Source organism: Sander lucioperca, chromosome 1, assembly GCF_008315115.2.
Source record: "Sander lucioperca isolate FBNREF2018 chromosome 1, SLUC_FBN_1.2, whole genome shotgun sequence".
NCBI classification, from domain to species: Eukaryota; Metazoa; Chordata; class Actinopteri; order Perciformes; family Percidae; genus Sander; species Sander lucioperca.
In genome coordinates, this window is record NC_050173.1 from 39364093 (window position 1) to 39434231 (window position 70139).

At 44.2% G+C, this 70139-nt stretch overlaps 5 protein-coding genes across 10 annotated transcripts in view; 4 read left to right on the plus strand and 1 right to left on the minus strand.

Moving 5' to 3' along the window:
- Positions 1–1733, minus strand: part of rell2 (RELT like 2) — a 16813-nt gene extending 15080 nt beyond the window's left edge. For both annotated transcript variants that reach the window (XM_036004195.1, XM_031319388.2), the window contains exon 1: positions 1501–1733. The gene's annotated coding sequence lies outside the window, so the exon portion shown is untranslated. The remainder of the gene's footprint in view (positions 1–1500) is intronic.
- Positions 1734–4247: 2514 nt separating this feature from the next.
- Positions 4248–18685, plus strand: trappc11 (trafficking protein particle complex 11). The gene is made up of 30 exons (XM_031319556.2): positions 4248–4615; positions 5338–5566; positions 5716–5885; positions 6819–6889; positions 7142–7256; positions 8059–8158; positions 8237–8310; positions 8614–8710; positions 8846–8979; positions 9271–9412; positions 9660–9753; positions 9959–10038; positions 11556–11634; positions 12014–12068; positions 12186–12331; positions 12948–13009; positions 13220–13352; positions 13836–13966; positions 14818–14943; positions 15031–15227; positions 15309–15457; positions 15831–15952; positions 16537–16656; positions 16736–16801; positions 16908–17064; positions 17158–17269; positions 17408–17499; positions 17667–17800; positions 18067–18234; positions 18322–18685. Exons 2-30 carry the CDS (start codon positions 5360–5362, stop codon positions 18364–18366), a joined length of 3378 nt encoding a protein of 1125 aa, XP_031175416.1. The 5' UTR covers positions 4248–4615; positions 5338–5359; the 3' UTR covers positions 18367–18685.
- Positions 18686–19863: 1178 nt separating this feature from the next.
- On the plus strand, positions 19864–33766 carry spdl1 (spindle apparatus coiled-coil protein 1). Of its 2 annotated transcripts, none has more exons than XM_031319702.2 (14): positions 19864–19987; positions 21113–21315; positions 22876–23052; positions 24812–25006; positions 25503–25652; positions 27415–27513; positions 29134–29244; positions 29335–29475; positions 29637–29743; positions 30696–30816; positions 31026–31092; positions 31175–31330; positions 31416–31485; positions 33376–33766. In XM_031319702.2, exons 2-14 carry the CDS (start codon positions 21154–21156, stop codon positions 33512–33514), a joined length of 1695 nt encoding a protein of 564 aa, XP_031175562.1. In that variant the 5' UTR covers positions 19864–19987; positions 21113–21153; the 3' UTR covers positions 33515–33766. The 2 variants fall into 2 exon arrangements, with proteins under 2 accessions (XP_031175562.1, XP_031175563.1); XM_031319703.2 differs by having other exon boundaries at positions 19869–19987; positions 21146–21315.
- A 1024-nt stretch (positions 33767–34790) lies between these two features.
- Positions 34791–43573, plus strand: sil1 (SIL1 nucleotide exchange factor). 2 transcript variants are annotated; one of them, XM_036004221.1, is made up of 12 exons: positions 34793–34911; positions 35254–35348; positions 35853–35982; positions 36648–36753; positions 36875–36977; positions 37517–37588; positions 38188–38283; positions 40774–40895; positions 41435–41531; positions 42616–42780; positions 42871–43035; positions 43140–43573. In XM_036004221.1, the coding sequence occupies exons 2-12, from the start codon at positions 35259–35261 to the stop codon at positions 43338–43340; spliced, it is 1347 nt and encodes a 448-aa protein (XP_035860114.1). In that variant the 5' UTR covers positions 34793–34911; positions 35254–35258; the 3' UTR covers positions 43341–43573. The 2 variants fall into 2 exon arrangements, with proteins under 2 accessions (XP_035860120.1, XP_035860114.1); XM_036004227.1 differs by having other exon boundaries at positions 34791–35348; positions 36875–36972; positions 37515–37588.
- A 19368-nt stretch (positions 43574–62941) lies between these two features.
- Positions 62942–70139, plus strand: part of uvssa (UV-stimulated scaffold protein A) — a 43003-nt gene continuing 35805 nt past the window's right edge. Inside the window, exons 1-8 of one of the 3 annotated variants that reach the window (XM_031319574.2) lie at positions 62942–63127; positions 63585–63712; positions 64124–64277; positions 64495–64671; positions 65089–65209; positions 65336–65743; positions 66029–66138; positions 66384–66512. In XM_031319574.2, coding sequence (XP_031175434.1) covers positions 63603–63712; positions 64124–64277; positions 64495–64671; positions 65089–65209; positions 65336–65743; positions 66029–66138; positions 66384–66512 — 1209 coding nt within the window. In that variant the 5' untranslated portion in view covers positions 62942–63127; positions 63585–63602. Of the gene's footprint in view, positions 63128–63546; positions 63713–64123; positions 64278–64494; positions 64672–65088; positions 65210–65335; positions 65744–66028; positions 66139–66383; positions 66513–70139 lie in introns of all 3 variants that reach the window. The other 2 variants (XM_031319576.2, XM_031319575.2) reach the window with 2 other exon arrangements.

Consider the following 70139-nt stretch of genomic DNA (forward strand, 5'->3'; position numbering starts at 1 on the left):
GCTCGCTAACCTTATCATTTGCGTTACTAAATGCTAGCGAACCAAGGCATCGTCATTGCTAGCAGGAGAACAAATGTAACTGACCATTAACGTAAACTTGATAAAGTTACTGAAACAAACAGCAAATAGCTTTTGATAACAACAAAAAGATGCATTTACCTCTATGTGTTTTTTCAAATTTGATGGTGAATTCTTGAAAGCCATGCAGTTCATGGTGTTTCGGTTGGCACAATTTGCAGCGTATATTCCCATATTAGATTGAATTCGGTATTGACGCGAAAAATAATAACGGTAACTCCACTGAAATTATTTGAAACTAACGAGCCAATTTTGTAAAATGTAAGGAGTAGTAGTCGGCACAAAAATAAATAGTAAAGTAAAAATATCTGAAAAATAGGCTATACTTGAGTAGCCTACAGTAACAAAGTATTTATACTTCGTTACTTCCCATCTCTGTTAAACAGCTGGTGACAGGAATAGTTGACAATGACAAGACACGGATGTGTATACGTGACTTCTTACAGCATACACGATCCTACGTCAGCACGAGAGCCATCTGATGAATATTTGACTAACTTCCCGTGGGAAGGAAGGCAGCAGGCTGGAACATTCTCTGTCCCGCCGACCTCCTCTACATCCACAACAGTGATGTGTGTCCATGAAGTCCCGGTCACTGCGGACTGATCCACTCCCTATCCAAAGGTGCGCTGAACCTACACGCTCCACCGCATCCTGACTCACTGCGCTTTATTTAGAGTCCCGTTTTATGGACCGGAGAATCTCTCTTACCAGCCGTCAGTTAAAATGGTTCAATCTGCCGCTGCTTTCCTTCTCTGCAGCTACCAAGGTCTTAGCCTACACTTAAAGGCCTAACTGAATGCTTATATTCAATCCCATGGCGCTGCTCTTCACTTCGGCTCACACAGAGTCCATTCATCACCGTTGTAATTTGCCGGACCTTTAGCACGATACTGAGCTCGTATGACACGCATTAGCAACTGCAAGCAAATGCGTTTTGGTGGAAGACATGCACATTTCTAAAGTTTACAACGTTGACACGAGAAGATATGCCTATTGGTAGATCAGATGGAGCCGAATTCACCAGCCGCCTCCATCAATCAGTGACACATCTTGGGTTTAATTTATTTAGGAAGTCTACATTCCGACAAGTCAGAAAACACTCAAGTGCGAGATATTTCAATGAGAGTTTGGCGGGTAATTTTTCATGCAGGATATGGGTCGAATAGGCTATAGGCTATTAGTCTACAGCAGTATACCATCCCGTATAGTAACGCTGATTCACTGCAGCATCCTCCCCATGCACCAGTCAACAACAGCCCGGCTTCTCCTGTGATCACCCACCAAAGGTCCAGCACTGAGACACATGACATCTGAATCCTGAAGGTTAAACAGGCTAGCTACTTCATCAGTCATTGCAATCTGAAGACCATTGGTCCCCAGACACCACTACACAGAGACATAGCCATGCAGGAAACTCACCCTCAGGCAGCCAGGCACTCAGGCAGGCAGGCAGGCAGGCGGGGCAGGGACACCGCTGGTCCCGCTGCGGAGATGCTGTCCCATGGCTACAGCCTGTCCGTGTCCTCTGCTCGGCTGTCTGAGGACACGAGGACAGGAAGCTGTCTGTCTGCTCCATAGGCTGCTCCTATAGCTGAGCTCCACCTGCTTCACATGCTGCTGTGCAGGCTATCTGTTTTATTTATGGTCCACCCTCCACCCATCCCACAGCACAACATACTGCACAGTGTAATAATTCAAATCAGTTATTATGCACGTGCTATAAGGTTAGTAGGCTACAAATAAAAAAAAAAAAGCATTTTCTGATGATCAGCTATATTGTTGAATTGACTAAATGTTTTAGAAAACCTCATCAAATCCTTGCCCACATGTAATTTAATTATTTAATAATATTTTTCATTATCTGCTGTTTTATAGATCAAATCCAATATTTTCTGTCTTTGCTTCATCTACTATGGAAGCTCTGTCCAACCAGGAAAACATACATTAAAATAAAAAACAAAGAATAACTAAGATATATCCTTACTGCAAAAATATCCCAATATGTGTGTATGGTATATGTTTATTAATACTGATTTTTAATGGGGTTAGTGATGAAATACACATTTATTTCAGGGGTAAACTGGGACACTGTTTGAGCCAACAGATCGTCACCTCCGATAAGATCTCTATCAGAGGAGGAACTGAACAGCTTCATTTTGAATCTGTCGCCTGTCTCTGCCAGCTCACTGTGTCTTTTGTATTCTATTGTCTGTCCTGTCCTGTCCTTAAAGTATCCTTATCTGGACATGCACTTAAACCCCCTGAAATCTCTAAATTTATCCATTTTCCCCGACAGATTTGATATGGGATTTAAGACTGATAATGTCAATCAGCTTTTCATGTGTTTGAGTCCTCGAGCCTTTTAGGACCTTTTTTTTTTAGGACAAACTTAACCTTTAATTTTTTTTTCCAGTTCAATAATTCCATCTGCCTATTTCTGAGACCAATCTTCAGTCTTCACTGTCTGCATCCATCATAACACACAAACACACTTCATGGTCCATTTCTATTCTTGGTGTTTGATCCTCCCATCTTCCATCCATTTAAAAAGCACACTCTGTCCCTGCACAGGAAACAAAAGAAACCTGCAGCAGGTCCTGAGTTGTTGCTATAGTAGATGCTGCGCCTCATTAAAAGCTCCCTGTGCTCCAGATCTCATCCCTGCAGAGCTCATCTCATCCTCTCCTGCTGAGGCACTGCTTCAAAGACCAGGGGGCTGATACACAGATATATCATGTTGGTAATATTCAGTAACAATGTGATGTGTTCTGCTTACAAAGCAGCACTTTACCTCCAAGGTGTCATCAGCAATAATACAGCCTGACACTCATGTCAGCTAGAATTCCATGTCTTCCTACAGTTTTTTTTTATGGTATATACCATTATTATAGTGTTATACAGATGTTATTGTCCATTAGATTAGCATAAAATGAAAATGTGTCGTTGGCACTGGCATAGGCTATATGACAAAATACACCGTAAACAACAATACACAGCAATTGTGCATCTATAAATCTTAAAGTGACCAAGTGGCAGTCCCTCGGAATATCACAGCCATGAATATGATAACATACTAGGTTATATTTATTTCCCCACCTTAACATAGCCTAATAGGCCTACCATTCCCTCACTCACAGCACCAAGGCTGTGCCATGACAGGTGTCAATTAAGGTCATGGACAGCAGTGAGTTTGACATGACATCCTCAGATAACAGATTGCTTTGTATTTTTTTAGAATGCTCTGTGGAGAGACAGGAGTATTATCATGGTTATAGTTGTGATATTTATCATCATTTGTATTAGGATTTTTTCTTCATCATCTGCCTTTCTTGTTAAAACGAATAAGGCCGGTTACACACTGGATGCGTCGCGCGAGCGTGGCGTTTCTGTTGCGTCTCTCAGAAGCGTGGCCGCTGCGTGGATTTTTCTGTGTCCTACACACCAGAAGCGTGTGTGACGCGGCGCTGCTCCTGCTGCTAGGTACAGGGAGGGCTAATCTCGGGACATAGCGCCGACACATTCAAAGTCTGAAAAATGGGTAAGTGGGCTGTCTGTTTATAACAACTTAGTGTAGCTGGACCGTCACTCAGAACACACACTACGTTGTTATTGTAGCCTATTCTACCCTTTATATATAGGCTTGTTCGACGTATGGGGAAAGAGTTGTTAAACTTAAAATAAATATATAGCCTACTGATTTGATTAAGGTAAGACAACGTCGGCAGTATTGACTGCAAAATATGTTACAGAATATTTCGTTCTGTATGACAGGTGCTATATTGGAAAATCTTTTCTCTGAATTTTTTTTATTACATTTATATCTACATTGATGTCAAAACCTAGAGACTTTCAAACATCAATATGTCATTTATTAATATGCATTCGTGTCTAAATGACATGTAAACATATTTTCCTATTCTATTTTGCATGGAAACGCTTTCAACACGCTCGCGTCTCGCGTGAAAAATAGGCGTCGGTTCTATTTCTAGCAGGCATGCGTCTCAGGCGCGTCTCACGCAGGCAGTGTGTAAGCTCTAACCTGTTAACATGGGAGCCGAAATAAAAACAGACACGCCACGCGGCTGACACGCTCGCGCGACGCATCCAGTGTAACCGGGCTAATGTAGTTTGTAAGGTAGCACTTAACTTTGAAAAGCCAAACCGGAAGTGCTATTCAAGGACCTTCCGCCACTGGAAGCTAACAGCTAGTTAGTTGTGTACCATAGACAGCTGCTAAATTAGCTCTTATTATTTTGTGTCCTGTCGGGTTTGACACTTCGGTGATTAACACGAGGCCAGGCAGCCTAAAACTGAAAGTTTTGTGGCGTTGATTTGTTAGTTAAATTCGCCACCTCACCCACTAACGTTACCTAGCTATATATAACGTTAACTTAGCTAACGTTGGCTGTTAGCCTTGATAGACAGACCACTGCTCTGCTAACAGCTTGCGAAGTAACATTAACGTTAGCTACAGCTAGCTAGCTAACTCAACCAAACTACCCGTCACCAGTTCACCTCAAGTAATGCAATTCAGGTATGTTGTTCTTTAACGTTTTGTTAATGCTAATAGCGTTAGCCGCGTTAGGTTATCTCACTTCCGCTTTCGTCTTGAAAATAATAACTATGAAATGTGGCAGCCTCTTTTCAACTGTAACTACAGTAACGTTAGATGTGTATATGAAGAGATGTGCTAACTGAGGTGTCATGTCATGAAACGTGTAAAGCTCAGCGGTCTGCAGGGTGTAAACAAGTGAACTGTTAGCTCTTAGCTCAACTGAGCTAACTGAGTGACAAGTCATGTGACCTGCAGGTCCATTAAGGCTGTCTGTCTAGCTGTGTCTGTAATCGATGACTTCCTGCACGCAATTGATTTTGAGTAAATTCACAGAAACCCAATATAAAATATTGATATAAGATGTCTGCGCATTACCACTTATTTAAGATGCCTTTTAACCTGCTGCACTCGGGTATCAAGTACAGAGAATCCTTTAAAGATGTCTGTGCTGCAATGATGCTGCTCTGTCCTGTGTATTTGTGTCAGTGATGCTGCTCTGTCCTGTGTAGTTGTGTCAGTGATGTTGCTCTGTCCTGTGTAGGTGTGTCAGTGTTGTTGCTCTGTCCTGTGTAGGTGTGTCAGTGTTGTTGCTCTGTCCTGTGTAGGTGTGTCAGTGATGGTTCTCTGTCCTGTGTAGGTGTGTCAGTGTTGTTGCTCTGTCCTGTGTAGGTGTGTCAGTGATGGTTCTCTGTCCTGTGTAGGTGTGTCCGTTGTTAGAGCACCATGATGGCAGGTTCCCAGTGGGAGCTTCCTCCAGAGCTGTGTTGTCGGCCCATGGCCTTCGTGGCTTTGACCGGTCTGGACGTGGTTTACAATGCCGTACACCGGGCCATTTGGGACGCCTTCTGCGCCAACCGGCGAGCTGACCGAGTCCCTATCTCTTTCAAAGTCCTCCCAGGAGACCATGAATACCCCAAGTGTCGCACTAAGGTGAGCAGCTGGTCATGGAGAGATCTGGAATTCCGTCAACCTATGACAGGAACACAGTTTCAGCTTGCATTACTCACTTGTCTTCGTGTGAGCTCAGTGCTGCCGTCTGTGCAGTAACGTTATATATAACAGTTTATCTCTCTGTCTAGCGAACGTCCTATGAGTGGTACATCCCCAAAGGCATCCTGAAAACAGGCTGGATGAACAAACATCTGAACCTGGTACCAGCTCTGGTTGTTCTGTTCTACGAGCTGGACTGGGACGACCCACAGTGGAAAGAGAAACAATCTGAATGTGCAACTAAGGTGGAGATTGTCAGGTAGGTGGACATTTTATTTGCCTCGAGAAAAGCTTTTATTGGGTGACCAGGGGTTCACTCAACATTTCTTTATGTATCAGTCCTGCTGGTTGGTTTGTCATCAGATACAACCCGTCACATGGATTTTCAGCATCTGTTTTTCACTTTGACTAAAACCTCCGTAACCATTACTACCATAATCCTTTTCCACCTATTACGTCGTTTATAAAATAATAGTTGCTATTTCCATTTTCTAAAACTTGTTCAAGTATTCTTCAGTGACTTTAGTAGTGAAAGCATTTCTAAACTTGATCCATCCTGCAGATCAGCTCCTTAACACACCAAGCAGAAACGTAACTGCAGTCAAATTCATCTGCGATGTGCATTTATTGTCATTGTACAACACGGGGTTAGTTGTAGTCCCTTTATGCTATACAAGTAAAAACAAAAACGGTACTGCATGTTTTGTATTTGCGTCAGGAGGAATGTAACAGAAGCACCGGTGAGTTCTCTTGGCAGATATTTGGGCTGGCATCTTAAAGCTGAAGTGTGAACCTTTAGTCTGTCTCCCCCCTCTGGCAGTGAGAGTAATTACACAAACACTGTCACAGTGGGATTCATATTAACACGGCGGCGCTGTGCTCTCTCCCCCCTCCCTGCCTGTCAAGGTATTGGGATATCAGGTAGACTGACATACCGTGTAACCAATCAGAGAGCCAGAATAAGAAGCCACACTGAGCTGTGAGTGAGTGAGCAGGTTGGCTGACGGCACTTTGTGTACTGCTCATGTAACCATGTATTTGTGCAGTTAATAAACTACTCGTTCAGCAGGCGAAAAGACAACGAATGAAGACTAAATGTAGCAAAGTTCATGGGAGCTATTACTCTGTATGTGCCGCCGCCTCCAGGCTCCAGACTTCCATCTGCACTCATGTTGTGTTTGTGTGTCTTTAGGACCAGTCTTCAGGGAAGGAACACCAAGGTGGCTGTGGTTCTGATCCAGAAGAAAACTCCTCTGCCTCCAGGTAAACATCTCTACTCTAATAGCTTATGCACATGTGTCTTAAGGAGTGTCTCCAGTATATCCCTGTCTCTCTTCGTGACTGGCAGCAGTACAAATGGTGTTGTACATTTTATAATCAAGTTTTCTATCTGTCAACCAAACTAGCTGTAGATGTTAGGCAGCTTCTTTCCATCTGCTGTTAGAGCCAACCTTAGCAATCTGCTGTCTGTTTCTTTGCCCTGCCAAAACGTCCCGTATCGTCTCGTCTGAACAGGAGAGGACCTGGTGGCATCAGAGAGAGCTGCAGCTCTTTGTAACGCCTGTGATCTGTCTGGCAAGAGTCTCTTCGTGCTGCCACACACCGACCACTTAGTGGGCTACATTATAAGGTAGTTACCAATTCACTAATGCCTTAGAGATACCTAGTTTTATACATACAAAGATATTTTGCAATTTAATGGTCCAAATGACATCCAGTTTAATGTAATTGAAGTTTTTTTAAAGTGTGTTTTGGGTGATCGAATTGCAATCAGATAGTGTGACCACATGAAAGTCCAGGTGTCAGTGCACCCAAAATGCATTGAGGAAGGTTTGTAATCCAGTCGGTCAAACCTTCTCCACAGGTGGTCAGGGTTGCGTTGTGACCACAGTGTAAATGCAAATGAGTTTTCAATCCACATACCAGCAGCAGCAGCCTGCAACAGCTCCGAGCGCTGAGGAGCGCACACCTTTCAGCCCACACACCAAGAACATGTCCGTGCAGCAACAAGAGAAAAGTCCGATAGAGAACCACAGTGCAGCACGGTGTGGCATCGCTGCTGGTAGCTGGGGCCGGTGCACGGTGCATCTCCAGAACGTTCCCAAACTGCATTTCAAATGGCAGACCTCTGCAACATGTCTGTCCACGCTGCGCTGTGTGCAGCAGCAGCCAGATGCAGAGGAAAAGGAGGACATTCGGCTGTTTGAGCTGGACAGAGCCATCAGATCTCAGTGTGGACACTGGAGACACGTTAATAATACCAGGTGTAAATGTAATCAGGTTACATCACATCTAGATACAATCTGGATAGGAGACGCGTTATCATTCCAGGTGTTAATGGGGTGATAGTGATATATACATTGGAAATGTACAGCCCTGTTAATGAGGTGCGGTCCTACACACAGACTGTGTTCTTCCCCGTGATTCTGTAGATTGGAGAATGCTTTCTACGAACATGCTCAGACATACTACTACACTGAGATCCGTCGAGTCAAATCGCATAAAGAGTTCCTCAACAAGACAACACATCAGGTAGGAAGAAAGGAATGGAGTCCAACTACAGTTTGAAACAGATGGAGCTGCTCTCCTCACACTCTCCTCTTCTCCCAGCTGCTGTTTGTCAGACACCAGTTTAAAATCGCCTTCTTCAGTGAGCTGAAACAGGACACCCAGAACGCTCTCAAGTAAGTCTCAGCCTGTATCCATCATGGAGAAGATAATAGTTTGTTGTGATAACGAGACAGATAATTTCCCCATCAGCAGGTTAAAGTTAACAAATCCCATCAGGAAAATGTATTGTATTCAAAATGTGTGGAAAAGAGGGATGTTTTTATTACTCGTTAACTGTCAGGATTAGAGGAGACATCCTGTGGCTTCTTGCCTGAGCATAGCATGTTAAATAATGCTGTAAGTATACGTAGACACATGTAGAGCTGCACACTGCACTCTAGCTCTTTCTCTTCCACTGATTTGGTTTGTGTCTGTAGGTACTACAGGACTGCATACAGTCTGGTTCATGAGCTCAGGGCCCACGAGACCAACATGCTGGAGATCAAAACTATGGCTGGATTCATCAACTATAAGGTACTTTTCTGTCCGTCTCCCTGTCTCTTGCCTTTAAATGATCAACGTTACAGAGGCAGCCTAAAGCAGATGCAAGTCTGTCGTTATTGACCACCTTTCACTTCTCTCTCCTTCTCCCTCTTTGTGTCTCTTCAGATCTGCCGTCTGTGTTTCCAGCACAACACTCCTCTGGATGCTATAGCCCAGTTCAGGAAGCACATTGACCTGTGTAAGAAGAAGATCGGCAGTGCTGAACTGGCGTTTGAGCACGCCGCATGGATGTCCAAACAGTGAGATACACGCTTCTACACACACCCTGCATGTAGCATGTTGAAGTGATTCACAATAGTAGAAATGGTAGAATTATTAAAAAAAAAAAAGTAAATCGTTTGCTTGGCTGTGTGACAGAATTTTCCTACAACATGAAGAGTTTTGAGACCTTTCTGAGGCTTGTTGTCATGATGGACCCGAGCCCTGCAGCAGCAGCTCTGCTCTTCAGCGGTTAGATGGCTGTAGTTTTCAGAAAGCTGATCTCTATCCCTGATGACCAGCTGTATAATGGCCCACTGTTTTCCTAACAGGTTCCAGTCGTTTGGGGAGCTGTTTGATGAAGCAATAAAGTTGGGTCTGACAGCCATCCAGACCCAGAACCCTGGTTTCTACTACCAGCAGGCTGCCTGTTACAGCCAGGACAGAAAGACCCTGGCTCAGCAGCTCTGTCAGGTGATGATGCTACAGCCACTCTTACTACCTCTCTAAGTGACACACATAGTTCAGTAACAAATCAAAACCCCCCCTTCTCTGTTCTAGTACAAATAAGTGCTCCTACTGGTCTTAATATAATCCTGTAACCGATAATATTCCCCGGCTTAAACCAGACTGAAAAACAGTTTCTTTTGGGAAGCCTGTAGGTACTATTTCACTCAAAAGCACCACTCAATGGTTTAATTTGATTGGTTGGTTGCCTTAGGCTGGAGCGAGTTATCCCTCCCCCGAACCAGGGGACACCCAGAGTGGCGGACTGGACTTCTATGGCCAGAGACCATGGAGACAAGGACACCAGAGTATGACACACACACACACACACACACACACACACACACACACACACACACACATATATATATATATATATATATATATATATATATATAATATATATATATATATATATATATATATATATATATATATATATATATGAGCATTAATGAAGAAAATAATAAAGAAGCAGTGTTGTGGGAGTAAAATATGGCTTTGTATTTGCAGGTATTGACCCTCCAGATGCAGAGAAGGAGAAGACGGGGATTGTGGCGCTGCAGATTAAAGAGAGAGACGTTCCACATTCTGTGAGAACACTCACTTAATACACAGCTGTATCCTAGCTCGCTGATTCATTGTCCCATTTGCTTTAAGGCAGCAGCTATGCCACTTTAAACCACTAGTTCAATAATTAATATGTGATTATAGCATCTTTCAAAGTATTCTGATGGGTTTGATTTGTATTAAATGACATTACGTCCACACGTTTTCTCTGTCTTTACAAGCGTTTTAGCACTGTTTCAGAACTAATCTCCGTCCATACTAACACGCATTAAATATATATAAATATGTCACAGACCATTCACGTGCACTGGTTATGCGTGTGCTGGTGTAAACACAGTGTAGGGCTGATTATAATATGTGGCCTACTGCACATGTAGACAGTGGTAGCATTATAAAATGCTGAGTTTAACTGCACAGCAGATGCTAGCACCGACAACAAGGGCACAAACAGCTGTGACTCGTTATCCATGTTGAATTAACCTCCGGTAGTCACGTCTGTTTTCTTCCATAAAAGGGTCACGTGATAGGGGCATGACCAATCAGGGAAGGACACGTCGGGACTGATAAGACCCTGTGACTCTGGGTGTCTACGTCATCCTTTTTTTTTATGGTGCCTTTTGTGTTCAGTTAAGTTTGTTAAATAGTAGCTGTAGCCTGAGACAATCCCTGTTTCTGTGTAATTACCATCTGAGACTGCCACAGTGTCGGAGCCATTAGCTTTTCAGGTTGCCCCTCCCATTCTCGTGACCGCGGTACCTCAGGAACACCTGGAGGGAGTCTCTTCACATTTGGAGCAAACGTCCACTTGGATGCAAGGATGAACTCATTAGATTTAGCACTTCCCAGTAACGGGGAATTCGCACAAAAAAAAGTGATTGAGCGATTTTCCGCAGGGTGGTGCGGCGGGGGGAGTGTCAATGAAACGGCCTATTTGTGTGACATCCTGTTGTGTTCTTTACCGCCCCCCCCCCCCCAAACGGAGCACAAGTACACTTTATATTTCACAGTTACTGTTTTCCGTCAGATTGTTATGGATTTCGACGTTTCCGACCGCGCTTGAAGGCAGCTTCATTTCACGGGAGCGAGAGAGAGAAAGAAAAGAGACGAGCGAGACATAGCGAGGGCTTTGTTGTTGCCGGAATCATTCAGCTTTTACACAAACTCCCGGGCAGTTCAGTGCTTGGCGTTAAAACTTTCTTGTGGCAGCTATAGAGGCAGTAATGTTTCCTGTTTTCTGTACGGGACTCTCACACCGCCTCAAAACACATCGACAAGTCCGATCTCCGGTTACATGATTGGCCACCGCAGCGTGACGTGGGGTTGCGTTTCTCCAAAAGTTGAGTCGGTCTCAACTTTTTGCCGCAACTTTTGAGTGTCTCCCCGTGTGGCAACCCCTGCCGCAGCCTAAACGCACTATCCCCATTCAAAATGAATGGAAAGCCCTGTGTTTTCAGATGGCCGACGCAGGCAGTCTGAACGCGGCCTAACGTTGTGTTACTGTTGTGTGAAGCCCTCCCTCTTTCTGTCTGTGCCCCTGCAGGAGCTGATAATAGCACTTCTCAGTAATGCTGTGGCCCAGTTCAAGAAGTACAAGTGCCCTCGAATGAAGAGTCACCTCAGTGAGTAGCACTGCGCTCCAGTCCTTTAATGCCTCCTGTGGCCCCACAGGGGAGGAACGCTACATTTCATTATTACTAAAGGCGCTACATGTTATTCTCCAGAATAAATCTACAGATTGTTTTTTTTATAGCGAGCTTGATTATCAGTGCATTACCCTTTCAAGCATTCACATGTTAACAACTGCACTCATCAGGTACACATGTTTGAGGCTGTGGAATTGTTTGACGTTATGTTAATGTTATATGATCATCACATAGTGAGGCGAGCTCATCAAAGAATCCTTTTTTAAACATTATTTCAACCATCAAGGAGCATCTCCTTCAGATTCAGGCTGCCCTCTGTTGTGTTGACTCTGAACATTGTGTGTGTCCCGCGCAGTGGTGCAGATGGGAGAGGAATACTACCACGCTAAAGACTACACTAAAGCCCTTAAGTGAGTCAAACACACGCTGCACCATTTTTCAGCCAGTTCCAGGGAGATTGTTTCCTTTGTCAGTAGGATATCTAAGTGTGTGTGTGTGTGTGTGTGTGTGTGTTCGTTCGTTCTCAGGCTGTTGGACTATGTGATGTGTGACTATCGCACCGAGCGCTGGTGGGGCCTGCTGACAGCCATAGTGAGCACGGCTCTGCGCTGTGCCTACCTGATGGCCAGTGTTAGAGACTACATGATATACTGCATGGAGCTGCTGGGCAGAGGTGAGGAGCACGCTACACTCAGCCAGCCTTAGCCAATCAGGGATGATGATGCAAACTGTCCATTTTAATTGAATTCTGGGATATTTTGAGTAAGATTCCACAACTTTTCATTATTATTCCCCAGGTTTCGTTCCAATGACATTGTCCCCTTTCTAACCGGACCAGTTTTGTTTTTGGCAGCAAAGTGTAAGAGTGACTACGAGGCAATATGGCTGTATAATACAATAACATGTCCATATCATACAACAATGCTTCCCCATGATGTTTCTACAGCGCAAAGATGAGATTAGTCATTAGGAGTCCTGTACTAGTTGAACCTTACACTCAAACACACAAGAACAATGATTCAAGTAGGAGTCCTTCTCTTGGTCCTGTAAAACTTTAAATGTTGACTGAGTTCATGTTCCTCCCTGTCCCTCAACTGAACAAGTGTCAAGGCTCCAGCCCACAGGCCGACAACTTATTTGTGATGCTCTGCCATCTGATTGTTTGCTAAGTTTAAAACTAATAATTATAGCAAGATGTTTAAAACACAAGACCTTTCAGTACAGAACCACAGAAACCGTTCTGATAATAATGGTAGAAGAGGTAATGTCTTAGTCTTCTTGTCTTCCAGCTTCAACCTTGAAGGAGGAGCAGAAGTTGAGGATTGAGAAGAATCTCATCAAAGTCCTGAAGGTGAGTAGAAGGACTGCAGCCTCAAAGAGCTAGCATGGCACTGAGCCTCGTCCAGCTGTTACTGTGTGCAGAGAGGTGTGATTGACCATGGCAGGGCAGCCATAACAGTAATATATAGAATGCATTGTGTGGCTGCACAGTGACGTTAGTCCCACGTTAGGCGGTCACACAGCAGGGACCAGCGCGCTCTAACTGTCTTCCTGTTTTCAGAACGAGGTCCCTGAGGCCGAGCCGGAGTGTGACCCGGCCTCCGTCACTGCAGCCAGGGCGCTCTGGAACGACCGCATGGCTTTGGCCGGCTCTAATGAGTTCACTATAGAAGTGCAGGACTACATCCCATTCAGTCAGTAATCACACTCTCACTCCAACTGTTCACACTCCTACTCTCCTCCATGTTCTTCATGTACGCAGACAGCGCAGATAAATGTAGTGTCTTTAGGACACTTAGGACACATGATCATACATCATGTGCAATATTTTTCCTGTCCCATCCCAAGTGTTTTTATGTCTTAAATTATTCTTGTTTGTAGCTATTTATTGTCTATCTTGTTTTTTTCTATAATGCACCTTCAGTTGTGGCACTGACAATTTCATTGTATGGGTTTCTGTGCAATGACAGTAAACGTTTGTCTTATCTTATCTCTAAAACTGCTGGATCATTTCTTTAAATGTTGTAATGAAAGCATCCAAAGCTTCAAGCATGAGGCTGATAATGAATAATGAATAATATAAATCAATGTTCAGTGTGGCACACGTTTCCAGTGAGGACTCTATATGTTGTAATGATTGTTGAGGATGTTTCCTCTCTCTCTCTCTTTGACTCCAGTTCAGTGTAAGGCCAAGTTCCAGTCTCCCAGTTTCCATGTTGACCAGCCCATCCAACTCCAGGTTTTCCTCCGAGCCGACTGTCCTCACCCCGTGTCCTTCAACAAGCTGTCCGTGAGCCTCAGTAACCAGGTACTTCTTTCTCCTGATATTCACTAAACACGGCATCATGAGAAGGAGTCTTTAAACAACTTTTATTTCTGGTTGAATCTAATAATAGTAGATCCTGGTGTGTCCCAGCAGTTGTAGATGTGTTATGGTGTTGATGAAGAAATGAAGCAGCAGTTCGATTTTATCATTTGTCAGACTTGCTTTTCGGTAAACAGCAGGTAGGAATTACTTTTCACAAATATCACATCCAGTCCTGGGAATAAAAACCAGTGGGTTCCTCAGGTGTTCACACCTGCCTCATTACAGCATTTGACTCCATTGGTGCGGTTTGTTTGTGCAGGTGTGAACACAGCAGTCACACTCGGGTGCAGACTAAACCAACCGACCCAACCACCAAGGGTACTCTGCAAGTCTGAGCTAAACAACTCCTGTATTCAGGTGTGCTTTACAATCTGCGATGCGGCAGAGCAGCAAACTGTAGCAGCTTCAATGTTTCTCTCACAGAAAAAGACTGACGTACATAGACGCCTGCAGAGCTGAGCCAAGTCTCGGTGAGCAGAGCAGACGTAGAAACACTGTCTGGAAAAATTATTGAAATGAGATGAGCTGGTTTGACCATGGAGACGTCCAGAACACAGGACCTTCTTCCTGTTTTTACTTTCTTGCTCCCGCCCCAGACACATCTGACCAATAAGAGCTGGTAGTGTTGCGTCTAGGTTTGCTTGGATTTTTCTCCTTGTGAGAAGAAACCGAACCAAGTTTAAAAACTCGTCAACTGATTCGGACCAGAGTAAACTATGAGGGTGAAAACACCCTGAGCTTTCTAACGTGTGTGTGTGTGTGTGTGTGTGTGTGTGTATGTCTGTCTGTAGGAGTACAACCAGTGGTGTGTGGTGGAGTCTGTAGGTCAGGAGAGTATGAGCCTGTTGCCAGGAAAAACCAAATGCTACAACTTCAGCTTTGTAGCGAAGACTGAAGACGTTGGCAAGAAAATCGAGGTGAGAGAGAGAGAGTGTGTGTGTGTGTGTGTGTGTGTGTGTGTGAAGCAAAGACAGGGTTACTGACTGTGTGTTGCTGGGTGTCAGATGACAGGCATCGAGCTGATGCTGGGCAGTGACGGCGGCGGTCGCTGTGTGTTTGTGGGCTGGAGAGGGGCGGGTGGCGATGCGGCCTCTACGCATGAAGCCTTGCTGGCTAGCAGGTCATCACGGCGATGTGGGCGGGCTGTCGAGGCACGTCAGGAGCTGGACTGGGACAGCCTGAGCATACAGCCCAGCACCATGTAAGGCCTTGTTCACACACTAACTGTCCCTTTGTACAGCAGCACATTTTCTTAGCGTGTATGCTCCTGTGTGTCGTTCAGGATCATCTCCAGAGTCCCAAAGATCTCCGTTCAGCTGAGCCACCAGCCTCCTGCACTTAACAATGAAATGTACTGCATCAGCCTCACTATCCAATCACAGGAGGGGGGCGTGGCAAGGGATGTCAAACTGACAGCTGGCCTCAAACCAGGTACACTGATACAAGTACAGCAGAACCAGTGTTACAGCAGGAAACTCCCACCATGACCACAAATATTTACACATTTTTACATTCCTGTTTGTGTACAGATGTCAGAGCTGCTGCTAGGTCTCAGAGCCAGGCTAGCTGTTTCCCCCGCTTTCAGTATTTATGCTAAGTACTTAACACAGACGTGAGATTACTATCGATCTCCTCTCACTCAGAAATAAGATGTTGAACCATTTCTTTAATCTTTTCACAGCAGCATTAAAGGTTCTAGTCTCCTAGTCTCCTGTGTCTGGAATAGATACGCTCCTAAGGAATGGGGAAATATCTGGCATACCTTCATTGTGTGGTTTTGTGTTTGTCCTGATGGTCTGTCCAGGTCAGGATGCTAATCTAGGCCAGACCACGCACGTGACACTGGATTGCTCGAAGGTGTGTGACGACACGGCCCCCGCCCTGCTCCCTGACGTCCCTCTAGGAGATCTGAACCCCGGCCAACAGGTACTCACCAGGGTTGGGCATCGTTTGGATTTTAACAATTCTGATTCCAATTCCGATTCTTCCTTTCGATTCCGGTTCTTAACGATTCTCGATTCCAATTCTTTGAGGGGTGGAGTTAAACGGGTCACATGCCTATTTTCACAAATAAGAGGAAAGTTTGCAGTTTTACAGGGCCTTTTCAATGTAAAATAAAGCCACACTAGAGCGCTGCTTACTGTGCTCCAAGGCTGCAACACAACAAGCGCCTGGCTGCTTCGGAAACCAAAACTTGCGCATATTAAATTGGGAAGCGGTGATCGGATTTGAAACCAAATCCTCTAAACGATTCCAATAAATAAACGATTCCACTGGAATCATAATTTTTGAAATCATAGTTCTCGATGCCCAACCCTAGTACTCACACATTCAAACACTTTCAGAGAAACTCCTGGAACATAACATGTACTGCACTGCAAGATTATTTAGGAAGCACCTCCTTCAGATAGAGAGTTGTCCCTTTTTAGATATACACCTGCCGACATTTCAGCTTCTCCACAGTGAGCTGTACTAACTCCAGTATCTATGGTGCGTGTGTGTGTGTGCAGTTGGAGAGATGCGTATATGTGAAGTGTGTGTCGACTGGACCCCGGGTGTTCCTGTTCCATGTGGCCTACAGCATCGATACCTCAGTGGAAGGACGTCAGATCGTCTGCAAATGTCACAAGGTAGAGAAGCTCCTCTGACGGCAAGCCCCGTGGTGATTGATTTATAAAACTGCTTCACTGCTCTCCTGTTGTCTTTCAGGATGAGACGGTTACCATAGAGACGGTGGTCCCATTTGAGGTGTCAGTCAAGTTTGTGTCCACCAAGGTCTGTAGCTGGCACTTTCTCAGTGTATTAACAGCATCATCTTTATATTTACTGCAGTGGTTAGACTTATAATTGTGTGTGTGTGTGTGTGTGTGTGTGTGTGCAGTTTGAGCCACTGGAGCGGGTAGCCGTGGACATCCCCTTCCTGTTGATGACAGACATCCTGTCTTCATCTCCCTGGCCTCTCCTGCTGGCCTCCTCCTCTCTGCAGCTGCTTACTATGACCACAAACACAGCACAGCTGCAGTCCCAACTGCAGGAAGGTACCCAACACTGTGTGCCCTCAGCTTACAAACATACCTTCTTACAGTCATAGCTGAACTTAAAAACATAAACGTCTGTGTGTGTCTGATCAGTTGTTTTGCAGACTGACGAGTGTGCCAGTGAGTGTTTCTGTCTCCGGTGTCCACCACTGACCAACAGTAGTACCACTGTAGCTACAGGACAGTACCTGATTTCATGGAGGAGGTACATACACGCACACAGACACACAAACACAAACACACACAGACACACACACACACACACACACACACACACACACACACACACACACACACCGTGATGAGTGATCAGCTGCTGACCTTTTTTTTTTTTTTTGTACAGGAAGTCGTCCGGTGCAGACAGTCCACTGATCCAGACGGCAGTGGCTCTCCCTCACGTCATCCTGGAGTCTGTCCCTCTTTACATCCACGCTGGTCAGTCCAGAGAACGCTCACATCACATGCACCTTAGGGCTTACTATGCTTTTGTATGAATGTCTCTCATCTTCCAGGTGTTACTTTGCACACATTTTCACTCATTTATTTTCCTGATGGATTTGACCTGTAACAGTTTATTTGTCGATGTCTTTGTTTTGGGGCAGATTTGCCCTCCTTTGGACGAGTCAGAGAGTCTCTCTCAGTCCGTTACCACATAGAGAACAGGACAGCTCTGGTGCAGGAGGTGGAGATGGCTGTGGAACCGTCTGATGCCTTCATGTTCTCTGGACTCAAACAGGTACAACTGGGCTCACTTTTTAAATGAACATTTGGCAAATGAGGCATAAAGAGTGATGTCGCTGCATTTCCATCAGCAACTAATAAATACTTCTGAGCTAACTTAGCTGAACCTTTTGTGGTCTTTTGTTCATAAACCCGTACCAAACTGTGCCAGCCTCAAAGAACCACATGAATCAAAAACTTCACTTAGAATTTGCTACGTGATTTTAGCACATTGGTATGATTTTGGAATTCAAAATAAAAAATGTTGGCATGTGTGTTCAGGTGCGTCTGCGTATCCTTCCTGGCTCAGAGCAGCAGATGCTGTATAACTACTACCCACTGATGGCTGGTTACCAAACACTACCACAGCTCAACATCAGCCTGCCCCGCTGCCTGACCACTAACACACACACACTGAGACGCTTCCTGCCACAGCGCATCTTTGTCAAGGTAACACGCTCACAGGAATGCGTCCACGCACTGAGTTAGCCGTCTTTGTAATGTGAATGTGACCACGGTGTTTGTGTTTCTCTGCAGCCTCAGGGTCGACAGCTGGACGACGCTTCCATTGCTGCCGCTTGAGAAGAGCACACAAACTGTTTACTGTAAATATTAGAACAAAGCTACACCGTGTAGACTGTTCTACATGTTTGATTCCTCACATATGACAATATTAACACTATTTGTTTCACGTTGTTCTGTAAAAATGCACCAGTGTTTCTGTTTAGAGTCCATGTGAGGACCTGTTGAGCATGACAGCTGAATGAACGGATACACTGATGTTCATCTAACGGTGAAAATCATGTCTGAATCTGATGTGAATTATAAGGAGATGTGGGTAATGTGTAATACATGAGAACTGAATGTGGTGAAAGTTGAATTAAAGTGAAGTGATGTACTAGTTGTGCTCAATCATGTGCATGTTCTACAAAGACTGTAGTCTGCTTCCACAGATTGTGTGGCAAGATGTGTACATAAATAGAAGAAGAAAAAAAGCACACAATACATTGCACCACATTTACTTATTGCTGGAAACATGGGGACATGGGGGTACAGCGGGTCTGGATCAGGTCCAAAAACACAAAGCGTCCCAGATAATGGTTCAGGCTGAGAATGTACCCACATTATCTGCTGTGAAGGAGGGAGCAGCCACACCACAGTAAGGTTTGTGTAAGATATGAGTTTTTACAGTTTTTTTTGTGTGTTTGTATTGTTTTCTAATTATTTTCTAAATTAATTGGCACATTTTAAATTAAAGTATTGGTCAGGCTATCACCAGACCAAGCTCAGCAGATCGGCTGGGTTTACCCAGTCTCTTAACATGTTTTACTGAGCTACATTTACTTCAGATAGAAAGTTAATAAAACAACATGGCCCATTGGGTCACCAACAGCACATTTGATAAACGTATCTTCCAGTCCCTTGCTGACTCATGCAGTCATAGCTCATCTTGCCTCTGTTCACATGGAGATAACTAGAACACATGTTAAACTCAAGGCCTGCGGGCCAAATCCGGCCCCTCGCAAGTTTTGACCCGGCCCGCATATCAATTTAGGCTCACAATAGATTTTGGCCCGCCTAGTGGTGCGCAGAAACCAAAAAGACAGGTAATTCTTTTTAAACTGTAATTATGTGACACTTAAAGCAGAATTTGGCAGATTTGCTGACTTTGAGAGTCAGGAATTCCCACAGAAACAGAGATTTATCATATTTAGGCTGTGAAACAGGTTGCTGTAAAAAATGTAATCATTGTTTTGCTTGATTTGCAAACTTTATGATGGCTAAGGAACTTTTTTAGGGCTTTATGTCGACATAACTAAGTGAGAAAGCTATATGAGACATGCAATAATACAGTCAAATATGTTTGACTTTGATTAAATAAAAGCATGTCAACAAACTCTACATGTCTGGCCCCTGATGTGATTCTTATTTCCAAGTGTGGCCCTTAGTGAAGTTGAGTTTGACACCCCTGCACTAGAAGGAAAATGCTCTCTGTTGAAGCCATTCATCATCAGAAATTACCATAGACAGTTAAAGAAAATGACACCCTGCGTCTCAACCATAGACTGTCTATGGTCTCAACTGCTCTTGCCTGGCCAATCAGGACCAACTCTCGTTGGAGCTAGCGTGTCGCGATAGTTCACGGAGTTGCTTGTTGGATATTCAAACGGGTGGCGGTTTGACCTGATTGACGACTGACAAGGTAACGTTAGCTAAATATTTGTTATTCTCGTCATATTGTCCATTTTATAGCCATTGCCGATATAAATTCAATTGCTGCTGTTTTAGAGTTACTTATAATGACACTTCTCGAGTGGACAAGCGCCATCGTTGTGGACATGGTTAACGTTAGCTAAGCTAAATATGGATACCAAATATGGTATACGTGCAGTTCAACGCTAGCTAGTGTCCCAAATTCCCCATACAATGTCCTTAATTATAAACCTACTAGCTAAATCACCTAAACTAAACTAAACTAACCCTAACCAACTTTAAACAAAGTCTACCTTCTCTAGCTAGCTAATCATTGAGACACTCAGTTTTTGGAAAATTATTTGGGACACTAGCTAAACCGCACGTAGCTACACCCTAAATATTTCATCAACATAAACCCTCCGTTGTCTGTCTGTTTCGCCGATTTCTAACGTAATTTTAGATCAGTTGGTGACCGTTTGTGTGTGTTGTTTTGCTTCAGAAGAACCGTTGACGTTACCTTGTAACGTTACATTATTTAACGTTACTTGGACACAAAGACAACATACTTTTGGAGCTCAGTGTTAAGTTCTATAAGAGAGATTTACTGATTTTTAATTCAAGATGAAATCGTGAATTAAACCAATGTACCCACCACATAAACTCATACACTAGCTAGATGTGTCCTAATGTGGTGACATCCTCTAGTTGTAACTTATAGTGAATATGTAACGTTACGGTCTCGTAAGTGTGTTTTTATACTGCAGTGTTGGCTAGTACTTAACACAGACAGTAACGTTGTGTTCTAACTCTGGTACATCCAAGGAGCTGCGCAATGACCCTGTCAATTGAACCAATAAAATAAACGTTAGCTACACAAATGCATGTGTAACTAAAGCTTCAGTGTATCAGGTGTAACGCTAATTTGATAAAAACGCTTCAGCATCTGTGTGGTGCAGGCGACCTGCGCATAAGATACGATGACAGGCGCTGATAACTTCTTCCTTTCTTCTCTTTGGGAAGAAACAAACATTTCAACATCAAAACTAAAATGTTGCCAGTTGACTAATGAATGACAAACACACAATAAAAACACACAACACTTAAAGAATAGATATGTAATATCTCTCCATAGGCATAGAAAGAACATACAGAAGGTTTTCCAAAGCTTTCCAGATGGCAGCAGAAGAGGAGATCCAGCGCCTGAGGAGCCAGCTGAGGGAGAAGGAAGAGCTGGTCCGTCAGGCGGCCCAGGCGGGTTTGGATGTCCTCAACCAGCAGACGGAACTGCAGAGCCAACTAGACGAGCAGAGAGTGGAGATGACCAACGCGCTGGAGGTATGACACTGCACTCTGGAGGCTTGGCTGACCCACATCGTAGCCATGCATTGCTTTTACCTTTATGTTTCCAGGTCTGTGAACGTTCTGCCACTCCATCAGTGCAGACCTCACTGTTACCAGTCCAACAGCCAAACACGGAAATGAAGGGGCACAGCTATATTGAATACCTCCGTGTCAGCGACAGCCGCGGCCGGAGGCATAATGTTTTCGGGTTGACGGCCCATCCCATTGTCGTGAACGCAGAAAACGCCTTGGGGGAATTTATTCAAATTTGGCACAAATGTCCACGTGGACTCCAGGAGGAACTGATAGCCTGATATATGATGATGTGTTATTATATGATGACACTACCCAGCAGTATATTAGGCCATTAAAATAAGCTCCACCTTTACCAGCTGCAACATTGAAGTTATCAACACAATAAACGCATTCATAATTAAAATAGAATAATATCATATAGAGTATTCAGCATAATGACTGCTTTTACTGAAGTAAACATTTTGATTCAGGATGTTTACTTGTAACAGAGTATTTCTACACTGGTATTGCTACTTTTACCTAAGTAAAAGCTCTGAGTCCACCGCTGGTAAACTCCAGTGTTCCAATAATGCCAACAATGTACCTGTATTTGAACGGTCCTAAAGTGATTTCAGACACTGCTAAACCATATTTTCTGCTCTGCTAGTCATTGGTTTCTTCAAGTACCAATAACAGAACCAACCTTAAAAGCACTGGGAAGGATTTTGAACCGGTTCCAGTCCTTTGCACTTGTATGCCCAAATATTTTTCCCACTCTGACTTGCCCTATAGGCCACGTTCACACCGCAAGTCTTAATGCTTTATTCAGATTTTTTGCTCAGATCCGATTGTTTGTTTGACTGTTCACATTACCTTTTTAAAATGTGGCTTATATCAGATTCCAGTGTGAACTGTATGTGGTTTCGAACTGACCCGCATGCGCAAAAGAACAATAACACTACATCAGACGCAGCACGCTGTTGCACTAAAGTTAGGGAGGTTATGGACTATGGAAGCATTTTCACTTTTATTTCAAAGTGTTTGTGTAATGGCAGCTGTAACATTAATGAGCAGGTGCTGAGGAGGAGAAGAAAGAAGAGAAAGAGAGCCAAATTGGCTATTTTGGTCTAACACCTCACTCTCCCTCCATTGACTTGCTCCATCACTGTTCTCCATTTTGTAGGCCTAGTCAAGTTTTTCATTTTACTGTCTGTGTCTAGGGCTAACTCCCGCCGGCTTATAATTGTGACAAATGTTGATGTAGATTGACGTGAAAGTTGCATCAAATCCGCCCTGGTTGTTCACACTGGCTGCATTGAAAAAAAATCAGACCTGGGTCTGATTCAGGGCCACATATGGAAGTGGTCTAAATCTGATTTGAAAAAAAATCTGATCTGGGCAAGATTTGAGCGTTGACACTACTTCTGAAGAAGTCTGACCTGGTCACTTGACCCAAAACAAAAATCAGATTTGGGCCACTTTTGCCTGCAGTCTGAACGTAGCCTTAGAGCCCTGACTCTGTCTGTGTCTGTGTCAAAGGTCCTGGAGCAAGACAAGTACTCCCTTCAAAAGGAAGTGGAGTTAAAGAGCCGGATGCTGGAGTCGCTGCGGTCGGACTACGACTGTGTGAAGAAGCAGCACAGACAGCAGCTGGAGGACCTACAAGTGAATCTGGAGAGGAGCCACAGCACAGCGCTCAGTGAGCTCAACAACAAGGTACAGCATCAGGAGGTGCAGTACAGATGTTACTGCTCAACACAACAGAGCCATCGTTAGTATTATCAGTAAAACCTGTGCTTTACCTGCTGTGACTTGCACCTTCCATCAAACACTCCTTTTATTCTTCCGGCGGTTCTCAATGCCCAATGCTGCACTGCATTACCCGCCCTCTATGAATGAATGAATGAATGTATAAATGTAAACAGAGATTGTACTGCAGTAGTGTCCTATTTTATAAGTACGTGCGTTCTCCACGTCACTTTGTATCACAGTCAATAAGAGATTGTAAACAGTTACTGTGGAATATAATGAAGGCGTAATATGTTACATCTTTGTAGTGTTGCTACAGTATAGGATGGGTGAAGTCAGCTGCTGAACTATAAATAAAAAATGCTGCCGTAGGCACACAGCAAGCATTAATCTCACTTTATTGATCAGAAGGGCACAAACATGACTCCCAATGAAGCTCTTTGTCTGCTGGATGTGAAATCCATAAACGCAGCGTTGAGTAACACAACTACCGCTGGGACTTCTCTAAGACAGGGCCAGTAGGCCAAACATAAAAATTAAATAATACAGCTTGTGGCTCTGAAGTAGAGTGGTCGCCCCTCACCCACAAGATTGGTGGTTTGATCCCAGGCTCAAAGTGTCTCTGAGCCAGACACTGAACCCCAAGTTACTCCCGGACGCTGTATGTAGCTGTCCACTGCTCCTAATGCTTGGGTTGGGTTAAATACGGTAATTCAATTTCACTACATTGAACTGTCAAATTGTATGTGACGATTTAAGAATTAAGCTTTCTTTCGTTTTAATTGTTTCGTCTATGGGGAGACTATTAAAAAAAAACTGTAGTCGTCTTTCCCATCCCCTTAGAAATGAACACCTGCTAATTACTACACACCTAATTAATTACACCTGCTAGTTAAAGGGACATTTCACTGCTGGAAAGATGAATATATCTTTACATTGGGTCATGTATGTAGTAGAAATGTGAATTTATTTTTAGAAATTGGTGCCAAATCCCAGAGGTAGGCAACTCAGCTGAGTCAAGTCTATTGTGTTTTAGTGTCATTTCAACCATATACACGAAACAACGTTTCACCGTGGCTCAAGTGGTGTTACGCATTTAAAATATATAAAAACGATGACTAATCGGTGAAGTATCCCTTTTAAGTGAAGTTGTTCATACCCATTTGTTTGTTTGCATTGCATTATTTAAAGGTGCAGTAGGTAAGACTTATAAAACTAACTTTCTGTCATATTTGCTTAAACTGACCCTATGTTCCAGTAGAACTACATGAAGCAGGTATTTAAAAAACACAACTACAGCCTGTAGTGTGATTTGCAAAAACCCACCGCTCCCTGTTCAGATGCACCAATCAGGGCCAGGGGAGGCGCCTAACTGCATGTCAATCACTGCTCATGCACACGCATTCATTCTCCCTTGTGGGGGGGAGGGGCTTAGGAGACCGTTTTGGGCTTTAGCGGAAAGGGGGGAGGGACTGAGAAGTTGTTGATGTTCAAATTTTTTGGCTAAGTCCTGGATCTTCACAATCCTACCTACAGCACTTTTAAATGGAATGGGGCGAAAATAGTACCTTTAATTAATTAAATCCTTAGTGTACAAGGTTTTTTTCTGCCATTTAAGTGGTGGGATCCAGAATGAAGCAGAGGGTTGAGTGTGTGTGGGATCAGTGCAACGTATGGAGGAGTCCATCCAGTAATGCTCCAGGTGTCTTCCTGTGTGCGCTCCCAGGTGATGAGTTTGCAGGCAGCTCTGGAGGAATCCCAGCTGAATGAGAAACAGCTGCAACACAAACTGGAGCTGCAGACTGAGACGCTGAACAACAAGATGGAGGAGCTGCGAGCTCTGAACGAACACACCCAGAGCTCCATGACGTCTGAGGTGATGGAGGTGCAGATGAAGATCATGGATCTGGAGAACATTAAGGTGAGGGGAGCTAAACGCAGTGTATTCTCTTGTACAGCTACTGCTATTCATTGAGAATGTCATCTTAATAGCTTACCTAATCTGCTGCTGCTTTTTTCCCAGCCTGATCTCAGCATTGGGGCTGCACAATCAATCGTTTCTTCATCCTCATCTACTTGTGCAATAAACATAAACATCACAAAAGACTCTCAGTGAAAAGGCAGTATCAGTAGAAAACTGCACTTTCAAATGGATCTGTCATCCCGTTCACTTCAATTTGTAAACTTTTTTTTTTTTTTTAATTCAACAATCAGTTTTATTTTAGCAGCAGAACATTTTACCATCTGTCTATCACAAATAATATCGTTATTGAAATATTCACCAACGTTCTTGCTTATTTTCCTCATATGGTACAGCCCTGGTGTCCAGTATCAGCTGCAGCTGTGTGAGTAACGTGTGTGTGTGTGTGTGTGTGTGTGTGTGTGTGTGTGTGTGTGTGTGTGTGCGCGCGCGCCAGGTGGAGCTGGAGCAGACGCTGCAGGAGTGTCGGTACAGAGAGCAGCAGCTGGAGCTGAGCAGCAGCAGCCTGCAGCGCCGCCTGCAGCAAATCACAGAGGAGAAAGAGGAGCGAGAGAAAGAGGCCGTTTCCTGCTTTAATGCGTTGGAGGTAAACGTCATCAACTTTGGTTCCGTGTTGTGCTTGTGTGCGCATTTACTGTATATGCTTTTGGTAGTCAAGTTTGATCAACACAGGCCATTGAAACTGTCGAATTCTTCATGTATAAAGTGATGTTGAACCTTGGTGCGTCTCTAGATTCTCGGAAAAGAAAGCCTTTAGGACAAGAGCAGCTTTACTTTGTCACAGCATAAAGCTCTCTAGCAAACTCCATAACAAGATTAATGCACTCAAACTGGAATCTCCTGCCCATTCTTAGATCTGTTTTAAGAAACCACATGATAGATTAGTACCAAGCCATCTGTCTGCCAATAATAATCCACTTGGCTTCATTGGCATTGAAGGAGATTTACAAATGTGCTCATTTGATGGAATTATTTAGAATACGAGGATGCATTGCTACGTGAAATGACTAAGGGCACGTAAACCCACTGTCTGCACCTCTCTTTGTCCCCATGTCTCTGTGTCTGTCAGAGATGTTCACAAGTCATCTTTTGGAAGTTCAAGTCGAGTCTCAGGTCTTTGAGCTCAAGTCTTTGAGGGGCAAGTTCAAGTCAAGTCTCAAGTCTCTGTCCATCTGATCCGTCCCTAACACTGTATTGTTAAATCTTATGAATTCAAAGCATGTCCTGTAGCTACCATCCATACAGTACAGTATCAAAATCAGTTGGATAACTTTATGAGGTCTACTGCAATGCAGTCTGAAGAAACACAAATTAAGAACTCTGTTTCAATTTCATAACTGTATTTTTCAACATTTTGGTATGGGATATTATTTTGCTTGCCACTAAGAAAATCTGCATACAACTGACATGTGTAGTGTTCTGTGGGGAAAATAGCTAAAGTAATACTAAACGTTTCTATCCTGTTTTTCTTTTCTAAAATAAAATGTGGACACTGCAGCCAAGAATGGATGTGAACTTGTGACAGGAAAAATATCATGTATGCTTTAATGGAGCTAGCTTAATTTAGTTACATCCAGAACTTACATGGGGTCTCCAACTTAGGACATTGTATAGTCTAATCTTCTGCTACTTAACACATCCCTCTAGCCCTCGGACCTGGTGAAATATTAACCTAAGTCTGTCACATCATATGGATACAACTATAAAGATACAGTTTGCCTGTTCCCAGCATTAGCACAACACTTGGCGATGGTTAGCTTGTTACCTGAGACGAGATATGCTAAATGTAACGTCTCTTTCACATTAGCAAGTGACTGACTTATCTGTGTGCGTTTGGAGATGCCTGATGAAGTTCAACGTTGTTGATCCGGCATCATTTATCCTGGTGCCACACACCTTGCATGTAGGTGTTCGCTTACTGCCACTGTTTACCAAGTTATTGAAAGCAAAACTAATGACAAAACGCACAACTCCGGGAGGACTTGTTGTCGCCATCGTCAATGCATCTTTTTATGTGAGTGCGCGCACATAAGGCATAACGCATGCGTTACGTTGCACATTATGGCAAAGAGCAGGGGACATGCAGCTCATCATACGTTTCCCCAACGTTTATGCGCCAATAAAAGAAAATAGAAATACATGAATAAATTTAGATTTAAAAATCAATAATTGCATGAAAACAGGTTGTTGACGAGTCTTAAAGTCTTTTGGGTCAAGTAGCAAGTCAAGTCTGAAGTCCCTGTTTGTGCGCCTTAAGTGCGACTCGAGTCCGAGTCTGAGACTCGAGTCCCCATCTCTGGTGTCTGTGTATGCTCATTCCGTATGTCTTTGCATCTCTGTCTCCACAGAAATCTCGTGGGGAGAACCGGGACCTCCAGATCCAGTTGGACCAGCTTCTACAGCAGGCCCAGGATCCCAACAGCAAAGGGAACTCTCTGTTTGCTGAGGTAAAACCCAACCTGTGCTGCAAACAAACGGCAACAAAGGCTCTGTCTTTGCTGACGTAGAAAACCAAATTAGAGTCAACTGTTCTACCCAGCCTCAATAATTCTCTGTACATACCTGCAAACTAGTTGCTTTTCGGCGAAAATCGACATTTCGAATGGGAAAATGTCATCCACGTGAATCGTGTAGATCTGAGACCCGGTGCTAATATGGCACCGGTGCCTTAACAACCGTTATGTACTGGACTGAATTGCAACGTGGATTTCGGTGCCACTGAAATGCCTGCGCTTCTCTCTGATGCTCCGAAAACGGACGTTAGAGGCAACCTAAACATCGCAGCATGTCACGCTAGTTAACGCTACACTTGACCGCAGGTAACGTTAGCCTACCGTTAGCTAGCAGCTGGAGTAACAGCAGTACAAGCTAAACTAAATTAGTTTTAGAGTTTAAATGAAATGCAAAGTCAGAGTACACATACATAAATGCTTAGCGTTGAAACGGTACACAGAAGTCACGGTTTGGTTCGTACCTCGGTTCAGACATCACGGTTCGGTTCGGTACAATGGAGGGAAAAGCAAATCAAAAATGCAGAAGGCATTGTTTTTTTTTATTGTGCATGTCTCAGGCTGTACCACCTAGTGTCATACAGTCTCTCCCCTGAGCTAGCTGCAACCGCCTGAAGTGTGTAAAGATGTAAACAGTAAACAATAAGTACCCCACATCATCTCCAGACTCCATCTGTAACTTGTAAACTAAATAAGACAATCGGCTATAAAACTGAAAATGCATCATCTCTTATTCATGAAAGTGCAAATTACATAGAATAATAACAAAAAGAAAATTCCACTTAGACGAGACCTTCCGCCACAAAAGATAAAAGAAAGTATTCTTGCTATTAGGTGCGACAGGCATACCTTTGCCAACTGGTCGTTAGTGAAACAGAGGGTGCAGCTGACAACACGTGCTTCATCAACGTCCTTTGGTTGTATATGGAAGGGACTACTTCTACTAACTACTAATTCCGATTGCTTCAGTGATTTTATTTGTTTTGGCCCTGTTTGTATGTGTATCTAAAGGCTGGATAAGCACTGTAGGGAGGAGAAGTTGGACAGTTTTTTTTTTTTGTCTCGTTCCAGTGATTGGCACATCTGGGTGATGGCGTCGGATATGCGTTAGCATGTTAGATGCAGATAGATTTCCACTCATATACCCAACAACTGCAGAACAACTCCGACACACAGTCCTCGTCTTATCCACCACTCTCTCGCCTGTACTACTGTAACTGACTGGGATCTTAAAGAGGCTGGCGGGTCCTTTAGCTCTTGTGGGTCGCCATACTCGTCCTTTAGTGCTGCTATCCCTGACTCACTCACTGGACTGTCAACCTTACAAAAAACTGCATACATAACTACTAAATAGGCATAGTCCCTAAAGAACCTGCGTATCTAACAGTAGTTCTGCATTACATTACATTAATTTGCACGCAAGTTTTATTTAGTTTTATACCGTGTATTCTGTGTAAATTCCTGCATTGAACCATGATGCCCGTATGGTTTCGGTTCAATACGAATACATGAACCGTTCCACCCCTAACATCCATATGTTAATTTTTGGTATTGCAGTTGGAGGATAAGCGTGCTGAGATGGAGAGACAGCTCATCAGTATGAAGGTGCAATATGTGTCCCTGCAGAAACAGTACGCCTTCAGCAAACAGCATCTGCAGCGTATGAAGGTACAGTACCGTGTGTTGCGTAGGCTGTAAACGTGCACTGTTGTCTGCTTGGAACCTGGACGACAGCGTTGACGTGCATGCATTGTGCAGGTCCAGATAGCCACTCTGATGCAGCTGCAGGGCTCCAGGGCTGACCCTGCTCAGCTGGAGAGGCTCCAGTCCATGCTGTCGGAGAAAAACGGAGACATCCAAAATCTGATGACTAAACTGCAGAGGCTGGAGAAGATGGAGGTGAGTCTTACATATCAACAGGAAGAACAAGAAATATCAAATCCGATCCTTTTGATTTGCATTTGATCCTTGTGATTTGCATTAGGTTCAACATGAAGTGGGGAAGAAACAGAATTGAATTGTCGACGTGTGTGTGTGTGTGGGTGGGTGGGTGGGTGTAGATGACGCTGAAGGCTCAGCCAGCTAACCCTGCTCCAGCACAAAGCGCTGACGGCCAAGATGAAACCTACTACACTGACCTGCTGAAGATGAAGCTCAACAACACTGTGTGAGTGTAACAAAGACATCTGGGCACATCTGTTCTCACTCTCTCTCCTCACAACACTTTGTTTAACTGTAATGTAGCAGAAATCAGAAGCTACCTAAACCATTTGACGCTTTAAGCTCCTGTAGTCTGCTATATTAGCATCTTTCATAAATTGTCACACAGAAGAAGGCGGCAGAGACAGACAACACACATGAGACAGCGAGCCAAGCAGAGAAGTAGTGTACACAGAGGTGATGGGACAAACTAAACTATACAGTGACACTGGTTTCCACACATATTCATTCATCAGGAAGCTCCATTCCTTTTAAGCTATATATAGTATAGAAACTTCTCCAGTCAAACGATTCTTCATTCCATCCTTTTTGGACCCAGATCTAGAAAAAAAAGACTATTTGTCTGGTTTTGCTGGCAGCCAATCACAGCAAGCGTTCTTTGATTTAATGTGACGTGTGATTGGTTGGCGACTATTGCAGCAGCTACAGCCCTTACAGTCTGTGGAGAGGTGGAGTCCAGCGTGGTGTATGTGACGGAGTTGACAATTCAGCGTGCCAAGATGCCGCCAAAGCGTTCAAAAGTATGGCGATCCAGTACTACCTGGCAGTGGCGTCTGCGGAAAAAAAAAAAATAAAATGTGGAAGGATTATTTCAAATGAAGTGCTCTGTTGGTGTCAGAGTCAGTTAAAGGGTACTGGTACTGCATACCCAGCCCTAATCAGCAGGTCCTCGTATTAAGTGATGCTTCTTTAACTGGTTAGGCAAATAATATATTAAAAAATATATATACAGTTGAAGATTTGGTACACATATTCAATCTCGTAATTCGCCATAGAAAATCGAAAAGATCAGTAAAATCCAAAGACTTGCAGTTTTTCTTGGGTTCAGTGTGTGTGTGTGTGTGTGTGTGTGTGTGTGTGTGTGTGTGTGTGTGTGTGTGTGTGTGTGTGTGTCTTAGTAAGGATGCAGAGCGTCTGGGAGATGAGCTTTCCCTTCAGAGGATGAAATCTTTGTCGGAGAGTCAGAGAGCTTTAGAGCTGGAGAGGAAACTCTTCTCCTCTGAGCGGCTGTTCAAACAGGTGAGAGCTCTGAGCACCATCCACGGTGTCGGCACCCAGTAGATTTTTGTTCAGCTACAACTACACACAATGATCCAAAACTCAACCTCTGACAGATGGGGCCGGTAGTAACGTGCATTCATTCAGCTGTAGTAAGTGATTGTGTTAACACTTCAAACAGACACACTGTGTACTGAGTGTGAGTGTATATGTTTGGCTCCCTGCTGCAGATTCAGAGTGACAAGATCAAACTGCAGCTGCGTGTAGAGGAACTGCAGCACAAGTACGAACCCAAAGGTGAGTGGAAAAAGACGTGGGCCATGGTGTGCCTCTGCTGTCTCTCACTGTGTGCCCGTAACATTGCCATGGTTGTCTCTAGAGGCCAAGAAACATGTGGCGCACATAAGAAGGAAAGAGAAGCTTCCTGTTGACGTGGTACCCTCCTCTGAAGAAATGCCGCCTGACAAAGGAGGGCACGTTGTTGCCGTGGAGATGACTGCAGACCCTGTTGCGGATCCTGTGAGCTCCGCACGAGGTCAGCACACACACACACACACACACGCACACGCGCAGCAGAGTGTTCAATACTCAGCTGTTATCATTTTGTGTTGTGTGTTCAGAGCCGGAGCCGCGGCCGGCCAAGCGTGTGAAGATCAGCGAAGAAGAGGCTGCTGTGATCCCCCCCCACAGGTCAGTATGTCTGTGATTCCCCCCAGGTTAGTATAGAGACAGAGCGTGTCGCGTCATACTCTGAAAGCCACGCCCACCATTTACTTGTATGTCTAAAAGCTGCTGTGTGTGGAGCATTTTGTACCAAGTTAAATATATCAATGTCAGTTTTAGGCTAACTATATGTCTGCAAGTTAAGCTAACACTACATAACGTAAGCTTAGTGTCCCACAGTCTCTCCATTCTCTCTGCTGATTCCTCACGTCTGTAGCCACTTTTGTATTCATAAAAGCTCCGTTTTTGGGATCGGAAGACGGAAGCAGACCGAATTGACGTAGAGGCACCTTCACGCAGTACAATGGAGAGCGGAGAGTTGTTTTCCCCTCCGGTTGGGGCGGGACTTAAATGCGCTCTGTCTCTATGTCTGCGGTTAGTTGAGCACCAGGCTTTGTTCTGTGCTGCTGGTTCTGGGTCAGCTGGAGACACCAGTGAGGACATCTCGTCTCTCTCCATGGACACGAGTTCATGATGCGTCCGGCTGCTCTGTAGAAGAACACATTGGGGTTTAGTGTGGTCGTTTTGTCCAGGCATACTCGCAACATGAAAACACAAAGAAAACAAAGACTTTACATTTGGACACAGAGAGCCCGAGAGATGCTGGCTGCTCCCCCACATGTAGCCACAGTTTCTGTGCCCTCACAGGAATGATTCTTCATCCTGGATATTTCTCTTATTGGAATTCTCATCATTAAGAGTTCCTGAAGATGCACCATTAAAGCACTTTCATTGACTAAAACAACAGTAGATTCCAGAGGCCTGTACTACGAATCAAGATCAACATGCCCTGGATTTATTTCAGTTACCCGGCTTCACTAACCCTAACAACCGCGGTCCCGCATAAGCTGTGTCACGACGCTGGTTAACAACTAGTTCAGTCAACCCAGGGTTTCCCAATCCAGCGGCGCGCGCGTTCACATAAAAGAGGCGGTGTTTGCACAGCACGACCAATCGCAAACATCTACCAGAGACACATATTTTATATAAGAAGAGCAAATTATAATTCTACATAAATATGAAGAACACAGACACGGTTTTGCAGGCAAAACGCAATGCAGTCGCTGCTTCCTAAAACAGGAGGAAAGCTGGCAAAAAATAGCCGACGCTGTAAATGCGTAAATCACAACGCTTATCAATATCTTCCCCATCAGTCAGGCACTAGATCTGACCATAATTACACTTGTCCTTTCCATAAACTGTTGTTGCTTTAGCCTATTATTTCAGTTGGAACCCTGGCAGTGGAAGCGATCGTGAGAGCAAATAAAATATATAAAAACATAATTCAAACCGATGTGCGCATTTGGCAACACACAGCTCAAGATGCCGATAGCCTATATGTAATTCCCTCCCATTCAAATCTATATATTTCATAAAAATACCCATCAGGGAATGTTAACGGGGTTGTCGGTCTCTAAATGTTTTAACTTTTATGAGGGCATCCCTCTCTGCCCCTCTCTCTCTCCCTCTCCGTGCACCGAGCTCCGCCTGATCTTACCGTCCTAATTTCCACCGGTTGCGGTGATGCCGTTATCCATCAAGTGTTGATTGGTCAGTAGGCGGTAGGCAGCCATATGGCCTTAGTGTGGATTATTAAGACTTTATTATTGGATCATATTATTTAATAACAACCAACCTAAACTGTATGACATTACTTTACAGGTTCTATAAGCTGTATGAAGGAAGTTGTGAATCTGAAAAGAAGAAACAAAACTGAAAGTTTTTTTGGTGTGCACAGAGCAATAGTAAATCCCTGCTGTATATTGCTATATATTTCTACTGTAGAGTCAAACTAAAAAGAGACAGATGACCAACAGGGATGTTGAGTGATGGTGTGTGTTGTGATTGTGTCCTCAGCGAGGAGAACCTGGAGCAGAACCTGGAAGAGAAGCAGCAGAAGCCAAGAGAGGAGAGAAGAAAGAAGCCACGTGGAACAGTGGAGGTGATCCATGTGAGCTCCAACAGCAGCATGGAGAACCAGTGTGCTCAGCAGTAGCACTGCTGTGTGTGTGTGTGTGTGTGTGTGTGTGTGTGTGTGTGTGTGTGTGTGTGTGTGTGTGTGTGTGTGTGTGTGTGTGTGTGCCCTGAATGACATTATCTTAACGTTTAATTTGAATGATTAACTTTACATTTAAGTACACAATAGAGACCCTGGTGTTCTCTTTGTATTAAGAACACCAAAAAAGAGTCAATGTGTCTAAGAAATGTGAATAAATATGTCAGCTGTTAATAAAGAATTTTGTTTTTATTGAGGCTTTGGCCCAGCTCTGTGCTGCTCCAGTAACACGTCACCCTCCAGCTGCGCAGATGCAGTCAGTGTAAGAGCTGCAGGTGCATTTCATATTGAGACTAGAAGAACCTGCTGACCATGTGGAGACATGGGAGGCACAGCTGATGAGTCATCATATGTCATATATGTCTGTTAACCTCTTCCAACAACAAACTATCAGGGTAACTCATAAGACATCTCAGCACTGGACATGTTTTGATAAAAGATTTAAAGAGTCATACTAAACGATCTAGTCTCCTTCCACGGCATGACGTCCGTCATTTAGAGAGACTGCCTCCCAGCGGGAAACCATCACAGGAAGGAAACCGTAATAATGTGTGCACTGAGCTATGTCTGCTGTATCTCACTTAATTTTTTAAGTGCTTTATGTTTAAAGTGCTCATATCATGCTCATTTTCAGGTTCATAATTGTATTTAGAGGTTATATCAGAACAGGTTTACATGGTTTAATTTTGAGCTCTCTGTTTTAGCTAGAGTGAAGCATCACACTTCTATTCCATCTTTGTTGGGAGTCGCACATGCGCAGTAGCTAGGTAAGGACTACTACCTAGTCAGAAGCATAGACTGTATGATATACAGTCTACGGTCAGAAGCACAGTTTGAGGTTCTCTTAATACATCCATGGTTTGAGGCTCTATGGTTTGAGGGTGTGCCATGCTAGCAGCTAGGCGAGCATTATAACGTGTTACAAAGTGACGCACGTTCGTCACGGAAGTAAAGGCTGGACTACAATAGAGCAGTTTGTGAACAGTGTTTTCTGTTGGAGATGGTAGTGCCGTTGGGGTGGACTTTGGGCTTTTTCACTTTGTCAACCTATAACGTGCACAAAAAAGATATATAACACAATAAAGGAAAGGGAAAAAGCCAAAAAGCAATATGTCTAAAGAGCCAGATGGGATTATTATCATAGACTGTATATGATATTATACATATTGTTATGTTGTGTTGTTACGACGCCGAACCAGCTGGTGGCAGTGGTGCTCCCTGTTGTTGAAGAAGAAGAAGAGCTACGTGGACCAATGGGAGCTGAGTGAGGTGCCAGCAGCCTTTAGATGAACCGTCCTGTCTGGGTGGCTTCTGTCCTCATCCGCTCAACATTTAAGGTAATGCAGACCTGAAGGGACACCACATCCCTCTACCGGCAGCTCGCCGCCGTTAATGCTCTATCAGTCCGGCAGGGCCCTCTCACATGACATGGGCCAAACTCAGTTCAACATCTGGCCTCTTTAAGAATCCATTTGACACCTGCTGACTCAGTGCTAATACATGTAGCTGTCATGTAGAGCACAACAGGAGCCAATGCTAACACAACGAGTCAAATGAAAGTAACAAATAGAGTTATAGTGTCATCGTGTACCTTTGGCCGTGCAGAACAAGGCGACACTTAAACAGCGCATTAGTGAATGGGGCCTGGTGAGAGCTGTGTCTCGGTCTGTGTGTTTCAGTCCCCATGCATCAGATGTCTAGCAGGGCCGCCGGAGGAGCGGCTCTCCTGCTGCTGCTGCACTGCTGTCACATAGCCAGCACCCGCGGACACAAGGTGAGTTCTACTGCATTCTGTCCTTGTTCATGTCCTACACAGATAGGGTCCTACAGGTCCTCGCGATTAGAGTGGGGACAGAGCATGCAACAAGGTGGCCTTTGCAGCCACTGGAAGGTGTTCTCTATGTGTAGTCCAACTTTAATATCCATGAGACGAAGCCATCAGTGGGACCTGCATCATCAGGAGCCAGCCATGAAACATATTCAGAAAGTCTTCCTGAGGTACACTGACTTCCCTGATCACACACAGAGACACAGAACAAGACTGCTGCCTTTGTACTGATCCAAGACCATTAGAGGGAAGGTGCAACAGTCCTAGAAAGTAATATCTATGCGTGCATAATGAATAGAGTCTTATTAAAAACAGATGTTCTTCTAGAAAGCTGTGCACCAAATATACAGTTTTTTTTGTGTGTGTGTGTGTGTGTGTGTGTGTGTGTGTGTGTGTGTGTGTGTGTGTGTGTGTGTGTGTGTGTGTGTGTGTGTGTGTGTGTGTGTGTAGTCTGACTCTGCCTTAGCTGTGATGGAGAATACAGGAGGAGGTGATGAAGAGGAGGAGGTGACGGTGGAGGAAGATGAAGGAGATTTAGAGGTGGTCCAACCTACTGAGGAGTGGCAGACTCTGCAGCCAGGTAGGGCTGGGCAATACATCAATATTATATTGATATCCATATATTGGACTAGATATCGTCTTACATTTTGGATATTGTAGTATGACAAAAGTGTTGTCTTTTCCTGGTTTTAAAGCCTGCATTACAGTAAAGTGATGCCATTTTCTGAACTCACCAGACTGTAATAACTGTTCTTTTATTTGCCTTTACCCACTTATTATTATTATTATTATTATTATATCCACATTACTGATGATTATCTATCTAAACTCTCATTGTGTTAATATTTTGTAAAAGCACCAACAGTCAACCCTACAATATCGCCACAATATCAACATCGACCCTTCAATATCGCTGCAATATCGACATATTTAGTCAAGAATATCGTGATATGTGATTTTTCTCAATGTGGCCCAGCCATGCAGCCAGGTATACTGTACTGGAGGTGTTCTGTGTAGAAGCTGCAGGGTTCAGCACAGTGCTTAGTGCACGCCTGCCTATTAGGTTGCCTTTAAAAAAGTTTGACTGTTCAAATGCACACCAGTACAGTCCTCACTCCATGAAGTACAAAAGTATAACCAGTGTCTCACTCAGAATGTGATCTCCAGATAACTCTGTGTGTGTGTGTGTGTGTGTGTGTGTGTGTGTGTGTGTGTGTGTGTGTGTGTGTGTGTGTGTGTGTGTAGGCCAGGCAGTGCCAGCAGGTTCCCATGTGAGGCTGAATCTGCAGACGGGTCAGAGGGAGGTCCGACTGGGAGAAGAGCAGCTAAAATACTGGACCCAGGAACACAGGTTGGACTCTCCTCTTTAACACTTTGAAGAAGCAGCGGTGACCACAGTCTGAATCTCCTCTGAGCAGTGTGTGTGTGTGTGTGTGTGTGTGTGTGTGTGTGTGTGTGTGTGTGTGTTGCAGAGAGACAGAAGAGAGCCGGCCCTCCTTCAGTCCCACTGAGCTCAAACGTGCCATGAAGAAGATAAAGGAGGACATGAACCCCGCAAGCAAAGACCAGCAGCAGGTAACAGGATGGCATGTTTATTAAAGATCTAGCAGGTAACTTTAATAAAAATCACTTTTTGTCGTATTTGCTGAAACTGTCACTGTATCGTGACAGCAGCCTGTTAGACAGATCGTCAGATGTAGTCTGCCTCAATGGATGTACATTTCAAGATACAGTCTGACATCCGGCACAATGTCCCTCCCCTCTCGCTGTCTCTGCTATCAGGGCTTAGCTCTGCCCAGGACAGTTGTGATTGGTTTAAAGAAGTAGAAACCCCTGTCCCAGAGTAGACAGGCACTGTAGCCAGACCTTACTCAGCGCTGTGTAGATGAGTCTGGCAATAAGGAACTAGATAATCTGTGTTCCTCTGCCTCCTCCTGGTGCTGCTAATGTTGCCTGCAACTTCCCACCACGCCTGAAGATCAACAACCAATCAGCAGTATTGGAGACATGTTTTTGAAATACACAGTATGATTCCTTAGTGATTCTTATTTTGTGTGCACCTTTTATTCCTAACTAAAAGTGTGTGTGTGTGTGTGTGTGTGTGTGACTCTAAGACGTTTCGACCTCTGGAGGAACTAAAGAAGGACATGGCTCAGCTGGACCTGCTGGTGGAGACGGATGTTCAGGTACATTGCAGCAGGCCATGTTGCATTACAACAAACACAAGTCCTGCTATTAAAGTTTTTGTAATTTTTAGTGAAAACCTCTGGTGGCATGTCCTACGGCCCAGCAGAACTACTCAGATGGTATCAAACATATGCTCATCTTTTTAAATAATGTCAGCTGGAAATAAAAAAGAAATGGCAAAAACACGAGATTTAGAAACAGGGACTTCGTTCCATAGTTTGCCACCAGAGACAGACTGCATATCTTGTTCACACAAATTTAATTATCACATTTAGGCATCCTTATCCAAAATATTTGTCTATGTAAATAATACAAATATCGATAACACTGATGTATATTTTGAAAACAATAAAACAATGGGCAGCTCAACAGAAAAACGTTCCAGCTCCTCAAAAGTTCGATGCTTATCTGAACCTGTTTTTGTTTCAAGACCTTTGTCCATTCTCCTCCAGCATTAAAAGATTTATTGTGTGTGTGTGTGTGTGTGTGTGTGTGTGTGTGTGTGTGTGTGTGTGTGTGTGTGCGCGCGCGCGCGCGTGTGTGTGTGTGTGTGCGCGCGCGTGTGTGTGTGCGCGCGCGCGCGTGTGTGCGCATGTAGATAATGAGGCGCCTGCTGGAGAGCTTTAACAGCAGTGAGTCGACTACAGAGCAGAGACTGAGTGTCCTGATGGAGCTGGAGTACCTGGTGCATCAGGTAGCAACATACACACACACACACACACACACACACACACTAGAGTGCGGATCGGGCCGCATTTTTCTGTCCGAGCCCGGCCCGTGTCCAACAGGCATTAAGATATTTATGTCTGAGCCCGACACAGTTAAAATAAAAAAAATGTTCTCATACTAATGACACATGTATGTTTGTTTGTGTTTATTAAGCAACTGTAGGAAGGTATTCGGAAATGTCAACAGATGAGCGCATTAGCGCACACGGGGCAACAAGCGCATGTTAACACAGGCGCGCACAAGAGGCCCAATCATATAGCCAATGGAAATTAAATTAACATATGCCTACCAAAAATGGCCCAAGCTAACAGAACAAAATCCAAAGAATTCACACAAGAGGTTCTGTGGACCTAGGTCTCTTAATGAAATTTAAATCAATACGAGTGTCCCCAGCGAAGTAACATTAACGTAACATAAATGCAGCTTATTGAAATGAAAATCACTTTTACCATTTTCCTCGGCTACTAAACTGCAACATGGGATCTATTTACATAATCCATCCATCAAAGTTTAGGCTAATCCATGTTCATATGCAGAAAAAGGATTGCATCAACGGGGGATGGCTCCAAGGCTGTCCTCCTCTGCTCGATGGTCAGTTGCGCTCAGCCTCACTGCTGCTACTGCTGGCTGGAATGGCAAGGATGCTGCGGGCAAGGAATAAGCTGTTTTAAATTTAAAATGTTCAATGCCTTATCGCGCTGATGTGACCGAGCCCGACCCGAACCTCATTTCTAAATATCTGTCCGACTCCGAGCCGGTCGGGTATCCATCCTCTAACACAGGGGTTTTCAAACTTTTTGTGTGTGTGGACCACTATTTGTAATCAAGAATTTTCGCAGACCACCTCATAATACACATAATAAAATATGTCTAGACACAGTCCTACCTGAATTAATCTGCACCTCTTAATAGGCCTACTAGCACTAAAAATAGGCCTACTAGCACTAAAACTGTAACTGGTCATCACATCAGTACAACAGGCTTGTTAAAAGAAAGTTTAGGGACTGTTCGTTATTTAATTAAGGGGCCACCGGAGGAGTTTTGTGGCCTCTAACCTATAAAGATGTGACCCTCCCCTCGTCAGTAATAATTTTCCTATGACCCTCCAAAACGATTTGAAAAAAAGGAATGACCCTCCCCTCGCGTGCAAGTTTGCACTTAACAAACAAGTACAGATACCATTTGATTTTTACAGCCATGATGTACAGGTGTTAACCTCTGCATTCTCATCTTACACATCCCACTCCTCTGTTATGGTGTGGTGGCCATTTCAGTAGATTTACTCACTAACATTGTTGTGGAAACACAATAAGCATGGAAACTAAATGCACACTTCATGTATTACTACATTACTTCAAATACTAAGTTACTCCTCTAATAAACTAGTATTCATATGAAATAGAACAATAAAACATTGAGACCATTCAGCAAAGGACGCTGGGATATAACCAATTCAACACTGGTTGCTATGGACTCGTCACTATCGTCATTGTATATTTTAGCACATAGGTAAAGCTGTCGAAGCTGAACATTATATTCCAAAACATATATGTTTATTTTTAAAGTTTTTAAGTTACATTGTAACAATTTAACAATTCGCCCTTATGAAATCCAATCGCGGCACGGCTGTTTTGGAACACAATAGACAGACGCTTAAATTCAACTAACATGTAACGGTGAACAATCAGTGTTGGACCTACAGTCTGTTGAGATGCCTCTCCAAACGCAGAAACCAAGCGCAGTCACACCATAAAACGTTAAGACACGTTACATTTTGCCGTAATCCAATGACACGAAAAAAAAGTAATCCACAGCGATCAGTAGATCCACAAAAAGGTAAATGATACGGTGTATCCAGCAAGGCCGATACGAGCGTCACATACGAGTCCTCTCCACTTCGCTGTTTAAACAAAGTGGAATAAACGTATAAAAGTCCAAATCTACACAAAACCTGCAATCAATTAGTAAGCTGACATCACATGTATATACATGGCATTTAGGAAACCTTTATTGCAAGGTTGGCACGGCAAGATGTCCAGACTAGTGCAACAGTAAGTTTCGTTTTTTTGCGTCCTGCTGCTCCCATCGTCAGCCAGGTAATCATTTTTTTTTTACCAAAGCAGTATATGAAATCAGATTATTACCTATCACCATTTAGTTGTTTTGTGTTATTTAAGATATTTATTTAATATCTGGTCATGCCAGATGTAATTATTCCACTAATTTTTTAAACAATGCAATTACCCGTTTGAGCCACCAGGGGGGCAGTGCTCCTCCTGCCCCTAGCAAACTCCGCGTCTGTGGTCAGAACCATCTGCAACACATACACACACACACACACACACACATACACACACCTGCTCTGAACTTTCCAGATGTGTTGAGGGATGGAAGTTTCTAACTGTGTGTGTGTGTGTGTGTGTGCGGGTGCGTGCGTGCGTGCGTGCGTGTGTAGGTGGATAACGCCCAGACTCTGTGTTGGATGGGGGGTCTGCAGCTTCTGCTGGAGGGTCTGAACAGCTCTGACTTCAGACTGCAGCAGAGCTGTGCTTTTGTCCTGGGATCTGCTGTGTCCAGGTACAAACAGCTGACTGTGAGCCCATGGTTCATATCCAGAAACTGCGTTATGACATCACATGTCTGAGAGGTCTGGAGTAAATCAAAACACACGTCAGTAGCCTGAAGACACTTCAGACATGTAGAAATGATAAACGCTTTTCTGTCTCAAACTTACCTCAACACAAACCAGATGACTCACTAACAGCCGTTCTCCAGGCTGACAGTAAAATGACCTTTAGTGTGAAATCAGTGGAATGTTCCTTTTTGAAAGTCCTTTCATATAAAAGAGTCTACAGGTTTGTCTAATTTCCCTTTCTCAACATTTCTGATCTGGGCGTTTTTTTTTTTAAAATTTTTTAGAGAAGTGACCTGCTGTCAGAGCATCATTCAGCCAATAACCCCACGGGTTTACAGTTCACATATTTAGCATCATGAACACAACACGGCAACCCACAAATTGATTTAGTGTCTTTGCTTTCCACCTCTGTGCCTGAACACAAAGAGTGGCAGGATGCCAGAAGTCCCATGATGATGTGGTGTGGTCTTGTGTCCTGCAGTAACCCGCTGGTCCAGGTGAAGGCTGTGGAGAGCGGCGCTCTGCAGACGCTCCTCACCATGCTGGCCACAGCACAGCCACTGCCAGTCACAAAGAAGGTACCTGTGTTGTAGTAAATTATAGATCCGATGCCAAGGCCAGATTAATGGCTCGGACCTGAACGCCAACTGCCTTTTTTTTTAAAAATGCTTTTCCTGTTTCTCTTCAAAGTATGAAAAAATCCCAAAAGGTCTTTAGAAAAATCCACAGAGTCAGAATCAGATGCAGAAAGAGTTTAATGTGCTCGAAAAAGTTCAACACACACAAAAAACCTGAGTAAGTTCCCGAAGGCTTATTGAAGAGTTCCTTTGTCTGGTGTCGGCTTTATATCTGCCAAACAGACTTTTCCCCCCAAAAAAATCCTCCAATAACCGTTTTTAGGACATGCTGTTTGAGAATCCAATTGGATACTTTGGAGTCTAAGGACCGCCTCCTTAGGACAGTCCTCTAGTGAGGTAATATTGCTGATTTTGCTCGTTTTTAGCTGAGTCTGCATCTCTTGAACCAAAGTCTGGGGCCTTGGCTCTGTACCAGTCTCTGACTCAGTAGCTGTGCAGCAGCGACTAAGGGTGTGACTAGGGGGGGACCTGGGACTTATCTCAGGCAGACACATAGACGTCACCTGTCTATTACCCCGTTTGCACGTACATGGTTATTTTGAAATTCCCTTTGTTTGTGCCCTTTGTTTACACGCAAACGGAGAATTCGCCTCTGAAAACGATTCTTTCTAAAAACTCCGGCCAGAGTGGAGATTTTGGAAAACTTTGTTTGCATGTAAACTGAGAAAAACTGAGGTTTCATCTTTGTTCAAAAGAGAAAGAGGAAGTCATTAGTTGCTATTGTTGCTATTTTCGGGATTCTGATTGGCTAACGTGGGCTTGAGCTTCTCATTACACTGCCACCTACAGGTTTGGCATGCTCTTGACGGCATATACACGGGTTTGTGTAAACAAACACTTTTCTGAAAACTGACAGGTGTGTACGATGGTATTTTTGAAAACGGAGCTTTTGCCCATAATTTAATTATAAACCAGATTTGATCAGATTTTGACACAACACCTGCACATGGTTCTTGTTATTATATGATTCACAAAGAGGATCCAGCTGTAATGTTTCCTCTGTGTGGGGCTGTCCTCCTGTCAGGTTCTCTTTGCAGTGGCCTCCCTCTTACGTAACTTCCCTTACGCACAACGCCACTTCCTGACCCATGGAGGGCTGCAGGTCCTATCAGAGCTGTTCAGGGCCGATGGAGGGGGAGTCCTGCGTACACGCATCGTCACCATGTTATACGACATGATCAGTGAGAAGGTACAGCAAAGAAAGTGTTTTTTTTGGGAGGGAGACGTAGTAACTTTAGCCTTCTGCAGACTCTGATGCTGTATGTCCTGCCTCCCCCAGGAGCTGATCTCTCAGGCCGGCCTGGACCTGGGGCTGGACGCCACCCACGAGGAGCGTCTGCGTCAGTACTCGGCTGTGTCTCTGCAGGGGGAGTTGCGGGAGAAGGGCTGGTGCAGTCTGGTGCCTCAGTTGCTGGAGTCCACGGAGCACGACTACCGAGAGAAGGTGGACACACTCGTCGGAGATGATTGACACTAATCATGTGCATTGTTTGTCTGGCTAAACTAAGTGTGTGTGTGTGTGTGTGTGTGTGTGTGTGGTTCTCTCAGGCTCTGCGGGCCTTGTTGGCGATGGCTCCTGTGTGTTTGGATCAGTACCGCTCGGACGGCTCTTTGCTGGGCTCCCTGCTCTCTCTCAGAGAACAGTACCTGGAAATGGTCCAGTCAGAAATGATTGTAGGAGAGGAGAACGGCTACTTTGGAGAGATTGTAGAACTTATAAATGCTCTACAAGTCAAAATAAAACGATGAAGAGTGAACTGACTTCTAGACGGACCACAGAGGGACAAGCTCCTCCAGACACGAGTCTCCTGCATGTTGGGCTGACCCTGGAGACGGAGCACTCATTGGTTCATCATCAGTATGAACTCCAGTACCAAGGTTTCATCTGTGGCCTTAGACCATTCTTTGGACGAAGGTGGGGATCAGTCTTTTTCCAGGGTTGTCACTGTAAAATATTTTGTGTTCAGAATAAATTCATAATTAAAAAATGACTGTGTTGTGTTTGTGTATCACCTCTAGTCAATCTGGGACCATCGGCTCTCAGGCTGACGAGGACTCACCCTCTGGTGGCATCTGCCAATATTTCTGGTGTTCCAGCGTAGCCAATCTCGCATAGCCAGACCTTCCTCCACAGCACTGCGGAGGAAGTTGTGGATGGTGTTTTTACTTAATAGAAGACATCATGTTACCGCAGTCAAAAAATTTGATCCTGTATGATTGTAGATTTCTTAAATCCTGGCCAGGTTGACAGTTCTGTTTCAAGGGGTTTAGGTAGAGCCAGTTATTCTGCCGGCCTGATTAATGACCCAGGCATTATGCGGGGTTGGAACATGTGCCGTGAGCTCAGTGTTCTTCGTCTCTGACAGCACAGCTCCTTGGTCTAAGTTGTCGATGTTGAGCTCCAGGGAAATTTCCTGGAAGTTGTGACCAGGTCAAATGGCCATATCATCTGCATATTAAAAAGAGTAATTCCTGTTCTGCTGCAGGATATGTTGTTAGTGTAGACAGAGAACAGAGTGGGGGATAAAACACAACATTAGGGGTGCATGATTCAGAAAATGTCACGATTTGATATCGATTTTTAGGCTCAAGATTCGATTCAAAATCGATTTTCCTTTCAAAAACGATTCTCGATAAAAAGAAAAAAAAATTCACAGGCGCCCGGATAGCTCAGTTGGTAGAGCGGGCGCCCACATATAGAGGTTTACTCCTAGATGCAGTAGGCCCTGGTTCGACACTGACCTGCGGCTGCATGTCACCCCCCCTTTCATGTCTTCTGCTGTCCTATCCAAATGAAGGCTGAAAATGCCCAAAAACATAATCTTAAAAAAAAAAAGATTCACAGTATGTAAATGTAGTTACTTTTCCTATGTGATTGCAGTAGACATACAATTTAAAAAATAAATAAATAATTAAAAAAAAAAAATCGATTTTTGGAATTCTATGTTTTTGTTCAGCTTCTTCTGCTGAAAGGACAGACCAAATTTTAGCACTTTAGCAGTCATTGGTATTTAGAGGTTCAAAATGTAAGTCCTGTAATAGATGTGTCCTCTTGTCTTACTCTTCAGCCTGCTGCTCCTAGGTAGCTTCTCTGTCTCTCCTCCCTCCCTCTCTCTGTCTGTCTCTTATTGCAGGAGTGGAGTCTAGAGTGTGGGAGTCTGGGTTCCAGCTGCCTTTTTTTTTTAAATTAAATATATGTCTATAAATTAATCTAAAAGGATTTTGGTGAAGTGTTTTCATGGTGATTAAAATTGACAAGTACATAAAGACACACAAGAAAAGCACAAACTACATTTTGCTGATCCTTCTTTGTCAACATTCAAGTATGGAAACATTTAAGAAATCATATTTATGTTGATGATTAAAGGCAAAATAGGCACTTTTAATCAATTACAAATTCTATCAAATTACCAATGTCTTCTTGTATGACTACAATATTGTGTATGTTCCTATAGTTTCTTCAGAAAAACAACAAATATAGCTTTAGAAAGACCTTTATTTCACATTAAAATTGGCATTAACTTCAAAGACTACATAAACCACAAACAACACTGGCAATATTTGTAAGATTATGTTAAATTGATGAATTAAATAATGTAGTTCACCTTTTACAATCCAGTGTAAATTCCCCACACAAACACTGCTGTGGGTCAAGGTAAAGGCAAACTTAACTGTCACAAGACATGTCTGCATAATAAAAAGAGGTAGTTGAATCAGTATATACAGTATAGTAGTATATACAGTATAAATGGTTGACATTACAAACCACAATATAAAAATATAGCTTAACATAAAGTTTAAAGCACTTGTGTAGCACTCTGTTCAGTCAAGTCCAAATGCCTGGGTAAAGAAATAAAAGCTGCCTTTACAATTACAGTGAGCATAGTGTGACAGTCTGTTGGTTGTCTGTAATGAACAGTGGAAAAAGGAAAAAAAAAACACGCGAGCCTTGTCAATCTTCCCCGGATTGTTAACAGCCCTCCACCTGCATCTCTGGGTGATGCCAGAGAAGATGAACTTCATGCCTGGATACTGCAGGTGGAAGTGCTGCAGGTCCTCCTTCATTCCTGTAATGAGGTTGACGCCCTTGACATCTCCCAGGTCATTCCCGCCACAGTGAACAAGGAGGACATCCGGGGCTGCTCTTCTTTGTAGGGACTGGAAAAAGAAAGGGAGAAGGCTCTTCCACCGCAGACCACCCTAGATATCTTCAATGCCAAGGTTGTTCCCCATGGTCTTTGCCTCTCTCTCGGCCCCACGCCGGACGTAGCTGTCTCCAATGATCCAGACTGTTGCTGGATGGAAAAACACATTGTAACAGTGAGAAAAGTATCATATTTTAGGCTATAGAGAAAAAGGATAAATGAACAGCACTCTTAATTACACACAGTTATTTGAAAAAGCATTATTACCTCAGCTTAGTCGTACAAAACAAGTCTGCTAAAAGTTTAATTGTGTACCATAAATAGCAAAAGAAAAGTAACTATTAGGGACTGTTCGTTATTTAATTAAGGGGCCACAAGAGGAGTTTTGTGGTCTCTAATCTATAAAGATGTGACCTTCCCCTTGCCAGTAATAATTTTCCTATGACCCTCCAAAACGATTTGGAAAAAAGGAATGACCCTCGCCTTACGTGCAAGTTTGTACTTAGCAAAGAAGTACAGATACCATTTGATTTTTACAGCCATGATGTACAGGTGTTAACCTCTGCATTCTCATCTTACACATCCCACTCCTCTGTTATGGTGTGGTGGCCATTTCAGTAGATTTACTCACTAACATTGTTGTGGAAACACAATAAGCATGGAAACTAAATGCACACTTCATGTATTACTGCATTACTTCAAATACTAAGTTACTCCTCTAGTAAACTAGTATTCATATGAAATAGAACAATAAAACATTGAGACCATTCAGCAAACGACGCTGGGATATAACCAATTCAACACTGGTTGCTATGGACTCGTCACTATCGTCATTGTATATTTTAGCACATAGGTAAAGCTGTCGAAGCTGAACATTATATTCCAAAACATATATGTTTATTTTTAAAGTTTTTAAGTTACATTGTAACAATTTAACAATTCGCCCTTATGAAATCCAATCGCGGCACGGCTGTTTTGGAACGCAATAGACAGACGCTTAAATTCAACTAACATGTAACGGTGAACAATCAGTGTTGGACCTACAGTCTGTTGAGATGCCTCTCCAAACGCAGAAACCAAGCGCAGTCACACCATAAAACGTTAAGACACGTTGAGAAAAAAGATCCGCATTTTGCCGTAATCCAATGACACGAAAAAAAAGTAATCCACAGCGATCAGTAGATCCACAAAAAGGTAAATGATACGGTGTATCCAGCAAGGCCGATACGAGCGTCACATACGAGGCCTCTCCACTTCGCTGTTTAAACAAAGTGGAATAAACGTATAAAAGTCCAAATCTACACAAAACCCGCAATCAATCAGTAAGCTGACATCACATGTATATACATGGCATTTAGGAAACCTTTATTGCAAGGTTGGCACGGCAAGATGTCCAGACTAGTGCAACAGTAAGTTTCGTTTTTTTGCGTCCTGCTGCTCCCATCGTCAGCCAGGTAATCATTTTTTTTTTACCAAAGCAGTATATGAAATCAGATTATTGCCTATCACCATTTAGTTGTTTTGTGTTATTTAAGATATTTATTTAATATCTGGTCATGCCAGATGTAATTATTCCACTAATTTTTAAACAATGCAATTACCCGTTTGAGCCACCAGGGGGGGCAGTGCTCCTCCTGCCCCCCCAGCAAACTCTGCGTATGCGGTCAGAACCATCTGCTAGGGGGCCGAGACTGAGAGCTACATGGATAAATATGCACCAAACAAGCCACTTTGAAATTTTGAAGAGCTGACACCTCTTTCGCTTGCTGGGCACTCTCGGCGCGCTCGGTTCTGCGTCGTCGTCATCGTCGTCGTCTTCTCGGGCGTCTCGGGCTCGCCGACGCCAGCGTGCGCCCCCATGGCTTTGACGAGCGTGGCGGACGCTGGCGTGCGAGGGAGACGCACTAAAGAAACTGGTTCTTTAATAAGAAATGTGTGTTTGCGAGTGTCTCTCGATGAGCGGAGTCACGAGCGCCCTGCCCAGCTGCTAGAGGAATGCCCTGCGCCTGTTGAGCTTGCTGCGCAGCCACTTGGGCCTCAGCTCTCGCCAGAGCACAAAGGCGTTGTAGGCGGACACGTCGAGGATGTTGTGGAACACGGCGAGGGACCAGCGCGCCAGCTTTACGTGCCGACGAGCTTGTCCAGGTTGTCCACGCCGCCCCTGGTGCTGTTGTAGTGCAGGATGATGTCGGGTTTGGTGTACCTGCCAGCGCTGACTCGCGCATCCCCCGTGTGCAGCGTGCTCAGCAGCAGCACGTTCCTGTGCCTCTTGGGCACGTAGGACACCAGGGCGGTGGTGGGCTTGAAGGCGAACCGGGACGAGAAGACGGCGCGGCCCTTGGTGTCAAGCAACGCGGCCGGCAGCTCAGGCTTGTTTTTGCGCATCGTGTCCACCATGGTGAGGCGCCTCTCGTCGAGGAGCCGCTGGGCCAGATCGTAGGAGGTGGAAAAGTTGTCGCACGTCACGTTGCGGGGGCCCGTCAGCCCCTTGGTCAGGTCCAGCACCACATGGGCGCCCTGATTCCTCTCGGGCGCGCCGCTCTTGGACTTGCCCGTGTACATCTGCATGTTCCACGCGTAGCTGGACCCGGCGTCGCAGGCCACCCACCTGGCGTCCATACCTGGCGGGCTTGCTGGGCATATACTGGCGGAAGGAGCTTGGACGTGTCGAGAGAGAAGAATGAGAATGGGAAAAGCAGAGATGAAAACGTTTAAACACACACACACACACACACACACACACACACACACACACACACACACACAACGAAAGGGAACCAGCTTCTCGTCCACGGTCACGTTGGGGCCCGGGTTGTAGAGGCGAGGCAGCCGACCCAGGCGTCCCACACGTCTCGTACGGCCGGCAGTTTGTCCGAGGCTCGTCTGGCGGCTCTCATCTCGCGGTCGCTGAATCGCAGCAGTCTCAAGAATGCGTGGAACCGTTTGAGCGGCATCATGGCGCGGAAAATGGCCCTGCCGCCTCGTGCCACAGGCTCTCCAGGGCCTCGTTTCAGGACCTGTACACGCCGGCGAGGATCAGCAGCCCGAGGCAGGTCCGTGGCGTCCATCGTTTTTCACTCGTTGCCGCATTTCCTTAGGCCCTTGAGATTCGTGGCGGTCACCACGATCTCTTCTATTCGCCACGTGACAAACAGGTCGAACGCGGAGACTATGTGGTCGACGTGTGTGGCAGCGTACTCCGTTGGTCCCGGGTTCTGTGGAGGAGTGGCGCGTCTGTGGTCTTGTTCTTGTTCTTGTTCTCGTGCTGTGCCACGGCGACGAGGTCGACGGGGATGATATGTTACCGAGGACCATTCGATTGTGCCGTTTTTTGACACAAACGTTTGCTTCTCCTCGTCCTCCTCATGCTCCTCGTGCTCTTTGTGCTCTTTGTGCTCTTCTTCTCCACCCTGTTCTTCTTCTCCACCCTCTTCTTCTTCTTCTTCTTATTCTTTTTGTTGTTCGACTTTCTCGTCGTTGTCGTCTTTTTCTCCGTCCTCGTGTTTGTCTTCATCCTCTTGTAACGCACACTCGCCAGATTGACCTTCGTGGTCCTTGTGGGAGTCACGGTGGTCATCGTGGTCGTCGTTGTGGTCGTCTTCTTTTTCTTCTTCCTTATCTCCAACCTCTTCTTCTTCTTCTTCTTCTTCTTCTTCTTCTATTCTTCTTCTTGTTTTTCTTCTGGGAAATTGCATGCGGAGCCAAAGATAATACGATGCAGGTCCAACTTTAGAGTCGACCAACGGGCCATGCTGGCTTCGCACCTGGCTGCCGAACCGAGGCCCAAATGTCTAAATGAAGACAAAGTAGAACAGGGAGATTGTCAAAAACAAACCAAGACATGAAGACACATGTGTACAGTATGTGTGTATATAATAAGTAGGTCGAGGTCGATGCCTTTGCCTTTGCCTTTGCCCTCTCCCCCCTTTGTCACTACTACAAGCCACTGGCTAGGGTCCCGGGACCCTGAAGGCCTAGGCGAGGGTAGTGGGAAATGTGTTTGACTGCAGCACGGGTCTCTGGGACCCTGAAGGCCTAGGCGAGTGTAGTGGGAAATGCCATCGAATACAGCAAGGGGTCTCGGGGACCCGGAGGACGAGATGAGGGGAGCGGGAAACATGTTTGACTGCGGCACGGGTCTATGGGACCCCGAAGGCCTAGGTGAGTGTAGTGGGAAATGCGTTCGACTGCAGCACAGGTCTCAGGGACCCAAAGGCCTAGGCGAGTGTAGTGGGAAATGCGTTCGACTGCAGCACGGGTCTCAGGGACCCGAAGGCCTAGGCGAGTGTAGTGGGAAATGCGTTCGATTGCAGCACGGGTCTCTGGGACCCCGAAGGCCTAGGCGAGTGTAGTGGGAAATGCGTTTGACGGCAGCACGGGTCTCTGGGACCCGAAGGACAACACAAGGGTTACAATTCAACGGGGAGCCATATTTGGCCATTTGGGGCCAGTGCAAAGTCAGGCACTTTAGCAAAAGAATTGTCAATAATCATGATTTGGTTGGAGCTGGGTTTTCTCCATAACTCCAGGGTAGATATGGACAGGCTGGGCATCAATTGGAATGTGATATCTGTAGTATGTGAATCAGCTTTAAAATTCAACGGGGAGCCATATTTGGCCATTTGGGGCCAGTGCAAAATAGTATTGTCAAAATGTTGATTTGGTTGGAGCTGGGATTTCTCCATAACTCCAGGGAAGATATGGACAGGCTGGGCATCAATGGGAATGTGGTATCTGTAGTATGTGAATCAGCTTTAAAATTCAACAAGGAGCCATATTTGGCCATTTGGGGCAAGTGCAAAGTCAGGCACTTTAGCAATAGAATTGTCAAAATGTTGATTTGGTTGGAGCTTTGTTTTCTCCATAACTCCAGGGTAGATATGGACAGGCTGGGCATCAATGGGAATTGTAATATCTGTAGTATGTGAATCAGCTTTAAAATTCAACGGGGAGCCATATTTGGCCATTTGGGGCCAGTGCAAAGTCAGGCACTTTAGCAAAATAATTGTCAATAATCATGAGTTGGTTGGAGCTGGATTCTCTCCATAACTCCAGGGTAGATATGGACAGGCTGGGCATCAGTGGGAAGTGTAGAATCTGTATGTGAATCAGCTTTAAAATTCAACGGGGAGCCATATTTGGCTATTTGGGGCCAGTGCAAAGTCAGGCACTTTAGCAATAGTATTGTCAAAATGTTGATTTGGTTGGAGCTGGGTTTTCTCCATAACTCCAGGGTAGATATGGACAGGCTGGGAATCAGTGGGAAGTGTAGAATCTGTAGTATGTGAATCAGCTTTAAAATTCAACGGGGAGCCATATTTGGCCATTTGGGGACAGCGCAAAGTCAGGAGGTTTAGCAACATAAATGCCGAAATCTGGATTTGTTTGAGTTATGCTTTTTTCTGGCTTTTCTCCATAATTCCACAGTAGATTTGGACATGTTGGGCATCACTACAAACGTGAAGAGCTGTAGTAAGCGAATCAGGTTTCAAATTCAACGGGAACCCATATTTGGCCGTTTGGGGAATGCGCAAAGTCAGGAGTTTTAGCAACATAATTGTTGAAATCTGGATTTGTTTGAGTTGGCTTGTTTCTGGCTTTTCTCCATAATTCCACAGTAAATATGGACATGTTGGGCATCCCTAAAATCGTGAAGAGGTGTAGTATGCAAATCAGGTTTCAAATTCAACAGGAACCCATATTTGGCCGTTTGGGGACAGCGCAAATTCAGGAGGTTTAGCACCATAATCGCCGAAATGTGGATTTGTTTGAGTTATGCTTTTTTCTGGCTTTTCTTCATAATTCCTCTGTAGATATGGACATGTTGGGCATCCCTACAAACATGAAGAGCTGTAGTATTCAAATCAGGTTTTAAATTCAATGGGAACCCATATTTGGCAGTTTGGGGACAGCCCAAAGTCAGGAGGTTTAGCAACATAATTGTCGAAATCTGGATTTGTTTGAGTTGTGCTTTTTTCTGGCTTTTCTCCATTATTCCACAGTAGATATGGACATGTTGGGCATCCGTACAAACGTGAAGAGCTGTAGTACGCGAATCAGGTTTCAAATTCAATGGGAACCCATATTTGGCCGTTTGAGGACAGCGCAAAGTCAGGAGGTTTAGCACCATAATTGCCGAAATGTGGATTTGTTTGAGTTATGCTTTTTTTCTGGCTTTTCTCCAAAATTCCACAGTAGATATGGACATGTTGGGCATCCCTACAAACGTGAAGAGCTGTAGCATGCAAATCAGGTTTCAAATTCAACAGGAACCCATATTTGGCCGCTTGGGGACAGCGCAAAGTCAGGAGGTTTAGCAACATAATTGTTGAAATCTGGATTAGTTTGAGTTGGCTTTTTTTCTGGCTTTTCTCCATAATTCCACAGTAAATATGGACATGTTGGGCATCCCTAAAATCGTGAAGAGGTGTAGTATGCAAATCAGGTTTCAAATTCAACGGGAACCCATATTTGGCCGTTTGGGGACAGCGCAAAGTCAGGAGGTTTAGCACCATAATTGCCGAAATCTGGATTTGTTTGAGTTATGCTTTTTTCTGGCTTTTCTCCATTATTCCACAGTAGATATGGACACGTTGGGCATCCCTACAAACGAGAAGAGGTGTAGCATGCAAATCAGGTTTCAAATTCAACAGGAACCCATATTTGGCCGTTTGGGGACAGCGCAACGTCAGGAGGTTTAGCAACATAATTGCCGAAATCTGGATTTGTTTGAGTTATGCTTTTTTCTGGCTTTTCTCCATAATTCCACAGTAGATATGGACATGTTGGGCATCCCTACAAACGTGAAGAGCTGTAGTATGCAAATCAGGTTTCAAATTCAATGGGAACCCATATTTGTCAGTTTGGGGACAGCGCAAAGTCAGGAAGTTTAGCAACATAATTGTCGAAATCTGGATTAGTTTGAGTTGGCTTGTTTCAGGATTTTCTCCATAATTCCACAGTAGATATGGACATGTTGGGGATCCCTACAAACATGAAGAGCTGTAGTATGCAAATCAGGTTTCAAATTCAACGGGAACCCATATTTGGCCGTTTGGGAACAGCGCAAAGTCAGGAGGTTTAGCACCATAATTGCCGAAATCTGGATTTATTTGAGTTATGCTTTTTTTCTGGCTTTTCTCGATTATTCCACAGTAGATATGGACATGTTAGGCATCGCTACAAACGTGAAGAGCTGTAGTACGTGAATCAGGTTTCAAATTCAACAGGAACCCATATTTGGCTGCTTGGCGACAGCGCAAAGTCAGGAGGTTTAGCAACATAATTGCCAAAATCTGGATTTGTTTGAGTTAGGCTTTTTTCTGGCTTTTCTCCATTATTCCACAGTGGATATTGACATGTTGGGCATCCGTACAAACGTGAAGAGCTGTAGTACGCGAATCAGGTTTCAATTTCAACGGGAACCCATATTTGGCCGTTTGGGGACAGCGCAAAGTCAGGAGGTTTAGCAACATAATTGCCGAAATCTGGATTTGTTTGAGTTATGCCTTTTTCTGGCTTTTCTCCATAATTCCACAGTAGATATGGACATGTTGGGGATCCCTACAAACATGAAGAGCTGTAGTATGCAAATCAGGTTTCAAATTCAACGGGAACCCATATTTGGCCGTTTGGGAACAGCGCAAAGTCAGGAGGTTTAGCACCATAATTGCCGAAATCTGGATTTATTTGAGTTATGCTTTTTTTCTGGCTTTTCTCGATTATTCCACAGTAGATATGGACATGTTAGGCATCGCTACAAACGTGAAGAGCTGTAGTACGTGAATCAGGTTTCAAATTCAACAGGAACCCATATTTGGCTGCTTGGCGACAGCGCAAAGTCAGGAGGTTTAGCAACATAATTGCCAAAATCTGGATTTGTTTGAGTTAGGCTTTTTTCTGGCTTTTCTCCATTATTCCACAGTGGATATTGACATGTTGGGCATCCGTACAAACGTGAAGAGCTGTAGTACGCGAATCAGGTTTCAATTTCAACGGGAACCCATATTTGGCCGTTTGGGGACAGCGCAAAGTCAGGAGGTTTAGCAACATAATTGCCGAAATCTGGATTTGTTTGAGTTATGCCTTTTTCTGGCTTTTCTCCATAATTCCACAGTAGATATGGACATGTTGGGCATCCGTACAAACGTGAAGAGCTGTAGTACGCGAATCAGGTTTCAAATTCAACAGGAACCCATATTTGGCCGCTTGGGGAAAGCGCAAAGTCAGGAGGCTTAGCAACATAATTGTCGAAATCTGGATTTGTTTGAGTTATGCCTTTTTCTGGCTTTTCTCCATAATTCCACAGTAGATATGGACATGTTGGGCATCCGTACAAACGTGAAGAGCTGTAGTACGCGAATCAGGTTTCAAATTCAACAGGAACCCATATTTGGCCGCTTGGGGAAAGCGCAAAGTCAGGAGGCTTAGCAACATAATTGTCGAAATCTGGATTTGTTTGAGTTGGCTTGTTTCTGGCTTTTCTCCATAATTCCACAGTAGATATGGACATGTTTGGCATACCTGACTTTGCACTGGCCCCAAATGGCCAAATATGGCTCCCCGTTGAATTTTAAAGCTGATTCACATACTACAGATATTACAATTCCCATTGATACCCAGCCTGCCCATATCTACCATGGAGTTATGGAGAAAACCCAGCTCCAACCAAATCCAATCAAATCAACATTTTGACCATTCTATTGCTAAAGTGCCTGACTTTGCCTTGGCCCCAAATGGCCAAATATAGCTGCCCGTTGAATTTTAAAGCTGATTCACATACTACAGATATTACATTTCCCAGTGATGCCCAGCCTGTCCATATCTACCTTGGAGTTATGGAGAAAACCCAGCTCCAACCAAATCAACATTTTGACCATTCTATTGCTAAAGTGCCTGACTTTGCACTGGCCCCAAATGGCCAAATATGGCTCCCCATTGAATTTTAAAGCTGATTCACATACTACAGATATTACAATTCCCATTGATGCCCAGCCTGTCCATATCTACCCGGGAGTTATGGAGAAAACACAGCTCCAACCAGCTCCAACCAAATCAACATTTTGACAATTGTATTGCTAAAGTGCCTGACTTTGCACTGGCCCCAAATGGCCAAATATGGCTCCCCGTTGAATTTTAAAGCTGATTCACATACTACAGATATTACAATTCCCATTGATGCCCAGCCTGTCCATATCTATCCGGGAGTTATGGAGAAAACTCAGCTCCAACCAGCTCCAACCAAATCAACATTTTGACAATTGTATTGCTAAAGTGCCTGACTTTGCACTGGCCCCAAATGGCCAAATATGGCTCCCCGTTGAATTTTAAAGCTGATTCACATACTACAGATATTACAATTCCCATTGATGCCCAGCCTATCCATATCTACCCTGGAGTTATGGAGAAATCCCAGCTCCAACCAAATCAACATTTTGACAATTGTATTGCTAAAGTGCCTGACTTTGCACTGGCCCCAAATGGCCAAATATGGCTCCCCGTTGAATTTTAAAGCTGATTCACATACTACAGATATTACAATTCCCATTGATGCCCAGCCTGTCCATATCTACCCTGGATTTATGGAGAAAACAAAGCTCCAACCAAATCAACATTTTGACAATTCTATTGCTTAAAGTGCCTGACTTTGCCCTGGCCCAAATGGCCAAATATGGATCCCCGTTGAATTTTAAAGCTGATTCACATACTACAGATATTACAATTCCCATTGATGCCCAGCCTGTCCATATCTACCCTGGAGTTATAGAGAAAATCCAGCTCCAACCAAATCAACATTTTGACAATTCTATTGCTAAAGGGCCTGATTTTGCCCTGGCCCCAAATGGCCAAATATGGCTCCCCGTTGAATTTTAAAGCTGATTCACATACTACAGATATTACAATTCCCATTGATGCCCAGCCTATCCATATCTACCCTGGAGTTATGGAGAAAACCCAGCTCCAACCAAATCAACATTTTGACAATTGTATTGCTAAAGTGCCTGACTTTGCACTGGCCCCAAATGGCCAAATATGGCTCCCCGTTGAATTTTAAAGCTGATTCACATACTACAGATATTACAATTTCCATTGATGCCCAGCCTGTCCATATCTACCCTGGAGTTATGGAGAAAACAAAGCTCCAACCAAATCCAATCAAATCAACATTTTGACAATTCTATTGCTAAAGTGCCTGAATTTGCACTGGCCCCAAATGGCCAAATATGGATCCCCGTTGAATTTTAAAGCTGATTCACATACTACAGATATTACAATTCCCATTGATGCCCAGCCTGTCCATATCTACCCTGGATTTATGGAGAAAACCCAGCTCCAACCAAATCAACATTTTGACAATTCTATTGCTAAAGTGCCTGACGTTGCCCTGGCCCCAAATGGCCAAATATGGCTCCCAGTTGAATTTTAAAGCTGATTCACATACTACAGATATTACAATTCCCATTGATGCCCAGCCTGTCCATATCTACCCTGGAGTTATGGGGAAAACAAAGCTCCAACCAAATCCAACCAAATCAACATTTTGACAATTCTATTGCTAAAGTGCCTGACTTTGCCCTGGCCCCAAATGGCCAAATATGGCTCCCCGTTGAATTTTAAAGCTGATTCACATACTACACATATTACAATTCCCATTGATGCCCAGCCTGTCCATATCTACCCTGGAGTTATGGAGAAAACCCAGCTCCAACCAAATCAACATTTTGACAATTTTATTGCTAAAGTGCCTGACTTTGCAGTGCCCCCAAATGGCGAAATATGGCTCCCCGTTGAATTTGAAACCTGATTTGTATACTACAGCTCTTCACGTTTGTAGGGATGCCCAACATGTCCATATCTACTGTGGAATTATGGAGAAAAGCCAGAAAAAGCATAACTCAAACAAATCCAGATTTCGACAATTATGGTGCTAAACCTCCTGACTTTGCGCTGTCACCAAGCGGCCAAATATGGGTTCCCAGTTGAATTTGAAACCTGAATTGCATACTACAGCTCTTCAGGTTTGTAGCGATGCCCAACATGACCATATCTGCTGTGGAATTATGGAGAAAAGCCAGAAACAAGCCTACTCAAACAAATCCAGATTTCGCCAATTATGTTGATAAACCTCCTGACTTTGGGCTGTCCCCAAACGGCCAAATATGGGTTCCCGTTGAATTTGAAACCTGATTCGCATACTACAGCTCTTCACTTTTGTAGTGATGCCCAACATGTCCATATCTACTGTGGAACTATGGAGAAAAGCCAGAAAAAGCATAACTCAAACAAATCCAGATTTCGACAATTATGGTGCTAAACCTCCTGACTTTGGGCTGTCCCCAAACGGCCAAATATGGGTTCCCGTTGAATTTGAAACCTGATTCGCATACTACAGCTCTTCACTTTTGTAGTGATGCCCAACATGTCCATATCTACTGTGGAACTATGGAGAAAAGCCAGAAAAAGCATAACTCAAACAAATCCAGATTTCGACAATTATGGTGCTAAACCTCCTGACTTTGGGCTGTCCCCAAACGGCCAAATATGGGTTCCCGTTGAATTTGAAACCTGATTCGCATACTACAGCTCTTCACTTTTGTAGTGATGCCCAACATGTCCATATCTACTGTGGAACTATGGAGAAAAGCCAGAAAAAGCATAACTCAAACAAATCCAGATTTCGACAATTATGGTGCTAAACCTCCTGACTTTGAGCTGTCCCCAAGCAGCCAAATATGGGTTCCCAGTTGAATTTGAAACCTGGATTGCATACTACAGCTCTTCACGTTTGTAGGGATGCCCAACATGTCCATATCTACTGTGGAATTATGGAGAAAAGCCAGAAACAATCCTACTCAAACAAATACAGATTTCGACAATTATGTTGATAAACCTCCTGACTTTGGGCTGTCCCCAAACGGCCAAATATGGGTTCCCGTTGAATTTGAAACCTGATTTGCATACTACAGCTCTTCACCTTTCTAGGGATGCCCAACATGTCTATATCTACTGTGGAATTATGGAGAAATGTCAGCTCATACAAATCCAACAAAATGGTCCAATAATACCAGAGTGACAGTCTGGGGCTGTTGTACTATCACTCTGAGGTGAAATGAGTCAGTCTAAACAGGAGATTTCGCTTTTAGAGCAGCCTGAAAAACAGTTAAAATATAGCTTTAATTAGCAGCCTGAAAAATAGTTAAAATTTAGCTTTAATTGGATATTTTCAAAGCCTTTAATTTTAAAATCCTACATCAGAATGGTCCGATATTACACGAGTGATTGACTGGGGTGGTGTACTATCAATCTGATGTGAAATGAGTCCAAAAGCTAATTTCTCAGAGGTGGAAATTACATTTTAACAGTTTTTCTGCAATATTAGCACACCCTTATGTCAGGCTTACTTCTTTCGGATTGTGTGGACTTTTGGAGCATATTGTTTACTCGTAATAAACATAAATACATTATTTTCTTATTTGTTGTACATAATTCAACCAAACTGTAGCCAAGGTGGAAATGACGCTGAATAAAATTACTCTGTATAAAAGCGTGAGTTTATTTTCTTGTCCTGAAGAGCACGTGTGCCTGAAGTTTCACCTTCAACTAATACTTCCTTTTCACTATTATTTCCATGGTTACCAAGTAAATAAAATATTTAAGGTGGGTCTATTAAGGTGGATTTTGTTGAGGGAGGTGGAAATGACGGAAAACCTGGGGACAGACTTATTTTATTCCAAAAATAGTTTAAAATTGTGATATATTGTCCTTAATAGCTTTTACACACCAACCAGACGGCCAGCCGTCGACAGAAAAGGCAGTTGGACTGATCAGTCGGCTCCCCGAGGTCCAAAAAATGCCTCAAAACACACAGAGGCGACACCGACTTGAGCGTACGCTCTGCGCGTGCGCGAAACGTAATACGTCTCGATAACAGCAGGCGGCGCTACTCTGTATTGTTTCCCAGAAAATGAAAACTGGCAGCTGACTGGATGAACGCGTCACGTGGGTCTTGTTTCTCCAGAAGTTCCAAGGGGGTAATCTTCTCCCATGGATGTTGTCGGTACACGATCCGTTCTGCCTGCACGATCCGTTCTGCACATGCGCAAAATGTTCGCGCATGCGCGGTTGTACGAGGATTTACGACACTGCACGATCTGTTCCACGCTTCCGGTCGACAGCCAAGCTAACGTTAGTTTAGCTAACAGCTAATTCGGCTAACTGCTAGCTGATTGTAGCGGTCTGCCGTTAGCCTCCACAGGCAAGCTAACGTTAGTTTAGCTAACAGCTAATTCGGCTAACTGCTAGCTGAGACAGCATGTAATAACTTTAAAAGACCCTCAAAATAAAACTTGAAAATAAACGTTGACATATATAACAAACACCTAACATATATAACAGCTGTTACGTCAGTTCTACTTTACTTGTGCTCATTTAAAATACAATCACTCAATACTTGTCTTTATTGTTATTACTGTGAAGTCTTAATTTAGCTGTAGCCTGCTTTTCCCATTACGTTGGAGTTAACGTTATTTTAGACTGAATCTAGCTGTCAGCTAGCGGTTAGCCGAATTAGCTGTTAGCTAAACTAACGTTAGCTTCCCGGTGGAGGCTAGCCATAGGCTAGCGTGGAACAGATCGTGCAGGTCGTATGGATACGTAAAACAGTATTATCTTGCGCATGTGCAGAACGGATCGTGCAGGCAGAACGGATCGTGTACCGACAGATGTATTAAGAGAACTGGATACAGTGTTCGGCGGGAAGCCCCGTACGTTCCAATGAGAGTGCTCAAAAGCGCATAAAGCAAACATGGAGCTCGGCTCTTCCGCATTGTTGGCCCATAACGCTGGTTGGCTCACGATGGGCATGCGCACTAGCAACAATTTGTTTGCGTTGTCGTAGCAACCGGTAGCAACATGCGTGTTCATGAGCTTCTCTGTCGTGTCTCTTACTGGCGAACTCATGAACTCGCCGTTTTCATTGTCTAAAATATTCACTAACGTTAAACATTGTTTTCGTTGTTACCTATCGTTTACATGCTTAGCTAAATAAACGATAGATGTATTTAGCTAGACAACCAAGGAGATTTAATAATTATGTTGTGCTACTAGCTAGCTACCTACTAACTAGCGCTAGCTAGCTGTTAGCCTGCAGTTTCGTGAACAGAGCTCATCCATGGCTTCAGCTCTCATCCACGTTACAAGCTTTACAGCATACACCCCTCGGATGTATTATAAGAGAACCAAGGCGATGTAATCACTATGTCTGTAGTAACGTTATGTAGGCATATAGCTAGCTATGTATAGATCTTAATACAGCCATGCTAGCTACCCCTGATGTTAGCAATTAGCTAGCTAGCCGATAGCCCGCCAGTTTGGGAAACGCTAATGAGGTTACATCCACGTAGCTAACAGGCTTTACAGCAGCTACATACATCCCTGGAATGTATCATGACTTCATAAGATAATACCATGGACGTATTAATAGAACACATGGTGAATTACAACCATTAGCTATATCCATTATTACAGCTAGCTACATGAGCTCGGGAGAACAGTCATGTGAGCGGGCGGGTGCAGTCCCGCGGCTCTGCTCGCGTCCACTATGCGCGTTCATCATGTCAAATTTAATAATTCTGGATTCGCTTCTAGTGAATGTTAAAAACGTAATGTTTTAAACAAGGACCCTTTCAGTGTTCGGGCTGGTAAGTTGATATACCCAGAAACAAATTATCCGCTGAAATATAGACGTTTCTTTCGCCATGCAAAGTCTATGTGAAAAGGCTTTCTGGGCCATGGGGTGCAGTACCACCGTTATCCGCTAAGCCCATGGTGGCTTTTAGACTCGGCGCTCTTCCTGGGGGCTTGTCTTCTCCCCGGAACGCTATGGCGCCATTTTGATGCTAATAAGCCATCACCTCCCATTAGCATTCAATTGACTGCCATTCATTTTGGCACCACTTTGACAGCAAATAACTTTACATCTGAAGCGTTTTAAGCAGTGGCGGCGCCAGATATGTTCTTTTGCTGGTGCTTTGGGGTTGCTAGACGTTTCAGTGAGGGTGCTCTGAAATTCTGAGTTTCCCTTAACACAAATAGGCTAACGTTACACACATTCTCGCAGATGCCCACTCACCTCCGCCGCGGTTTACTAAGCGAGCGAACGAGAGAGATTGATTTAAAGTTGCTGATACAACAGCACCATAGAACTCTGATTAGCCCACCAAACATATTTGAAATACCAGCCAACAAGCCGGGTTCAAACAATCATTACTGCAGCTCTCATACAGTGACTCAGAAGTGTGTCACTCAGTGACACAGTGACTCATACAGTGACTCAGAAGGCAGCAGGCCAAATACACCACCCATAGCCAAGCACACACATACACACACGTGCGCATGTATCCTCACACAGTTTTCACACTTGCACATATGGTCAAAATAATGTAGTCATATCTGTAGTCACTATCCATCCATCCATCCATCCATCCATCCATCTTTGTCCGCTTATCCGGGGTCGGGTCGCGGGGGCAGCAGCTCCAGCAGGGGACCCCAAACTTCCCTTTCCCAAGCCACATTTACCAGCTCCGACTGGGGGATCCCGAGGCGTTCCCAGGCCAGGTTGGAGAGATAATCCCTCCACCTAGTCCTGGGTCTTCCCCGAGGCCTCCTCCCAGCTGGACGTGCCTGGAACACCTCCCTAGGGAGGCGCCCAGGGGGCATCCTTACCAGATGCCCAAACCACCTCAACTGGTTCGACGCAAAGGAGTAGCGGCTCTACTCCGAGCTCCTCACGGATGACTGAGCTTCTCACCCTATCTCTAAGGGAGACACCAGCCACCCTCCTGAAAAAACCCATTTCGGCCGCTTGTACCCTGGATCTCGTTCTTTCGGTCATAACCCAGCCTTCATGACCATAGGTGTAGTGACTAAATATATCTAAATAAGCCACTGACGGCGAACATGTTTTCTGGGCTAAAAATAAACCAATGTCCAGTGTGCTGTATAACTTTAGAATCGGTGATCCATTTATTCACATTTCTGTAAAACACATGTTCACTGTTCTTCTATGAGACAGAGATAAGAGTAAAGTTCTTGCATGGACCCCTAGCAGCTGACTCACCTACTGTGGCCTGGCTGTGCAATCCCCTGGTCTAATGTCATGTACAGCAGGGTGATGTTAAGCATCCTCAGCAGCAATCACAGCCGTGGTCAGGTCATCTTCCTCCGGCCGCTTTTCTTCGTCCCGGTTGGTGACAAGTTCACCATATCTTTCAGTCTCATTTACAGGTTTTGATAAAGTCTCCACACCTTGACGTTTAGGGAGTAAAAAAACTATCCATTGCTAGCGTTAGACTCGCTTCTCTGATCCTAACAGCTCCAAATATTGAGCTCTTCTTCTGAATTTCTGAATACGTTACTGCGGAAGTAAGGTCAAAAGTTACGAATACGATCACCTGTGTTTTTTAGCCTAAAAATAATCGGTTTGTTTTATTAATGTATTCATTCATTTTTCAAATATAAATTATACTATTTACACATTAACGATTTTTTATTTATTTATAAATCAACCACAGCAATTTCTTGGGGGTGCTAAGGGGGTGCTATGGCAATCCTAGGGGTAGCTACAGCACCCCCTAGCCCCTCCCTGGCGCCGCCTCTGTAATAAACAGCCTTGCAAAAATATTTTTAAAAGATTTGGTGGTTACTAGGATGTTGGAGCATGAACTTCATAATGACAATGTATTTGTGCATTTGTTTGTTTATTTATTTACAAAAAAAGGCCAAGGACACAAAAGTGACTGTAGTTGGAGAATCACTGATAGACACAGAATACAAGTATCAATCTGAAAACGAGTATTTTTTAATGACTATTATAAGTATTGAATTAATGAATCTTTTGTTGTAGAAATATATTATTAAAGTATTAAACATCTGCATGAGTAGATGATTGAAATAAATAAACATGTAAGTAATGAATGTGCTTCTGTGTAACTTTATTTCTTAATAGTATTTATGAGAGGGGTGCACTGTTTTTCGCCTGAGCGCACCTGCCCCCCAAAATGTCTGTGCACGCGCTGATTTAGGTCTTCTCCTCAGGATTGAGTCCACGGCACGCTCGGGATGCTAGCAAGGAGTCATGCCTTATCGAGGCTTTTATTGTGAAAGGTCCAACCGGTAGTACAAACAGCTGACGGAAATAATAAGGTGCGGTAGTACAAACAGCTGACGGAAATAATAAGGTGTCATTGTTTCGTAGGAAGGTTCATAACCAACAGAGGTTGTTGATGTGTGAACGGTAATGTAATATCTTCTGCTGGTTCGGTCACTTTCAGTGTTTCAGTGACGTCATTTAATAAAGCGCGCTAACGCTGAAGTAGCTAACGCTAGCAGCTGGTGAGTTACATATGTTAGCATGCTAGCAGCTAGCACTACAATATTCATTTCTCTGTGTTTTCCTTTAAAGAAACGTGTGTGTTGTAATACCTGTAGTGGGGATACCTCTATGTTATTGTAATGAAACAGCAGATAACACTATGATCTACTACATAATGCAGGCTACTACAGATATTATCTTATGTATATTCTTGAGTCAGCATTAGCGGGTGTCTGATTTACACTAGGAGGACACCTTCTGAAACGCCTTAATAATATAATGTTATGTTGTGATGATAACAGGACATGCCAGCGTTCATTAACCAAGAGAGATACAATTTGACCGTTGGCTCTTTCTTCCTGTGTACATGTCCCCATCAATGGTGCAGCTTTCCCAGGATTCCCATGTGTTTGTGTCCTGCTGAATGCTTCGGCTGCAGGTGGACTGCTTTAGTCAGCACCATGTCCCTGTCCACAGGTGTGCTGGTGAGAAGTGATGGAGCTGTCTCAGAGGGACAGGCTGTCGGAGCTGGTGGAGGAGCTGACCACATCAGGACAGCCCCAGCTCCACCAGGACAGGATGAAGGAGGTCAAGAAGATCTGCAGGTGAAGAAGCTGAAAGAAGCAACTCTTAGAAAACCGCTTATTTATTAAACAGTTATAATAGACTTGCATGCTCTACGATACCATCGTTTTAGGCCGTATCAGAGACTTACAGTGCTGCTCATAAGTATTCATACCCATGCTAAAGTTGACTAAAAAAAGGAATACCACTTTGTTTTGTGAATGAATAATGTATTGTAAATAAATAAATGTTCTTCCTTAAAATACAGGGGCCATAATTATACATACCCCTATGTTAAATTCCCATAGAGGAAGGCAGATTTTTATTTTTAAAGGCCAGTTATTTCATGGATCCAGGATACTATGCATCCTGATAAAGTTCCCTTGGCCTTTGGAATTAAAATAGCCCCACATCATCAACAAGGTTGACTCTGTGTCTCTGGTTACTCGCAGAGTGTCTAATGACTGCATCGAGCACGTGTACCACTCGCTGATGTCTCAGCTCAACCAGGAACACGCTGAGGTCCGGCTGTCGGCCTTCCAGATCGCCACTGAGCTCTTCTCCAGGTCTCACCACTTCAGAACGCTGCTGGTGGACAACTTCCAGGTACTGACGTCACTGGGCTGTCACTTAGTTTCCCTGCCAGTGTCACCTGACAGCTTTTTATGGATGCCTGGACTGTGTAAATGAAACAAACTGCATTGTGTACATGTGTTCTTGGGATTATAGCTTCTGTAAATATATCTTCTTGTGTGTGTCATGTTCCCATCTTCTGTTCTCCTTCTCCCCTCGTCTCTCTTAATTCCCTCCTCCCCCTTTGGAGGAGCTCTTGGAGCTGACAGTAGAGACGGACTCGGAGCAGCCCCTCCCCCCGCCGAAGGAAGTAGCCAGGAAGCTGAGGTCACTGGCCATCCAGACTATCCAGTCATGGCAGGCCTCTTATGGCTCAGCCTATAAGAAGTTGGCGCTGGGCTACCACTTCCTCAAACAGGTTAAGAAGGTGAGGGATATAAAACTAGTAGACTTTTGCTGTTGTTGTTGTTGCCAGACAAACTGTCCAACAGCTTCATAAACACACTTCAAATTGCTGTCCTGTTGGGAATTACAAGATTACAAGATAATGTGAAAATCTTTCTACCTGGACTGTGTTTCCCACACTGTGTGTGATGTGTGTAAGTAACAGAGTGTCCATGCTGTGTGTGATGTGTGTAAGTAACAGAGTGTCCATGCTGTGTGTGATGTGTGTAAGTGAGAGTGGCCATGCTGTGTGTGATGTGTGAAGTGACAGTGTGTCCATGCTGTGTGTGATGTGTGTAAGCGATGGTGTTCCTCCATGCTGTGTGTGATGTGTGTAAGTGACAGTGTGTCCACGCTGTGTGTGATCCAGCTGTAAGTAACAGTGTCTCCATGCTTTCAGGTGGACTTCCAGGATGCTGAGGCCAGGACAGTATCAGAGAGGAGGCGGGAGGAGGAGAGACAGAGGAAGATGGAGAGGATCTACAAGGAGAGAGTGGGGGCAGCCTCCGAAGACATGGAGGGTAATCACCAAAACTACTGCGAATGACACTAGATGTGTTCTTGGTCCGCTGAAGGTCTGGGATGAACCTTTCTTCCCAAATGAAGCAGAGATTCAACGTGAGATTTCCATATTGTGTCTTTACCAGAGTCGTGTCAGGAAATAGAGGCAACGTTGACAGAGATGGAATCATGCATGAGCCTGCTACTCCCTGGGTTTGACCGTACAGATGTCCAGACAACCAATCGCAGCCCTCCCAGCTCCCAGCTGGCCAATGCATGTCCATCAGCTGACGAGCAGCCCTGCTGCAGCAGAGACCTGAAGGAGGACAGGAGAGAAGGGATGATACAAGAGGAGGAGGAGACAAAGGAGAGGAAGCATGAAGAGAGCAGGGAAGGGAAGGAGAGAAAAGACGTAGAAGATCGGGAAGGAGAGAAGCGAGGGGAGGAGGGCAGTAGTGAAGAAGAGGAGGGGGGGCCTCCTGATGGCGATGTGTTTATCCGGAGCTCTGGGCTGGTCTCCCACTCCTACAGTCTGGACCTGGACCTCCGTCCTGGTGAGCTCTCACACACTCCCACACCATGACTGGAACACAGCAGATACAGGGATCCACACTTAGAATGTGCAGCGTATGTCTCAAAGGTGGACAGAATAGTAGAGACACTACAAACATCACTTCCCTTGGTTTGAGTTGCGGAGTTATGTGAAATCAGCTAACTATTTTTAACTAACTATATTTTTGTCCGTTGTCATTTTGGCAGTGTTCTGAGATGATTCATTCGTTCATGCAATACTTCATCCTTTCTTTCCTTTGCTTCTGTTTTCCTTCCCTCTCTTCCAGGTGTTCATGTTAAGGAGACAGAAGATAACGAGGCAGTGGTTTCCACATTGATAGACCTCCATCGACTGATAATAACCAAACACCTGCCAGCTGTGCAGGGCTGGGTGCAGGTAACATGTCATGAATGATCACATTACAACATATGGAGAGAAATGACAAATTCAATTATTATCAGTATTATATTACTGCTGCTGTGACTTTAGTCTCTGATTCATTTTGTGTGTGTGTGTGTGTGTGTGTGTGTGTATCTGTGTTGTGTGTGTATGTGTGTGTGTGCGCGTGCGGTCTGTGTCTGTATCTGCGTGTGAGTGTCTGTGTGTATCTGTGTTGTGTGTGTGTGTGTGTGTGTGTGTAGGTCTTCACCAGGTCAGGTGCTGAGCAGCAGCTGTTAAGGAGAGCGCTGGATCTGAAGAGGTGTTTAGAAGCTGCGCTGCAGAAACACAAAGAGCTCCATATTGATTACAGGACCAGGGTCCGCAGAGTGGTGAGTGACACACATCATGCTGCTTTTTTAGCTCACTAACACATGGACACACATGGAAACATGGAGGAAGATGTTGAACACCACATCTACTAGTGTTTTAATTTAATACAAAAATATCAATAACAGATACTGTTATGGACACCACAGGGATAATATAAGGCATGCTTGTATCCTTTCCTTGTTCACTGTTCAAACAGCACTCTGGAGAAACGCTGTTATCTTTGTAACCCAAACCACTCCTCATGGGTAATGGTTGAGGAACGATAAACAATTTTCAGCACTTTAAAAGACAACAGCACAGGCTGATGATTTAGTTATATATATATATATATATATATATATATATACACACAGTATTTATAGATAGTGGTAGTATAGAGCATGGCCAGCAGGTGGCAGCATCCTACCAGAAATCAAGGAGGACAACAACATCAGTGTGAGACATGGTACAGGAGTTCTACACAGAGGAGTGATGTGTTGCAGTGTTGTAGTACTCAAGACCGGTCTTAAGACCAATTTTTGAAGGTCTCAGAATCACCTGCATTTTTACTCGTTCTTGGAGGACTGAGGATTTTATTTCAAGACCACAACTGCAGGAATTTTGCTAAACTGCCTGTGCATTATCTGATTTATGTGTTAAAACTTTCAAATACTACCAATAACTTGACTTATATCTAATTTGAAACTTGTTACCATAAACCGTAATGTGAATGCAGGACATAGGAGAAGAAGTTCTGGCTGTTAAAACAAATCTGGTCTTGGTCTTGACTCGGGCTCGCCCTGCTGTGGTCTTGGTCTTGACTTGGTCTCAACCCCTCAAAGTCTTGGTCTTGTCTCAGTCTCAACCCCTCAAAGTCTTGGTCTTGTCTCGGTCTCGATACAATCTGGTCTTGGTGATGACTTGGTCTCGGTTTAGGTGGTCTTGACCACCACACTGATGTGTTGATAACGATAAACACTGAAACAGCAGCACAAAGTGCCACATCAGCTGTGGCCACGGCCATCGAACATCTCTATAGTGGAACAGGGATTATTACATATTGAAATAACTTTTAATAGAGTTCTATACAAGCAGAGTTTTATTCAGCATCTAAGGATTTCTGTCTCTCAAAGGGCTTGCATCGTTGGCATCTGCTCCATTCAAAACTTATTTTCATCACAGTGGGAAAACATTTCAAGTCCAAATTGTAACTTTCTCAGGTATGATGGGATCAACCAGGCGTAGGTGAAGAAATAGTCTTTGTCCACCCCGTAGGTGTGGCTGCAAGCAGCTGGGTGTGTGCACCCCCCAGGTCTACAAGGATCAAAATCTGGTGCTCTCCAAATCACCCTCAATGAAGAGGGTTTGGCTGAGAACTCCCCATTAGTCCCAATGGGGCCTAGTTTCCATTTGCACCATCTAGTGGCCGTTGAAAGAGCTGCAGCTTCAGATGCCGCTTACAAGTTAGACATGATGCTTGCTGCAGTCTTTAAACTGTGGAAAACTGGGAAAATACAAGCCAGCTTACTATGAAGTCCACTTAAGACTATTGACTACTGAGCTGCAACAAGACATATCTTAATATATCAAGTGTAAAGGCTGAAAGTGATTAAAAAATATATAAACCCTCTTTCTTTGCTTTCTACCTAAGATAGATAAGTTAACAAGTTAAATGACCAAATCCCAGTGCAAGTTTTTTTCTTTTTATGTATTCCCCTTCTCGTCAGACTCATCCAAACACACAGCTACTGTTGCTCTGTATTCATTTGATGGCTCTGTTCATTCCTGCATTTCTGTGGGCTCCCAGAGGGAAGTATCACGGCAGAGACCGAGACAGCGAGGATGGAAATATTAACAGTGAAGACAATTGGGAGAGGTGAGATAGCAAGGTACAGCCATAATGCATAATGCATCAGAGACGGAGAGAAGAAATTGGGGAGCAGGGGGGAAGATGTATCCATTCATTGACTTCAGCTTCTCTAATGTGCCCTGGCATGACAGCTGATATGTCTATCTGGCTGCCTCTGTATCTGGCTTAGCATCGTCATTCTGCTGTAGCTTGAGCCCGCACACACTAACTAGCCCGGTGTTGTCATAGAGCTTGCCATGTGAAAAGCTGTTCACTTCAACTAATTGCTTATTTGAGAGGGTTTAATTGGTGCTGAGATGGGCTACCTGCTGCATACGTGCAGTGCTGAGCGATAGAAAAAAAAAGAAGAGAATCCACGAGAAATGGACAGCAACCTAATGTTTCAATGAATGCAAAGTGCTTTATGGGTTTGAAAAAAAGGCATAAATGTTGTATTGTGTGAATCCATCTTTAGCTGAACAGAGCGGCAGAGTGACAGTGACAGAGCGCTGGGCGTCTGGCTCTGCCTGGTTATCACTGTCAGGGACCAGTCTGCTGCAGCAGCAGGCCCAGCACTGCGATAACCACACAACTTACAGCCCCTTTATCATAATTAGCTTTTCCTTTTTAGCCTTAAAAGGCCTTCCATTACTGGGTCCTTCTCTATCGGGCCACTGACACACCACACGATTGGTTTTTCTCTCAGCGGGCCTCTCAATATAGTCTCCCATAACGGGGGTGCTGGAGAAAGAGGAGAGGAGTGGTATGGAGGCAGATAGAGAACAAGAGAATGAGACAGAGGGAGGGTTGAGTGAAGAAGCATCTACATGAAGTTGGAAGACTATTGAAATAGAAATGCACGAGCCCAGTTATTTTCATGGCTGACTGTTCAGTGCATGGGCTCTGAATCTTTGAATGTTTGGTGTTCGCAGAATTTCACAAAGCTAACATATAGCATGTGATTAATGCCTGGTTTAGCCCTGATTTTTCAGCCGCCCATGTTTTTTGGAGCTCCCCGACAAAAGCCCCAGATCAGAGGCAGAGCGGCGCTTGAGCCTGATGCGTGAACTGTTAAAAGACGTTGGTGCCTCACAGACGTATTCCAGATATCTAGCAGGCTAAATATCTGGAGCTGTCCGGGAGCTACAACCAATGAGAGTGCAAGAGACGGGCTGAGAGGAAACCAAGGGAAGGGTCGCCTGTTACAATGGGAAGTTTACTGTATGTGTTGCATTTGCAACAAGGACCAAAGTTGTTGCACCGAGAGAAAATAGGCTATCGCTGCATCTCATGTTCCTTATTTGATAGCTCCTCGACTCCTCGGTCCTCGGCTGAACCAGAAGTTGTTCTGTCCCTCCTCGGTGAAGGCCGTCTCAAAGCTATCATTTCTGCCCCGAGGAGCGAGCATCAAGGAGGGATCACCGAGGAGAGCAGCCTTCCTGGAAGCCGTGCAGCTGAAGGTGTTGCTAACTCCGCCCAAACAGCTGACAAATTCATGTGACCCATCAGAGGAAAGGACGTCTCATCCCTATAAAACACGTTTGCTCGTTGCCTCTCTCCTCCCATGATTTCCTCGCGTCTCTCCCGTGCCCCCTCGCTGGGAGGGACTAAGACACAAGGAAGGGAGGCAAGTGGAGGACTCAAGGAGGCAATTTAAGGGTTATGAGATGCAACCTATGAATAGTAAAGACAGGAAACACATTTTGTGAGATGACAACACCCCATAAAAGCACTTCATCTGATCTCTCTTTTTCTTCTTCTTTTTCGCTGCAAAACAGCCAGGGCAAATTGGAGCGCT

Bases quoted from the DNA above. Each gene is read 5' to 3' on its own strand.
- trappc11 (XM_031319556.2), top strand. From the start codon at position 5,360: ATGATGGCAGGTTCCCAGTGGGAGCTTCCTCCAGAGCTGTGTTGTCGG. The intron at 6,890-7,141 runs GTAAACATCTCT...TCGTCTGAACAG, and splicing joins GAAAACTCCTCTGCCTCCAG to GAGAGGACCTGGTGGCATCA. The intron at 17,270-17,407 runs GTACATACACGC...TTTTTTGTACAG, and splicing joins TACCTGATTTCATGGAGGAG to GAAGTCGTCCGGTGCAGACA.
- spdl1 (XM_031319702.2), top strand. From the start codon at position 21,154: ATGGCAGCAGAAGAGGAGATCCAGCGCCTGAGGAGCCAGCTGAGGGAG. The intron at 21,316-22,875 runs GTATGACACTGC...TCTGTGTCAAAG, and splicing joins AGATGACCAACGCGCTGGAG to GTCCTGGAGCAAGACAAGTA. The intron at 27,514-29,133 runs GTAAAACCCAAC...TTGGTATTGCAG, and splicing joins GGAACTCTCTGTTTGCTGAG to TTGGAGGATAAGCGTGCTGA.
- sil1 (XM_036004221.1), top strand. From the start codon at position 35,259: ATGCATCAGATGTCTAGCAGGGCCGCCGGAGGAGCGGCTCTCCTGCTG. The intron at 35,349-35,852 runs GTGAGTTCTACT...GTGTGTGTGTAG, and splicing joins CCAGCACCCGCGGACACAAG to TCTGACTCTGCCTTAGCTGT. The intron at 36,754-36,874 runs GTTGGACTCTCC...TGTGTGTTGCAG, and splicing joins TACTGGACCCAGGAACACAG to AGAGACAGAAGAGAGCCGGC.